General features: G+C 34.1%; 6 protein-coding genes across 9 annotated transcripts; 1 reads left to right on the top strand and 5 right to left on the bottom strand.

Annotated features, from left to right (window-relative positions):
* The first annotated feature begins 269 nt into the window (after positions 1 to 269).
* LOC122585738 lies at positions 270 to 5,539 on the top strand. Its single transcript, XM_043757862.1, has 3 exons — positions 270 to 682; positions 1,472 to 1,610; positions 5,149 to 5,539. The coding sequence occupies exons 1-3, from the start codon at positions 323 to 325 to the stop codon at positions 5,331 to 5,333; spliced, it is 684 nt and encodes a 227-aa protein (XP_043613797.1). The 5' UTR covers positions 270 to 322; the 3' UTR covers positions 5,334 to 5,539.
* Positions 5,540 to 5,820: 281 nt separating this feature from the next.
* LOC122585739 (fatty acid amide hydrolase-like) lies at positions 5,821 to 16,696 on the bottom strand. 2 transcript variants are annotated; one of them, XM_043757864.1, is made up of 20 exons: positions 16,533 to 16,696; positions 16,247 to 16,356; positions 11,844 to 11,904; positions 11,404 to 11,597; positions 10,877 to 11,006; positions 10,663 to 10,740; positions 10,089 to 10,236; positions 9,901 to 10,013; positions 9,438 to 9,513; positions 9,274 to 9,345; positions 8,284 to 8,329; positions 8,113 to 8,184; positions 7,945 to 8,025; positions 7,746 to 7,849; positions 7,560 to 7,652; positions 7,002 to 7,070; positions 6,760 to 6,824; positions 6,632 to 6,693; positions 6,103 to 6,198; positions 5,821 to 6,021 (listed from the first exon to the last, which is right to left on the bottom strand). In XM_043757864.1, the coding sequence occupies exons 1-20, from the start codon at positions 16,630 to 16,632 to the stop codon at positions 5,959 to 5,961; spliced, it is 1,833 nt and encodes a 610-aa protein (XP_043613799.1). In that variant the 5' UTR covers positions 16,633 to 16,696; the 3' UTR covers positions 5,821 to 5,958. The 2 variants fall into 2 exon arrangements, with proteins under 2 accessions (XP_043613799.1, XP_043613798.1); XM_043757863.1 differs by having other exon boundaries at positions 8,113 to 8,187.
* A 1,052-nt stretch (positions 16,697 to 17,748) lies between these two features.
* Positions 17,749 to 22,808, bottom strand: LOC122603197 (probable glucan 1,3-alpha-glucosidase). The gene is made up of 6 exons (XM_043775842.1): positions 21,148 to 22,808; positions 20,447 to 20,720; positions 20,226 to 20,361; positions 19,208 to 19,418; positions 18,930 to 19,136; positions 17,749 to 18,408 (listed from the first exon to the last, which is right to left on the bottom strand). Exons 1-6 carry the CDS (start codon positions 22,723 to 22,725, stop codon positions 18,040 to 18,042), a joined length of 2,775 nt encoding a protein of 924 aa, XP_043631777.1. The 5' UTR covers positions 22,726 to 22,808; the 3' UTR covers positions 17,749 to 18,039.
* A 1,902-nt stretch (positions 22,809 to 24,710) lies between these two features.
* Positions 24,711 to 29,852, bottom strand: LOC122604371. Its single transcript, XM_043777267.1, has 10 exons — positions 29,289 to 29,852; positions 28,694 to 28,791; positions 28,558 to 28,603; positions 27,453 to 27,535; positions 27,270 to 27,334; positions 26,028 to 26,089; positions 25,634 to 25,693; positions 25,332 to 25,364; positions 24,971 to 25,036; positions 24,711 to 24,890 (listed from the first exon to the last, which is right to left on the bottom strand). Exons 1-10 carry the CDS (start codon positions 29,724 to 29,726, stop codon positions 24,846 to 24,848), a joined length of 996 nt encoding a protein of 331 aa, XP_043633202.1. The 5' UTR covers positions 29,727 to 29,852; the 3' UTR covers positions 24,711 to 24,845.
* Positions 29,853 to 33,798: 3,946 nt separating this feature from the next.
* Positions 33,799 to 38,875, bottom strand: LOC122602542 (probable LRR receptor-like serine/threonine-protein kinase At5g63710). Of its 2 annotated transcripts, none has more exons than XM_043775151.1 (11): positions 38,784 to 38,875; positions 37,539 to 37,721; positions 37,272 to 37,410; positions 37,038 to 37,109; positions 36,807 to 36,947; positions 36,408 to 36,473; positions 36,128 to 36,198; positions 35,898 to 36,041; positions 35,150 to 35,491; positions 34,469 to 34,863; positions 33,799 to 34,377 (listed from the first exon to the last, which is right to left on the bottom strand). In XM_043775151.1, exons 1-11 carry the CDS (start codon positions 38,794 to 38,796, stop codon positions 34,066 to 34,068), a joined length of 1,878 nt encoding a protein of 625 aa, XP_043631086.1. In that variant the 5' UTR covers positions 38,797 to 38,875; the 3' UTR covers positions 33,799 to 34,065. The 2 variants fall into 2 exon arrangements, with proteins under 2 accessions (XP_043631086.1, XP_043631089.1); XM_043775154.1 differs by having other exon boundaries at positions 37,539 to 37,715; positions 38,784 to 38,829.
* Positions 38,876 to 49,655: 10,780 nt separating this feature from the next.
* Positions 49,656 to 63,997, bottom strand: LOC122586015 (DNA polymerase delta catalytic subunit). Of its 2 annotated transcripts, XM_043758132.1 has the most exons (31): positions 63,713 to 63,997; positions 63,247 to 63,360; positions 62,706 to 62,812; positions 62,466 to 62,622; positions 61,883 to 62,078; positions 61,637 to 61,772; positions 61,391 to 61,528; positions 60,681 to 60,758; positions 60,447 to 60,538; positions 59,661 to 59,727; positions 59,503 to 59,574; positions 57,795 to 57,881; positions 56,705 to 56,824; positions 56,532 to 56,630; positions 55,784 to 55,891; positions 55,570 to 55,665; positions 55,431 to 55,496; positions 54,421 to 54,477; positions 54,233 to 54,320; positions 54,021 to 54,100; positions 53,738 to 53,851; positions 52,947 to 53,061; positions 52,588 to 52,760; positions 52,438 to 52,509; positions 51,944 to 52,018; positions 51,771 to 51,860; positions 51,536 to 51,696; positions 51,113 to 51,186; positions 50,905 to 50,992; positions 50,134 to 50,245; positions 49,656 to 50,003 (listed from the first exon to the last, which is right to left on the bottom strand). In XM_043758132.1, exons 1-30 carry the CDS (start codon positions 63,957 to 63,959, stop codon positions 50,158 to 50,160), a joined length of 3,255 nt encoding a protein of 1,084 aa, XP_043614067.1. In that variant the 5' UTR covers positions 63,960 to 63,997; the 3' UTR covers positions 49,656 to 50,003; positions 50,134 to 50,157. The 2 variants fall into 2 exon arrangements, with proteins under 2 accessions (XP_043614067.1, XP_043614066.1); XM_043758131.1 differs by having other exon boundaries at positions 49,656 to 50,245.
* Positions 63,998 to 64,682: the final 685 nt, after the last annotated feature.

Here is a 64,682-nt window from a genome sequence, read left to right on the forward strand (position 1 = left end):
TCATTTTTCTGCTCCATTTTATTAATTTAAATTTTCCCTATCAATTTCATTTTTCTGCTCCATTTTATTAATTTAAATTTTCCCTATCAAATACGTTGGTGTTTGGAAAAATGGCCATCCAAAATTGTTCTTCTTGATTGTTTCTAAATTATTTTTGGGCATCCGAAATTGTACATAGTCTCTAACCCGAAACCCATTAACCATTGGAATTGGTTCAAACCCGTTAAGAAACATGTTTAGAAAAAAAAAATTTAAAAGATAAAAAACACAAAGAGACTGTAATCTCCCCAAAAAAAACAAAAACAAAAAAACCCAACAAACAATGGGTTCTTGTAGTTGCAGGCAACCAATAATATCACATCTTCTTCCTAACCCCTCCACCAAAACCCTAATCACTAACATCAAGAAAAACCCATTCATCGTTATAGTCTCTTCATCATTATCTAAACCCCAATTCACAGTTAAAAGAAGGCAATTACTGTTGCTTTCTATCCCATTTTCACTTCAGTTTAGTAGTTCAGGTGTTGCGGGTGCCTCTGTTTTCGACCCGCTTACGGATGCCGAGAAAGCGGCGAGTACGGAGGTCACCCGTAGAGTCGCTGAAGCTGTTGAACTTCTTGAAAAAGGAAGAGAATTTCAGGCTCAGGGTGATTATGTCCAAGCTCTTCAATACTTCACTCAGGTATACATATATATATATTGCATACTCATATATATTCTTTTATATATCTATATATATATTTTCATTACTGTTATACCCAACTGTTAGAACTTAGAAAGGTAACATTTTTTTGTGCTTTAGTCATCTTTAGATATGGATATATGTATTGATATGGGTCAGATATATTGTATGATATGTCAAGTACCCAAATCTTGAAATGTTGATAATGGGTCGAATAGGAAATGAAAATGTGGATTTAGTTTAATCGACAATAGGTCTAATCGTGCTTGACATTGATTTTTATAAACTTTAAGGCATTTGACAAAATCGGATGCCCAAGGATTAAAAAGTTTTTAACTTGTTAGAAAAACATATATCAGAATCAACAATCATAACTTTCAAGATATGAATTGTTGTATCTGTTTGGATATATTATATTGTGTTTTTATATTATGACATAAAGGCATAACCTCAGCTCACACTCCCATCTGTACAAGAAAGTTGAGTGCACAACTTACTTGATGACATATGAAAAGAATGTCTATTTTAATAAAGTAATCTATTTTACACCTTCTTTTAGATGAAAGATAGATCGTCTTAGTTTTGAGAATCATGTCTTCGTTATGATTGTGACACTTCCTTTTTCCACATTAGAATTAACAATTTGCTCACTATCATATCATCACAACAAGTAGTTAAAGGGTGCACAAGATACCTTCATATGTATTTCTTGAAGTGTAGATTCTTAACAAGTAGTTGAACATTTTCCTAAAACATGTACTAAGACATTGTTAAATTTTATAATGTCAGGTTGTTAGAGAATACAAAGACTTTGCTCTTTCAGAGTATGCAAGAGTTGGTAGAGCGTTAGCTTTGTATGAGGTTGGGGACAAAAATGAAGCAATAGCAGAAATGGAGGATGTTTCAATTTCCTTAAAAGGCAGTCCAGGTAATCTATGAAACTTGTGTTTGCTGTTTTTCTTTTTAGTTTTGTTTCACTCATTCAGTTAATAACTTGCTCACAGAATCACCTATGAGCCCTTCTAAGCATTCGAATATGATAAGAGGGCACAAAATGGGCATGTTAAGCGTGCGTAGCACGTTAAAATGGGTAATCTTCAGTACGGGTCAAATTGGGAGGGGAGGGTTGCTTTGACCAGACACTTTTTTTTTTCTTTTCAGTACAGAAGGTAATTATGATGATAGTTATGTTTGTTTATCAACATGATTAATGAGGGTTTGTGCATTTGCCTACAGTTTGGGTACATTTAGACCATGTGACATGATTTGAATGTTAGGAACAGAAAAATAATCCACGACTGTAACTAGGGATTTTATTAGCTCAGTACAACTCCAAGAATTACAAGTACAATGACCAAAATATATATACATAACAGATTAGGGTTTAAAACTTGGTGAACAAGAAAACCTAAAAAAGGCTATTGAAACACTAAAAATGACCCTAAGGCCAAAACAGACCCAAAGCCCTTCAAACCCAACAATTTTCCACTTGAAGGCCTTGCGAAAAACAAGTCACTAGCAAGTATACAACAATTCTAATCTTCAGCAAACACTAATCCCAAAACACACGGAACATAAGTATAGGTGCAACTCAACGAACAAAACTTCCAACCATAGTACACTTAGTTGCAGTGGATCCCCACTCATTAAACAGAGGACCTCGCTGGGCCTTGGCGGTCTTTACAAACCTTAGTTTCACATCCTTATTCCAATCTGACTCCTACAAAATAGATTCAGTATTTCTCAGAGGAACTCGAGTCTTTCAAACCCAACGTAGAATTCTAGATTGTGTCGAGTAACTCCCATTGTCACAAAACTCCCGTACATGTTCAGACTTCCGAACTAACTCAAGCCGATTACCTAGAGTCCCATATTTCTTTGTTGTCGACTGAACTCGTTTAACTACCGAATAGGCGAGCCCAATTTTGGCGTTCGACTCAAAAGGGGTTATCACTTCCCCATACGGAACAAGAACAAGATACAATGATCTTCTCTTGAAACCCTTAGCAATAAATCGATGTTTTCTTAGCATAGTTAATTTTTCTTCACCAAATTTCGCATCAAAACCTTGATCATCCAATTGCCCAACAGAGAATAAAACTTGTTTGTTGTTTCAACTTTCAATTTACGGAACGACCTTCACGTTAAGTAAATTCCTGGTAATATCGAAATAAGTATCCAAGTCAACATTACCCATGTCAGTCTCACTAAGAACCTTACTATTTCCAAGCCTAACCTTACCAAAATTGCCTATTCTAACATTCCGCATGCAATCAACACTGTGGGTGGCATGAACTGACACTAGAATCCATGACCCAAGATTCCACACTCCTAAGTACCAATGCATCACCATCATCTTCAGAATCAGAAACACTTTTAGAAGTAGAATTCAAACCTTGATTAGAGTTCTTCTTATGGGGACACAAACTCCTATAATGCCTTGTATCGTTGCAATTCCAACAACGCACGCTCGGCCGAGCTCTAGACGAACTCCTACCACGACCCTTGCCACCATTCATGCTATTCCCCTATTTACCAACATGCAACATCTCAGAAGAAGATCCCGATTGAGTACCTCTCCGGCGGACGTCTTCACCCAACACCAAATCCCGAAGCTTTTCAAATGTTATCCCGTCTGTTCTTACCAAGTTAGCAACAGCTCTCACTGTCCTGGACCAACTATCAGTCAATAAAGATAGCAATAGTACAACCTTAGTCTCATCATCAAACTCCATCTTAACAGAAGACAATCTGGACAAGATAGAGTTCAATTTGTTAATGTGCTCGGTCACTGAGCTCCCTTCCTTCGTTCTCATGGTAAACAACTCTCTCATCAGGAATACCTTGTTAGCCGCAAAAAGTTTCTCATACATATTTGACTTAGCAGGATACGGTTTCTCATACATATCTAACAACGCTGACATCATACCACTTGCAGTGGTTTCATACATGATGTTGTAAGCCACATTTCTCGTCAAACTCAATTTAATAACCCCTCTGGCTTTCTTATCCTTTGTATCCCATAGAGCATCCTGTTGTTTATCCATCTTCTCCGGTTTTTTACCAAGAACCATGTCCAGATCCCTTTGACCAAGTAATGCTTCAATCTACGTCTTCCACCAACTAAAATCCAAACCGTCAAACTTTTTAATCACAAATTTCTTGTCTTCAGCCATAATGACAAACGAAGAAATAAACAACCAAAGTTACCAGGCTTCAACTTAGTTGATTAACACCCGTCAACGAGAATCAGACAAGATTAAAACCAATAACAACAACCAAACACTCTTCCAATCAATTAATCAACACCAAAAACCCCAAAAAATTCAGAAACCCTAATAAAAAAGTAATCAATACACCGGAACAGAGCAACTCAATCGGGTTTATTTGAACAGATTTCAGATCCAAGCAGGTTCCACTTGGTGGCAGCGGTTGGCAGCGGCAGCGGCTAAAGCAGCTTCAACAGGCGGCTGGTGGTGGTGAGACAGTGGCGGTTGAAGGCTGCAACAAGGCTGATTGAATCAGGAATTCAGCAGCGAACAGCAGGTGTAGGCGACGGCTGTTCAGTAACAATTCAGCAGCGAACAAGGGCCGTGAAACCCTAAATGCGATGGCTGTAGGCGGCAGCAGGTGTCGGCTGATGACTGAGAGAAAATCAGCGAACAAAGTGGCAAGACTGCCCCTTAAGCGCGAATCAAACAGCATGTACCACAGCTTGAACAGATCTGAACAGCAGCCCTGGCTGTTTGACAGCTGTAAGAAATAAATTAGAGCCACGAACAGAGCTAGAACCGAATTAAACTAACCTAGCCTGGCTCTGATTGCCTCTTATTAGGAACAATCGGGTTGCACAGATGAAGCAAAAACAGAAAAATAAAATATTGAACTAATCCAATGCAGCTCAGTACAAGTCCAAAAAATTACAATTACAATGACCAGAATATATAGATAACAGATTAGGGTTTAAAAACCGACCCTAAGGCCAAAACAGGCCCAAAGGCCTTCAAACCCAACATTGATTATAGTTACAATCTAAAAGTTTAGCTATCTGAAGCATTAGCGATAAAATCCAACCTTAATTGATCCAGATATCTGTGAATGGGTCCATATTGCCACCTATGATGAACAATAGTTTTGGCATCGATTGAGGAACTCAAATGTAGACCTTTAAATTCATCACTTAATTTAGGAGGCTTCTTCTGAGATAAAATTAAGAAAAGGAGGTAGAGCAAATATTGACAGCATTGGAAACAATGAAGTAAGATTTACTTTGTATAAGAGAACTACAGGCCTATAGGGTTCACATAGTTGGCTTTGGTTTATCCATTTTTGGCCATATGTAGGTTGCAGTATTTCGTTGCTTCACGTACATGTACATGTATATATGCATTTTGCATAAATAGATCCATGTGTATTCTGTGGGTATTAATGTTACGCTTATGCATGTGTGTTCTTTTTTTATGCAGAAGTGCATGCAGCTCTAGCGGCAGCGTTATATTCCGATAAGCATGCATCGGTGCTTGCTGAAAACCAGTTCGCTATAGCAACTCTTCTCGATCCAAAATACACGGATCTTGGATATGTAAAAGATACAAAGCATTGGCCTCCAAGTTTGGTTCGGTCTTTGCAAGATTTTTTCACTCTTTCTTAAGGTGATCCGCACGGTACAAAAATCCAACAGTTATCTTCTTAGTGTTGTACATTTACTTACTCTTTTCTTGAAGCAAATGAGGTTACTCGTAAGCAGATATATATTTATTTGATACAAGAACATGAAGCCTAGAATAATATACATGTATACTTTATACTACCTATTTTTCTGCAATATATTAAAGTCCTTGAATCCCATTCTTTAAATTAATTATTAACAATGACCTGTTTTGTTTTGTTACCCAACCCAGCCGACCTTCCCATTTTACCAATACTGTATCACTGCTAAAAGCCTAAAACTGTTACCTACATTTTATCTTGGATAACCCCTTGAAAGAGTTAAATCGGCTCTATGACTACGAGGCTAGAGTAATAAATGTCCTAGTAAGGCATACGATGAGTTTCTTTGGTAGGAAAAACTCCGGGGGACAATAATACCATAATTGCCTTGAAATTAGCAAAGTTGCCAGTTAAGCTGCATTGTGGAGTACTTAAAAACTATCTAGGATATCATATTGAAAAAAGGTGCGACTTAACCTTTACATTATTCTAATAATGTATCGAAAGAAAAAGTTATTCTGCAGTTTTGCATAGAAATTGCTGTAAGTAGTTGATCTGTAATGCAATCAGCTCTTAGTTAGTAGATCATAGTAAACTTTAGGCTTCTTGTATTCTGCCTTGCACAAGGCCTGCAAAAACCATTTCAGTTTGGTGTTAACGTTTTAATGCATAATCATCATATTTCCAAAATGAAGAGTATGTCGACTAACCTCCATTGCGTAAGCAATCTGGATCAACAATGCTTCAGACCAAGGCTTCCCAATAAATTGAATGCCAATGGGCAATCCAAGTTTGTCATATCCGATCTACCAAGAACATTTAGAAGTCATCTTAGACTAAGAAAGTATGTTTCCAAGACCCTCAAAACAACTGAATAACTAGAGATGGCATTTTTGATACATTATTTTAGGAAGGTACAAGTCAAATGAGCGGAACATATCAAACGGATAAAGTCGCCCATAGTGTATTTTTAATGCATTAAATCTCCATATTCGTTTTTTCCCTCCATAGATGAATTGTTATTGAAATAATATTATTCTTATAATCTTATTTGAACACTAATTGGTTATATTTTTCCAATATTTTTTGGGACAAAGGTTGCTTAATAAAACCTGACTCTCTGACTCATGCCAAACAGTTTCGTTCTGACCCAAACCTGTATGGACCCCGTTGCGGTGTTACCCAACATGCGGAATCCACCCCCTCTACGAATAACTGTTTAGACTTAGTAAAGCATACCGGAACAGTCACAGCCGGCAACCCCAAAAAGTTTCCACTTATAGAATATCGTACAAGTGCAGCTGAAAGAAAGAACAGTTGAAGTCAAAAACCAAGATATACGATGATAATGAAATATAACTTCATACCTCCATTTATGTAGTCCAATTCACCGGTTTCTTGAGCATCATCTTTTATTTCGTATGCTGTCACACTGGCAAGAAGAAAGAAGTCAATTTGTGATGTTAAGCATGCAATACTAATGCTTCTTAAAGTCAGCTTGATGAATTTCATCATCTTTATAAGATGTGGTTTATCGCTTCTGGTGCATAGAGTTTGGACCTTTGTATATGGACCAGAAGTAGATAGAATCTAGATAGAATGATTATACCCGACTGTAGGTGTGACGATGACATCTGCCATTGTGAATATCCTTTCATGAATCTTCATTTGACGGTTCCTGCAAGGCAAAGGTACCAGGGTTTATTTTGCGAGGTTTAATATTACATGTGATTTCAACCCATTTAGTTATGATTATAAATGAGTTGATTTGGGCTGTGTTTTATCTCAAACGGGTCAAACTGAAAGTTCAGCTAAAGAGGGAACGAGTCAAATGGATTGAACAGATTGAAAATTTCCCAAAGTCATTAAATTCAGCTCAAACCCTTATTGACCTACCGGCCAGCCTGCCGAACTTGCCACTTCTAGTTTTTAGAGTTAGATGGTAGGAAAATAGTTTTCTTTGGTTTTCTCACTGAATATGATTAAAAAGTAATTGCTTTAGTGATAATATATGGGATGAAATGCAAGTGACAGACTCTGTACAGAGCCTTTCATCACCAAGATGCCAACCTTTCCAAAACCGAGGAACTTTGTTGTACCTAGATCACCCTTTGTCTATTATGTGAAACTGTGAAAATAGAACGCTTGATCAATTCATGGGCTATACCTTATCCGTTGCGCATTCAAGTAATCCCTACTGTTGAAAGCTCCATATACAGATAGTGCTACTCTTACATCTGACCCTGATTCTGACTTGTTACTGTTTAAATTTTCCTTCAAAAGTTCAGCAACAGGTATTTTATATTCTATAATTGTATATATAAGCAGTTCTTGACGTGCTTGAGGTACGTACATATTTTCCAAATAATGACCAAGAGAAGTTGAACATTCTGCTCCAATAGTTACATAATGTGCCAGCCGCATCACCTCTATATCTGGTATAGTCACTTCCACAGTCTTGTAGAAATAGGACAAAAGAAGAGATTCTCAATTTAGTATGACCTTTTTTGTATGTCAAAGGATGATGTTTTGTGAAGAGTCAATCTATGTACCTGCCATCCGTAGCATGTATGAAGATTATCCAGAGCACTTAAACAGGAGATTCTTATGTCATCACTGCAGTCGTTAAACCACTGGTATATAAAGAGCAGAAGTTCTTATGTTAGCATTAGAATATAGTTTAAGCAAAAGAATATAGTTAACAGAGTGGTGGTGAGAACCTCTTTGGATTTAGCAAGCGTGATACTAGACATCTGACTATAAGGCTTTAGAATTGGCAGATACAGTTTAGGCTGCTGAATTTAACAAGGAAAAATAACTCCAAATTTAGGTTGTCAAGGAATAGAATTTTTTCTGGAGAGAGTATGGAGAGAGTAGTGTAGAATAGATACCATAGTAGGTTGATGTGTTTCAGCATTTCCACTCATTGCAGCATAACTAACAGAAAAATGATAGAACTTTGAGTAAATCACACAGATCGAACAAACAATTAGTTAGGGTTTGAAATTTTCAATATTGGTTCAAAATGTAAATCCTAGACTCAGTTCAAAATTTGAGCCTCTAATTGCAAACCAATCAATATGAAAGAATGGATATAAATGATTTAGTTATAGATATAATTATAGATGATTTAGTTAACGATATAATTGCAGATTTAAATTTGAAAAAAAAAAGATCAGATGATAAATAAGAAAACAGGAAAAAGATGATTTAGGTTGAAATGGCCTCAGACTTGATTTGAATTTAATTTTGGCGTTGGGTTTGATTTCAACTTAGCTTAAAATTTTAAATTAGTATTAATGATTTTATTGTATTAAATATTTATTTATTGAAAGTAAAGTACACAGATGGTTGCTATGAAAATTAAAAAGACCATAATACCCTCACGTGCAATGCATGTGAGAGACTTAATGGACCCTAGATAACCTCCTTGTGTTTTACTACAGAGGTGATTTACTACAATGAAGCCATTTGCAAATAGTAGAACCAACAAGGTGATATATTACAGAACTTTCAATGGAATGACTTTAAATTTTTGGCTTAACGGGAGAGTAGATAGTAGAGGTTACATTTTTGACCCATTTGAATATGTATAGGTTGATCTGGTTAAGTATTAAGAGTCAAATGGGTAAAAAACAAGCGCTAAAGAGTAATGTGTTACTATTTTAAAGTGTAGCTTATTATTTTATTACTATGATTTGCTTATGATTTTGTTACTATGATTTTCTTATGATTTCATCACTATGATTACGCGAACAAACTAATTATATACCATAATTTTGGGCAAACACTGTCAAACCAATCCAACCTGACCCATTTTGACCGATTACCCACCATGTCCATTTTGCCACCTACAATAAGTTATGAATAGTGATGCTTACGTGATCATAGAATCCTCAACTGTGCCGGCTAGTACCCCAACCATTCCAACTGTCCAGTTCAAAGGAATAACCCTGGAAAAGAAAGGATTAACACCTAAGATCATCAGTTAGATATACTATATATTGTATGGTACAGGGAGGTTTGTTCAAATTATAGTACTGACCCAGAGTGTGGTATGCGGCCAAAGGATGGCTTTAATCCAACAATACCACAAAGAGCAGCAGGCATTCTCACAGATCCTAAACAATCAGATCCCTGTTACTTTGGTATCTATCTGGTCCACATATTCTCGTGTGGTAAATACTGATAGGTGGTAGAGATGGCAAAATGGGAGGTTTAGTATTCGAAACAGTCGTGGGTTAGGCTGTAAAAACCACAAACACTTCTAGTGGCCACTTTTTTACTTTTTCTTATTAACAATCAAGGTGTAAGTTATGAACTTATGGTTACGAATCAATTCTGTTACAATTTTAATACCCAAGTACAAAAATTAAGTGATATACCAGACCATATTCATATGAATTATCTTTGGCTACTTTCAACCTATCTGAGATAGAACATATCCACATCTAGGTCGCAACAATATTGGCTGTTAATAAATGTGTAAGTTCTAAACATCTACATACCTCCCCCGTCAACACCAAGGGCTACTGGGCATAGCCCTGCACATACAGAAGCAGCAGATCCGCTAGATGAACCACCAGAGATTCGTTTGGGGTCATATGGATTTCGCGATGTCCTGCAATGGTGAAGATAAAAAAATAGTTGTTTTTATGAATACCCAAGGTGTACAAAGGGAAGCAAGATCTTTTACCCATAATGTGGGTTTATTCCACTGGTTCCTGCACCAAGTTCATGCATATTTGTTTTCCCTATAAGTATGGCGCCACATGACCTTAGGCGCTTTACACAACAAGCATCTTCGTTACAAGCTCTTACCTTATGCAACCACCTAGTGCCTCCTGCAACAAACGATTGTGTTGTGTAGAACCTTAAATATCACAAAAGTAATAATAGAGGTAGCAAAACATTGGGCGGGACAGGTAATTGGATGATAGATGTCGGGTTGGAAGTTTGCTGAATTTTGTGCAGGATGCCAGATATTCTTTAATGATTAGTTTGTGCGATATATAATTATAATAAGAGTACTAGCGCAATAATAATCACTTTTTGTTTTGAAAGTACAACTGTAATCATAGAAAGGATTTTTGTGGGCGGGCATTCAAACCGTTTGGCTCATTGACATCATGACATGTTTCCTCTTTAATAACTTTTTTTTTTTAATTTAACGCATTAGCCCTAAACCATAAATCCTTGATCCATTCATAACTTTATGGTTCGGAATTGTCACCTATTCCTAGAAAGCTGATAGTTGTAACTTGTATTACCCGTGGTTGGATATGGCATACAGTCTATTTCGTCCTTGATAGCAATTGGAACTCCGTCTAGAACTGAAATTGGTTCTCCTGTATATATGAAAGTGATAATGATTTGGCAGGTAACTTTTCATTTACTTCTCTCTTTTGAGTGTTTTCTGATAAAGAATAAGCTAGAATCTCCAAGTATTAAAAGCAGGAATGTTTGTATGATGCCATTGTTTACCTCTCTCGTACCGAAGAGTTGACTCAGTAGCTTGCTTTAGAATATGATTAGATTCATAGTTAATGAAGAATGACATACCCATCCCTGGAGCTGAAGATTGCAAGATCGCAGATACTAAACGCTCTGAAACCTTTTATTATGAAGAATTAACAAGTTGAGAAAACCAAAATCGCTCAGGTGTACAACTAGAGATGGTAAAATGGGCGGGTTGGGTAATAGGTCTTTTGTACTGGTTGGATTGGGTTGATTTAAAACACTTTTTGTTCTGGATGTGATTACAAAGTTATATTGTTTCTTTATAAATATAGTTTTTCCATAATAATTTAGGGGGCTTATGCATTTCAATTCTCAAATACACTTTGGTCGACTTTCGCCCCCTACGACCTGTTTTTCAGCTAAATATTTAACATCATTTTACCATATTGACCCGTTTGAGATAAAGCATAACTCGAATTGACTCATTCATGAGTAAATGGGTCGAAATTGCCACCAAGTAAAACTTTTAATCTCAAGAAACGTCAACATACCATGAGAGGAGTTATCTCTCGTGATGTATATGCTTTTGAATAATCCATTATCGTGTAGCGACGGAAACTGTTATCTGATATTGAATCTTTGAGTGTCGTTTTTGAAGATTCTAAACAGTCTTTGGCCTCTTGAACTTGTTCTGCTGGTGATAAATTAGAGTCCAGGCATTTTGAATTTTCATCTTGTTTAACATCTGCAATAATGAATATATTTCATTTTTATGTTAATTATTTAGTTACTTCATCTGTGCCTTTAGTGTAGGATTAACTTTAAAGGTAAAAAAAGTTTCTTTACTTAAAGTTGTTTTGCTTGTAAGTAAAATACTGTACGGTTTGTAGCTATAGGTGAATGGTGATAATGTAATGGAACAATCCCAAACTCAAAGGTTGAAAAGATTAATCAAGATCTTTTATCTGATGACACGAACCACGAATCTGACCTTCATAAGGATGTAAAGGAACATATAGAGGTAAATCTTCCAAAACTGCAAATGAAACAAGCTGCAAAAAACCGTAATCCAAAATTTAGATGGATAGTGACTATCAAGTAATGTTATTATATTCTTTCTATCTTCTGATGAAAAAGTATGTATAACTGACAAAAGGCTCAAGGATTGACGTACAATCACCTGAATATTTGTTAATAGGTAGTTGTACCAATTCATATTTTCATGTGTATGCTCAGTTTTGTTGAATCAAGTGACTTAATTAATAAAGTGACCGATGGATAAATAATGTTTGTATAGATTAAGTTAATGTAGTTATTTTTTGTTTATTAAATAAAAAAAAAAACAAACACATTTGGTAATTAAATATTTTTGATTAAATCGTGACATCTTTTTATAAAGACGGTAAAGAAACACCACTAAGTCATTATGTCATTATGTCGTCTTCTTTCGCCTGTAATTATATTGTTTATCTTGTGATATAAATTTGTCTGTATTTATCTCCGTACTAAAAAAATGAAAATAACCGTTTCGGCAAAGGCTTATTGGTAACCATATATTGTTTTGATTATTCGAGAAGAGTAATGTGGTATTTAAAATAGGGATTATAACTATGATCAAATGTTTATATAAAGTAAATATAAAGTAAAAATCTTGTATAATGTCTATGTCATGTAATGAACTTTTAAATCCCGATTATTAAATATATCTGACCAATCAAAAACTTACACGTGACAACTTATATGGTTGCTACATATATCCAGTATATTTAATAACCAAAATTTGAAAGTTCATTATCTTTACGTAATATAGACATTTTGTTATAGTTAGTTTAATATACAAGTAATAGTTCCTTTAAAATATGTCCATTTTTTAGGTAAAAGGTAGGTATATAAAATATGCCAAATGTTTTTTTTTTCAAAACAACACATTTGGTCTCAGCGGCATGCCTTAGTTTCTGAGGAAACCTATGATAGGAAAACCCATGTCTCCATTTCTGTGAGTATTTTGCTCACATCGGGATTTGAACCTAAGACTTCCCAGTCTCAAATTCCATCATATAACAATTCATCGATGATTGGTAAAAATATGTCAAATGTTGCTCATATGGGTGAGCAAAAACCGAACCGGAAAACCAAAAACCGAAAAAATCCGACAAAACTGAACCGAAAAAACCGAAAACCGAACGAAATCCATTAGTTTGGTTTTGGTTTTCTAAAAACCGAACGGATCGGTTCGAGTTTCGGTTTCATATGCCAAAAAACCGATCAAAAACCGAACTGAACCGAATCAATTATATATTAATTATTTAATATTTATATCATATTACATTTATATTTATTACTTATAATTTGTAAATATGTTAATATATTTAAACTTTTTGTCTTTTTAGTATACAAATCTATATAAATTGTATGTTTTAGATGAAAACGTACAAAAAAATCAATTCGTTTTATAAAAGTTATATCAATTTTAACACCTAAAAAATATAATTAGTCGATAAAAAACATCTTTATATTTTAATTTCTATATCATAATTTTTTTTGTTAACAACTGAAAATTAAATTTATAACATAATAAACAAAAAAGTTAAAAAAAAAATTATAATAAAAACCGAACAAAAACCGAAACCGATCCAAACCGAACTAAAAAACCGACAAACTGAACCGAACAAAAACCGAATCCAATGGATTGGGTTTTCTAAAAACCGAATGGATCAACCGAACCAAACCAATCCATATTCACCCCTACTATTTGCTCATATGAAATTTAGATATACAATACTTTCTATAATAATGTTAGATGTGTTTTGTATTGTTACAAGTGAACTCTTTTAGATATTCAAAAAAATAATACTCGAATATTATATATTATCCATATTTCAAATCATTAAGAGCATCAACTATCGTTGCTGGATGCTAGATGTTATATTAGCGTGAAATATTTTTTCTCAAATTAGTGTTAACCATTTTATCTTCACCAGAAGACAACAACATCCGTATTTAACAAAATGTGTATGTGATGATAAGAGAAGCAAGACTTGACACCGGACTATACAAAATGTGTATGTGATGACAACAACATCCGTATTTAACAACAGTTATGCCGGACCTTATTCATCTATCATTTTTTTTTTCTTTTTTCTTTTTAAGTTTACAATACAATACTTTTTGGAAATAATGTTTAAAGTTGTTATATATACAGAATCATAACTGTTGTAAATATGATAAGAGGTTTGTTACTCTTGATACAAAACTCACAAGTATGGGAAATGATATATTGACCTAAAAATTTGTATATATTTTTGATGATGACAATGCATGACAAGATTTAAAATGTGAACCTCATAATAATTAAACATAAATAATGATAGAAACAAGGGGTTGATGATGTTACGTGCAACAAAAATATGGATCCAAAATGTACATTTTATTCTTGTCGATGTCATATGCTGTTTTGTTGGTCTTTACGAAATGATATTGAAATCTTGTTTTCTTTCATTTGTTAATTAGTTCGTTTTATCTAATGTTAACTTCTTATAAAAATAATTTAGTTTAACTAGCTATAGGATATCTGAATAAGGATTTGTGTAAATCCTCCTAGTGTTTTTTGTTTCATACGAGCTATATTGTTTGAACTCTACTTTCTATGATCTTAACATTTATCTATGTAAATAAAATAGTTGATCTTGAAGCTGTCATATACGAGAGGATATGGTAATGCCAAACATAGAATAGTCATGTTTCTTTTTTTAGTCATTAAGTGCTGAATGTATTAAGTTGCTGAATATATTAAGAATGTCTGTATGTATTAAGTAAAATATAACTAATTGACGGTTATTTTTGTTTATTAAGTCAAAAAAAAAAAAATTTGACTGAATGATTAAGTTCTTAACTATTTTGACAATTGGTATATTTTTGTTGATGTGTCGGCAAAAGTTATGCATACAACACTGTTCTACAAATTGTAAGAGTCTAAGTACATCAAATAGTGACGAAGACAGTTTAAAAGTTGAATAAACATTATAAAAATATTTTGTTGCCCGGAACGGAAAAAAAAATATCATATTATAATTTAAAGTACATATAAAATATTATTAGCTAATTATAACTTAAATTTTATATAAAATATGGATTTATTAAAAACTACTTCATACAAGACATAGGAGCCTAGTCATTTAAAGATATTACAGGGACAAATAAGTGATAGATATCTTTCTAGTATTTTTACATTAACCTTGACAGCCCCCTGAAAAAACTCATATCTTATACAAACTTATAAAAACATGCAAATTATTATGGTAGTAGTTTTGAATGTAAATTACATTTTCCAAATATAGAAAGAATACGATATAATTGGGAAAATGGGCCAAGAAATACGTGTTTGAGACCGGCTCATATGATGTCATGAGACTTGTTTTGTGAAAGCAGTGGGCTTTGATTGAACGCACTAATGAGTCATGACTCAATAAGATGCGTCAACATCTGTTTGGTACAAAAATACGATATATACATCCATTCAATTTATTGTATTTTTGTTTAACAATAGAGATGTATCTAAACCTTTGGGAATTTGGCTTTGTGGATGCCAACCACGTTGTTTTGGCATCAAAAATTGACATAACAAAAAAAATTGGCATAACAAGAATGGCATTATTGTATACAAGATATAGAAAAATGACATTTCTTCTTAAGCTACCTTCTTAATTTACATTACATTAGCTGAAATGTTTAGTGTCCGATTAAGTGATAACCGAATGTTATAAGCAATTTATTCAATTCTCCATTAGAATCAACTTAATTAGAAGAAGTTAATTTTATCAATAATCATATATATAAAATTTTAAAAAATTGCATCATTAGGGAAACTAATGAAACTGTTTTTACTTTTCGTTTACATCCAAGTATCCAACAACCAGAAACGTAATTAAGTAGGTTAAGCTATATATTAATTACTCGATTAATTAGCCAGCCCACTACTTTGAAGAAAGGGAAATGCTAGGCTGTATTTAACATGCATAAAAAACACTTGTACCTTTCATATTAAAAGTCCACCCCTGATTTTCATGGTAAATGTACAAATAATTTATGCATCTTGTATTTAGCAAACCCCCTTGAAGAAAATACGCATTTTCTTCATAAATGTTACGAGTACATTTTAATTAATCACAAAATGTAGAGATTAAAAGAATAAAACGAAATAGTCAATAATGAGCTCCAGTCTAGTAAGATGAAAGGTGGGAGATTTTAGTTCTCTATAGGTCCGGAGTTAATATCTAGACATTAACGTTTAATTACTAACTTGAATAAGTAACAGTTCTTTTTTTGAATAAAAAAATAATTAACAGTTGCCAATAAAAAAAAAGAAAGAAAAAGAGTCAAAACTTGAATTCATACCTTTTGAATTCGATTGTTCTTTTTGAGGAAATACAACAAGGCATCACCAATGATCTTCAACTCCAAAAACCAAACAAATATTTTTGCAAGAGTTCCAGCCATACGAGGAGCTATGTATATATAATACAATTACATACATACATACATATAACCTCATTAACTAAATCGTTATGTACGTACATTATTATATTATATACTTTAAGTTATATAAAAGAATTTCGTGAGTATATAACATAGAAATTGAAAGAAAAGAAAATTAAGATATGGTGTATTATCGATAACTAACCTTTGACGTCGGCATGGAGGTAGACTTCTTTGCTGTGAGGGCCAAGATCGATATCGTCCACGGGCTTGTAAACAACACCTTTGTCCTTTAGAAGCCCCATATATTAATTTTTGTACGTTAATTTTAAGAGGGAGCTAGCGGGGAGATTTTGTTGAAATAATATATACCCGTGACGAAAAAGAAGAAAGAAGAAGAAGAACTGAAGAATATCGACTTTGTAAGTTTGATGTTTGAAGTAGCCGGTGTATTTATAGTCGGAGTATAGGACATGGGTATATATTTGTACGTACGTGTGCATTTTAGGTATAATATTATTTCTCTTTTATATAATACGAGACAAAGTATCCGCGCATTGCGGCGATGAGATGGTGGGGGTGATAATAGATAATAGGAGGTGATAGGTTATAGAGTGTGATAGCCAAATGCCTTAGCCGTCTGGGCTCCGCCCTCGAATTTAAAAATTCGTCGAAAGTATATCGAATGACATCTCTAATGAAAGAACATGAAATTTTAAGAACACCCATATAAATTTTTATAATTTATTGATGTATAGTTATTAAAATAAAAGATTTTAAATGAATTATAAGAATACATACGAGTGTATGTATTAATATAAGTTTGTATGCTTTTATGTATAATAAAAATATAATACAACTTGATCGGGTCTTACCCATTAAAAAGTACGAGTATTAGATTATGGTTCATATATAATAAAATAAAAATATGAAATAAACAACTCTTATATAAAGGTCGTGCTCGGTTAGGAAGATATATGTATCAGCATTCATCGATTTATTTTTGCCGAAAAAGAACCCAACACAAAGTGGACGATAAAGCTTGCCTGTAAAATCATCCAAACTGTATATAAATTATTACATTTTGCACAGACACTATTCCAGTTGTAACATTATGAATGAAATCGGTTTTCGACCCATTTAAAAAAACCATTTTTGCTGATCGAACTCCATTTACAAGAGTAATCTACTTAGAGATATATTCAAGAAAAAAAGAAGCCGATTTTACAATTAACCAAAAGAAAGCATGGGCTGTTAACTACTTGTATGCACAGCTAAAGTCAGTCATGCAAGTGCCCGCTATGCAGAGATGGTCTTTGACGTTTCAATTCTACTTGTCGTCTTCTCTACAAAAGTCTCGTTGATTTTATACGCATTTACAACCAGTAAAATGCAAACACGCGGAAGAAAGAAAAAAAAAAGGAAGAAACGTAAATGCCCCAAACAAAGGCATTCCACACTATATAGTTGATATAAAAAGTATCTATTCAAAGGTGGCCAAAAGGAACCACAAGAACAATAAAACTTTTCTAAGCTATTACATGATCTTCATTTTGACAATCCTAGCTCATGTGGGCCATTTCTCAATTGCTACAAAAGTCCATACTCAGTTTTTTGGTGACTAAGCCACCTCTACATTCACTCAGGTAGCCAACCGTTTCCACATTACCACCCGGTTCTCTTGACAATCACCAATATTCCACCATGACAACCTACAAAATTTGTATGGTCCAATCTTCTGAAACACGGACATTAGGCTTGCGGATGGTCAAAACCGATGACCTAACCCCGGAACGAATCTGGAGGGGACCTAGTTCAATATCAGTAACGTGGTTTGATGGCTCAATACGGGCACTCTTAGGTTTGGATGAGTGGCCTAACAGTATGATTCTCTCGATGGTGCAATCAGACAAGAATTTAGAGCCTAGAGATGTTGAAGGGGCTAGGTTGATAGATGTAAGTTTGCCATCTGAGAATACAAAACGGCGATGGATGTAAGCACCATGCTTGAACTCGTAGCTCTTGCCATCATCTATGTATAGTTCACCTTCAGCTGCTCCTGAACTATCCACAGCAATAACCTAAAACACACAATCCAAAAAGATTACATAAGATGCAACGGATTTATGCACATATTTCAGAGCATCAATGTCAAATGCATGAAATGAAAAACGACTCCAACCCATGAAAATGAATCCTTCGTCTCATTACAACCTAGAGGCGTATTTGAATGCCCACATTGAAATACCATACTGATGATAGTCACAACCAAATAAACCAGCTTCAGCTGTAAAATGTAATAATATGTGTAGACGATATAGTGTGTTTAATGTAATTTGCTGTTTAAGGTTAGTTAAATGAACAGAATCTACATATTGTCTGAATGTCTGGACTATTCAAAGTTAATAATGACAGCTTTTTTCCTTTTTTGCAGCTATAAAACATTGCTTTAGAAGAATACGAAATAGCATAAAGAGTCATTAGATGTATCTAACAATGATCTGAGAATCTATTGTATGCATCTCCCTCAAACCCTGGATAAAAGTGATCCAGGTATATACCGAGTTGCAAAAAAATAGAGCACAACACATAATATACATACCAGTGTGTAAGGATCGTTCTCCATTTGTACTGTACTTCTACGAAACCGATCTTTCCTTGGAATAATAGTTCCCGACCTTTGAAAAACGGGTATATCTGCGTCTGTTACCGCCATCTTTTGTGTCTTCCCTCCTTTATATGCTGTACCGGTTCTAAGGTCATACCAAGTATGATCCCTTGGAAGGTAAACCGTTACATCTTTTGCACGCTGCACGAGAATTTCAGTTAGTTTGATCACCAGCAGGAGGGGGTAAGCTACATGAAAAGACAATAAAGAACCTCGGTATAAACTCCTTGCACTAGAAGACCATTTCCAACCATGAAAGCCTCATCGTTGTTAAAAGTCGCTTCATCATTGGGAAACTCCATCCATAGGGGCCGGGCAACTGGGACTCCAGTAACATTTGCCTCTCGAAATAATGTGTAGAAATACGGAAGCAATGTGTACCGCACGCGTATGGCATCCCTCATCACCTCAGTATTACGTTCCCTATCATCAACATAAATATTTATAACCACTTTGACCATCAAAAGCCAAGAGTTGACTATGAGAAGCCGCAAGCCACAGGATACGATTGATTAACTGATGTTTCAAAATTTAATATTGGCTCATTAGAACCATACATCCAAGATTTCTGAACATGTACCAGATTTAGGGGTACATTATACAAATTTTCTTTTTTTAATATGTGGAGACCCAAAAAAATAACCATTTTAAGTTTTCTTTTTAATATTAGTATAAGATTATGAAGTTTACTTTTGAGTTTTGATATAAATTAAATTTGTTAACATTTCATTCTACCAACTTACATAGAAATTTTCCATTTTATGTAACAAATTTTTATCAAGAGAAAAGTTTTCGAAATCCGTTACATTTAAAGATAAATTCATGGTCCATACATCCAATAGCAACTCATGTATAGTTGAATACTTGAATACCATTTCATATAGTCTGCTCATATAACATGATTAGAAGATATTTGTACAGAAAATATTTGGAAACAGAGAGAGAGCCTCTTGACTTATGTTAGGAGAAGGGTAAATAGATTTTTAACTCTACCCTTATATGAACAGCTTTATTGCAGCATGTATTAAACTCGCATTTAAAAGTGATTTTCTGACACGTAAACAATCAGAAGTTACTTATCCAAACAATAAAACCTAATTATGACAACTTGAAGGTGCAATACATGGACAATCAGCTCAATTAAGCAAATCAGTGCATCCCCTAAATATCATTTCTCTATTTTCTAACAGAAATAAAGAAGAAAAAACAATAGAGTCAAATAGTTCTTACCCAAATAGCCATGGTTCCCGTCTCTTGGTATCATGATGGGCATGGCCCCTGAAGAATGGCAAGTAAGCAGCGACTTGGTACCAGCGAACAAGTAACTCGGTGTCAGGATTCCCAAAGAACCCACCAACATCAGCACCTACATAGAACACCAACCAAGAAATTTTTCAATAAATAATACATTCATTTATGACCCAAAAAGAATAGGAATAAAATTTACAAACCAGCGAATGTTATCCCAGTAATGCCAAGTGTCAAAATCATTGGAACGGAAACACGAAGCTGCTCCCATTCTGCTGTATTATCTCCCGTCCAAACTGTCCCATACCTTTGGGTACCTGGGAAAAATGCTCGGGACAGAACAAAAGGCCTATCTGTTCCTCCTTCTCGTTTCAGAAGGCCATCAGATGTAGCCATGTGGAAGTAGTAGCCATACGCATTATGCAACTCTCGGTGCTCAACATTACCATAATGTAAAGCATCTCGAGGCATGGTCACCTGCTCAGATGTAAAGTCAAAGTTACAACAAAGCATAAGTGTTTCGCATTCATCTTCTTTTGTAGCACAAAAATTGAAAAATGATTGTTTTCAACGAGCAAAATTCACTTCATTTTCATGAGATTGTGTCTAGATACTAGTTATTTCATTTAGGGCGAGGTCTCTGGGTCAGTCTTCTGCTCTACCAACTGAGCTATCCCAAGTTCCCAACTATTCCTGATGTCTCGTCCTCAAATATTTGTTGAGACTCAAATGCTGGATATGCAAGCATGATAACGTATGGATGAAAATTAAGGAAGACATATTGGATCACTCCACCTAAGTTGGATTTCAGTATCTTAAACTATGCATCTCCACAACTAGTAAATATATATGTACAAAGAGCATAACGGGTTACATAAAACATAAACCAACATATCATGCATACCTCAGGCCCGTTGAATACGGAAGGCTCGTTCATGTCATTCCATATGTATAAAGATGGGGTTGACCCAACATACTCTGTATATGCAAATTTATCAGCCCACCATGATCTTATCTCCGGGTTTACCATATCTATATACGAAGAGGATCCAGGCCAACACCAACCATCATAATCCCTTCCACTTGCATCCTTCACATAGTAACCGTTCGCTGAAGCCTCCTTATGTATATGATAATTGTCATCTCTCTTTATATGCGGATCCACGATAGTAACCATTTTCCTACCCCTCGAAGCCAGATCCTTTTGCATTTCTTCAGGGTTTGGGAAAAGAACCTTATCCCATGTAAAATACCTTTTCCCATCGGTATGCTCAATATCCAGCCATAAAACATCATATGGAATATCATGTTCATCGAATTTCGAATCTACATTCTTGACATCCTCTTCATCCCTATAATTCCATCTACATTGATGATAACCCGTAGAAAACAACTGAGGCATTGCCGACGTTCCAGTAACACTAGCATACTGCTTAACAACATCTTTTGGTTTAGGCCCGATAAAAAAGAACGCATCAACAATCCCAGCTTCACTCATCCACAACGTATCAATCCTCTTCTGATCCGAAGGCAACTTGATCGCAGACTCAGCATCCCAACCTGACCCAAGAACATCAATCTGCATTTCTGCAGCATTCAACCAAAAAAACCCTGACGTCCCACGTTCACTACCGTGTGATAACATAAACGGTATTGACCCATAAAGCCCAAACGGTGACTCGTGTAAATACTCAAACACATCTAAGTTAAACAACCTATATGGTTCAGACTCTTCGACACCAGGTCCATTAGTAGGTTTCAAAGCAAGACTAGTAGCATGTTCAGGGATCCCATAAACAAAATCAGCACCATAAAAGGACACATCAAAACTAATCGACTGAGGACCGTACGGTCTACTATCCGTATGACTCCTAAACCTTTCTTCCCAATCATCCCCTTCTTTCTTAACCCTTAATGTTTCAAAATCAAACAACCCATGAGAGTTAAAAGACATAACCTTTTTACCACTATTTTGTTCCCTAACAAAAACCTCAAAAGGGTCACTTCTAACAACAAATTCATACCCATCAAACAAATCAACAACATAAGATTGCAACAAATCATCATTAAGTACCTCTGAAGTAAATCTTTTTAACCAAAGTTTTTTACTTTCAAACTCAGAAACAATAACATCAGCCACTTGATACCTTTTCTTTGGTGGGTTTTGATTTTCATCCAAATCTTCATCAATTTTAAGCCTCAAAATCCCATCTTGATAGACAGATAATGATAAAGTTAACTGCTTTGACTCAAAATCTTGATCTGGGTGTTCTTGGTTTTGAATGGGGTTTGTTAATTTGGCAATTAGATCACCATTAATGATGCTTACGTCATTGATTATGAGTTTACAATGTTGTGGTTTTCTTGATCTAGCTCTTTTGCAAAAAGGGGTTTGATTGCAATTTCTAAATTCTTCTTTTTTCCATGAAGTAACTGAGTTTAAAAAAAGGATCAAAAAGATGAGAGCAAGAATTGATTTCATGATGAAGTTTTGATCATAATAATATGGATCTTTTTTATTTGTTTTTTGTAAGAAATGAATAGGTTTTAAAGAGGCAGATAGAGAGTGTAGAAGGAGTAGACTTGTTTCAGAGACGGAGATTGCATTAGCGTTTGCTTCTGGTAATATATTTCTGCCACCACGCTTTAATTTTTTCTTTTTGGATTTAACAATCAACACATATAACTATTTATTTTTTAAACATAATTATTATTTTTTTAAAAGGTGTGAATTAAACGCAAATATTGGGAGACCTAGCTTACATTGTTTTAGCCAGGTTTTCGCTAAAGAGCCCTTCGCCGAATAGATCCTCAATTTAAACCCCTCGATGAGAAACCCCTATCATCCAGAAATCTGGAGGGTAAAACTGCCCACCATAAGTGGAAATAAAATGCATGTGGCCACCCCAAATATGTCTAGGGCAGGACTCGAACCCATGACCTCTTGTGAGGAAAGGAAACTCTGATATCATTAAACAAAACCATTCATGATCACGTCATTTGACGAACCACAAAATATTATGTGTCTACAATGTCCAAACCTATTAAGATACCAAAAGACCTGTTAAGACATGTAATACACATATGTATTAAATAAAACTTGTTAAGGTACCTTTTAAGGCATGACTAAACCTGCTAACAAGTCCCTTACCAAGTTTTTTATCTTGTCTTAATATGTTTCGTGTTTTTAAGAGGTTCCTTAGCAGGTTCCATAATAGGTTTCATGGTTTAAATTTAGGATTTTTGTTAAGAGGTCAGGTTTTTTTTTCTTCTGTGTAACCTATTTAATTTCATGTCGTGTACGTGTTTGAAAAAATTGACACGATTATTTCTTGTGTTTGACCGTTTGTGTCTAATCGTGTGCGTGTCGTGTCGTGTTGGACACGATATGCCAACCCTACCTCATACCAATCAAGCCGGAGCTCCTTGATGTCAAGGGGTGCTCCAAGATGTCATAGGGGCAGTGACCCTAACATATGTTGTCATTTCTTTTTGAAGGCAACAGTTTAGTTTTGATGGTTTAAATGTAAGTGTTAGAAATAGTGAAAATCCAAAAAATGACAGTTCACAAAAGGCAATATGGAAATGTAGTTCTTCCGTACATACTTGGTGGAGTTTTACTTCTCTAATACTTGTTGAAAATTTATCATTTTCATAAGCAAAAGGCTATATCACAAATCCGAAATGACGTCGATACAAAAAGGCTTAAACAAGTGCATTTCCAAAGACTATGAGTCCTTGAACAAAGCCCTCCCTGACTCGTAATATTACATTTTAGCACTGAAAAGTGATTGACGGAAGATTATGGAAGAGTAGCTCAATTGATTAGGTCCCGACTCACAATTAATGATTCGGGAGGAGTCTAGTTAGATGGTGTTTATTGTTTCGCTTTCTAGACTAGATTGTATTTGTAATTGTATCTTTTGGCAAATAGCACCTTCCTAGTTGCCGTCATAATAATAATATACATATTTTGGTGTTAAAAAAATTTTATTGTATGTTGTGTAGTATGAAGCTGCCAGGAACACAAAAGACCAACGTTTGCCTCCACTTGTCATTTATGGAATAGCAATTTACTCATATGTATTTAGTAAGAACTTGTACAAATATCAATGTATAAACATCTGTTGATAAAAGAAATCAATGCAGCATGATACACTATCCAACCCAGCCGACCTGTCCACCCCACACCACTAGTGACAAGATCACCTAATCAAGTTACCCATGAACACTAGAGTGCCTTAACTTCCAAGTCTAGCGACGAACTATATACATGACATTGACTTCATTCGCATGCATGAACATGTCTGCAGATAATTGAAACAGAACACTCCCCTCTCGTAATGAGTATTCAAGCCTTCAAGGGCACTCTAGTGACCATATTGAAATTTAGAATGCTAAATAACAGACAAGTACACGGACGAATAAGTAGAAGTTGATACCAGATACTATTTTAGGTAAGCACTAGACTGTAAAAAAAAACATATATACAGACTTAGTTTTTTTAAGAATATAATGAAAGGGTTGTTTTCGTTAACATCTACAACCAAAAATTGTTTACTACACTGGTTTTCATCTGTTCACAGTATTTCATGAAATCTGCTACCTTTTCCCTAGTAGTGAATCCAACAGAGCAGCCTCTTCTTCCTGAAAAACATGTGGCAAATAAACTGTTGATATAACTAATTCAGCTATACAAGCCATATAATTGCAAGAAAATGACATACCACCAAAGCGTTGAACTCGGTTTCCTCATCTATTGCACTAACTGTCAAAGGGTCCTCGAGTACCTCCTGTGTTGAGCAAAGAACAATACAAGTTTAGCATGGATTTCAAATCTTCATATGTAGTTGATTAGTGATATAGGCATGCATATATCCACACACACACACACACACACACACACACATATGCTACCAATCAAATACGAACCTACATCCACACTTCCTACCAATTAGAGTGACTGATATATTGGCCATTTAACTAATGTGCTTCATATCCTCAATATATTATATAACTACTAGCTTACAAAGTGAATTGACTATCATGATTGTTATGAAATGTAGTATAATAAAGGGGGTCACTTACATCATCAGCAATCCGCAGTTGACCATTGCCATCCTATGAAATTAAGGATATTGTATGAGATGATGGAGAAGATAAACAACTAAACAAGCTCTAACAGCAATAATAACAGATGTAAAAATTCATTAAAAAAAATCTACATGTTTTCCTTCTCAAGTAAGAAAAATGTTTTTTTTTTCTGAAACATGCCTTTTCATATATCATATTCATATATAATAAAAAGTCTTGTGAACATAGAAAACGAGGCAGGGTTTTAGAAGAACATATATAAATTTCGATTAAGCGCATAAGAATCATTGGTTTACCTTCACAGCTACAAACAAAAGTGGATCAGATGGGGTGTAGATCATGTAATGAGAACCATCCTGCTCGGAAAAGATAAACAACAAAAGATATAAGAATCATATATAAAGGTTGCAAAACATACTTCACTCAATAGAGGATTTCATTATTTTGTTTCTATACAGTGGCGAAAGGGAGAAAAATTAGCATAATTTATCAAACTAAAACGAAGTTATAAACAATTACTACAAGTAAATAATGTGGGTGATAAATTTATCATTTATGATAATATAAATATTGATATATTCCTTAAAATTACAAGGGTATAATCAAATAGGGGAAGAAAAACAATTCATCACAATAATAGTTTTTCACTTTATTCATAACTACTAAAAGATTCAGTGATCATGGAAGTACCAGCTGAAAGCATGTTATTTCAACGCCTTCAGTAGGCAAGCCATCCAAAGCTTGACCATCATCTGCAGAATTATCATATGTGATTCATTCAAGAAATGTAATTAAAAAGACAAGTAATATAAAGCCAATAGCAGTTATAGCACTACTGTAAATTCATACATCTCTTATCCAGTTGACAATGAATTTATAAAACAAAGATAATGTATGTATTTCCATGAATATATAATTAAAGCTTCAAGTTTCATGCAGTTCTCAAGAACTAATTATATAGTTATAGACTTATAGTTTAAGCTTCAATATGGCATGACATCTTTATTATGGCAACTTTACCCTGAAGGTACACTTTTTAGATACTTATAAATTAATATATTCGCAGTGCATACTCAACATAATTATATTACATAGCAAATAATTAGCAACATAGCACTACTTGTTCTCGGACTGTCCAATTACACGATTGAAGTTATCATTTTGCAGGTCCAAGATTCACATATTCAGATGAAAAATAGCTCTTATTTGTGGACTTTACAAAAGAAAAATGAATATGAGCTGATATGAAGAATGGAAGAATTTTGTACAAACACATAGAATAAAGTTTTTCGAATATGCCTACTAATATGATGAGATAAATGAATATTAGAAAATTAGCAAGCTTCAAATTCAAGGCATGCAAGCAAGAGTTTCTCTAGGATAAGCCTTTAAATTCTTTTACACATAATTTCAATTAACACAGAACCTAGATATTTATCAGCATTCCGTTTGTTAATTATGACTGTTTAGACAACTTATCTTCCACTAAAAGAGTACATGTCTAGATGCTTTATACTTTTCTAATTAGACTAATTCTCAAAATTATTACAAGTGTGTATAGTAAAATAAATATAAAAACCACCATAGATGTTGAAAACGTGTCCAGTTGTTTGCATTTTCAAGTTTGGATCTGAAATAAATAGTTGAAACTATAGAAGTAGTTTCAACGTGTAGTTATAAACTGGAAAACTAAGTTTTCTGTTATCAACCGGAAATTTGCCTCCGCTAAATCTAACAGAAGGACAATAGTACATCAAGTAAAATTATCTTGACAAATCTTATCTTAACAGGTTTCCGTTTTTAAGGTTTCCATGAATTTTTTTTCTGAAATCACCCTCAGTTTTCTGCAACCAATCAGGCCCTAAAAATGGTGAATATGAAACCATAACTTGACAAATGTAAAATACTTGAGGACGAGGTGTTACCACTTACCTGTGCCACATTCAAATATGTCATCCTCAGTGTAGCAAAATCCTCCACGAGCTGTATAGCAAAACCTGGTTGACAAGAAGAACAAGCTTAAATGATAATAACATACAAATGCAAAAAAAAAATGCACAATCAAAGAATGGGAAAAACAATAACAGTATTAGCTACCATAGCCGCATAACATACCCACTATATACAAGATGCATGTGAATCTTGGCGAGAGCGTAGGAGGCAGTAGGGAGGATTGACTCAACTTCATCATCGCTAAGCTAAATTGTAAATGCATACATATGTTTGAGTATGTCAATGATGTTAATGATAGAGAATTGGCTGTAGTTATGTACAATTGTATAACGAGGAATCCCCTAACTTACATAAAGTGGGAGAATACAAGAAACTAAAACCATATCAAACACATATCATCATCCAAAGTCATGCAGTCATACCTAAAATCATGGGCCTAATCACAGCTAGATAAAATCCATACATGGCTAAATCATATTGAAATATATCTAACAATCCTCTTAATATTGAAGCATAGGTGTCAATAACTTCCAGGCCAGTTCCATCGTATTTTGTCCATAACCCATTCTATTCTCTTTGAGATGTGTTCAAATAAATACTCATGCAGCATTACATATTTACATTATTAGTTATCATACATAAAGCAATTAGATTGTTTTGAAACTCATCTTATTTGTATAATCATAAATAGAAGTGATAGCATAGCTAAACCCAGTAAACAAAACTAACTGGCCAGCTAGCTGCATTGCTGCAATACGAAAGTTCATCATCGCTAATGAAACTTAACTCTCTTAGAAGTAAGGGGGATACTGACAAAATTCACATTAGAGCTCAGAGATGAAATTAACTTCGATCTCAGTTTTTTTTAAAGCTGGCAGAAAAGGATGTCTCAACAGAGAGTGAAGAACTTCGACCCTTGATTCATGCCATCAGTTTTTACCAATATGGCACTACCCGACTAATACAACCCTTAAGATCAGAAATCTATGCCATAGTCAAACAACAAATTTCAACCCAAAAATCAACTAATACACACTCACATAGTCACATCCCATAACTAAGATACCCACAGGACTGAGTGGGCACTAGAGCTACTTCCGTTTTCAAGGGTTTTTCAGAAGAAAAAGTAACAGGGTCAGTTTTGGTTGAGATAATACTTATAATGCAGCCACATACAGAGATCGGTCACATCAGAACTACAAAAATTTATCAATACAATGTTCTTCTGCTAAGATTGGAAAGGTACTAAAAGCATTAGAATACATACAGCTGACCATCCTTCGAAATTTGTGCTCTTTAGTATCTGGACTGGCCTGCAAAGCAACATATACAAATAGATAACTTAAAACATATTACACCAATAACTGTAACTCAACTGGATGCCAAAGTGCAAATTTACTTACGTATCAATGGGGCATAGTAGCATACATTCATCCCCTTGTGAACTTCTAAAAACTCTTCTAATAACACACTCTAATGGAAAATTATTTGCAGGATCAACCTATATTTTAAACAAACATATATTCACATAATCAAAACCACAATTTCCAACTCTGGTATCATCTCCAAAAAACCACAATTAGTAATTTCTTCAACTTTACATATACGATTCTCAGCTAAACTTTTTGACCCATTATCAATAAAACAAGGAAAAATCAAGCCATACCAACCCAAGCCCATCACGTGTGCAAGCAACGGCCAGCTCAAACCACAACAGATTCCCATGTGGCTCCGTTGGGCTTGAACCGCGGATGAATCCTGGCCCCGTCTCCCTTTAACCATAAAGATACTAAATTTACTTCTCTCATGTTGGCCTTAGCACCCGGGGGGTGAAAGACCTATAATGGATAGGTTATCCAACTTCTAACTAAGGCCATATCATAGTCAACTACTCATTCATTTTTATCAAATATCATACACATTAACACAAACACTAAATTCATACAACAAAAACACAAAAGCTTTAAACTTTAATAACTAAACAACAAGAAAACATACAATAGTAGCAATTCGTCTATCCGAAACCGCAACAACTCTCCCTTGATCATCCACAAGAAACCCAGCAGGCGGTTTCGGCAACGGTAACGGTTGATACCTCACTTTCCCAGCACCACCACCACCACCAGAAGAAGAAGAAGTAGTCTCCTCAAAGACACCATCATCCTCATTTTCAAGCTCAGTTACAAAACCCTTACTACTAAAGCCACCATTTTTACCCTTATTTTTGACTGGTTTCTTGTTATTAGTTGAAGATTGTCTCTTTTTGACTGGCCCATTTTGTTGTTTTGCAGCAAAGCATAACAAGTGTCTTTTTTTAAGATAATATTTAGGGTTTGGATGGTGGGAGATAAGAAAAGATAATTGGGGGTTGAATTTAGGGTGGTGGTGGTTTAGTAAAGGGGGTGTGTTGTAAGTTGATGAGATAAAAGATGCCATTCTTCTTCTTCTTGTTTGGTTTTTTATGGAGCTTTTATTTTAATTTGTTCTTCACTTCTTCAAGAAAGCATGAAACAGATACTGAGAAAAGACAGGGTTTGTTTGAGTTTTGTCACTTGGAGGCTGTGGTATTTCTTCAAATAGATTTTTCAAGTCTAATTTTTTTTTTACGTAAATCTTGGGCTTACTTATTTTTCCAAATTCCACGTGCTAGCAATAATATATTTTTTTTCGATTTATACTTTTTGGGCCAGAGACATTATAACTGGTTTAACGCGGCTCATAGCCTCATACAGAATTTAAACATTTTTTAACTTTATTTTTACAGGTTTAAGGTGGGCATTGCCTTCTTAATTAGAATTAAATAACTTCATTCATTTGATAAGCAACTTGAATTAAACCTCATGCGAGATGTAAAATAAGGCTTTATCATCTAAAGGTAGGGGTGAGCTTTTTCACTCCTCTTACAGCTGGAGCTCCGTGGACCGCTTGTTGGGCCTGATAGGTGGTGGTTTCTCTTCTGTGAGCGCACCTATGACCGGGGACGGGAAGAGAGAGATTTTTTTTTCTACGGTGAGCTTTCTTTCGTAAAGTTAAATACACCCCAAGATAAGTTCCAACTGTTGGGAAGGGGACATGATCAATAGAACCTGGCTGGATCCAGAGATGGGATTGCACATGTTTATGGGTTGAACGAGATTCAAGCTAAGGAAATGGTTGAATTTGCCAGCGGTGTGAAAGGAATAACCTTGAATCTTTGAAAAACAGACTGTATAAAATCAGTAGTGATTTGTACACCACCAACTTTTAACCATACACCACCAAACATGCATTAAGTGTTGTACAATATAACAATGTGAAACATGTTTGGTGGTCTAAAGATCATCAACTTTACATGCTGGAGGTTTCAAGTTCGACACAAGATAAAGACATCTCAAAGAATTTTACATTTCATATCTCGATTTCTTTAAGATTATTCTTGATACCCATAGGATTCAAGAGTTATATCTTAACTCATGTTCATTTCAATCTATCCATATCTTATCCTTCAAAGAAGTTTAAGATTATAATAACAAAAAGCGTTACCCAACATCTGATCTTCTTTTTATAAACCAGAATTATTACGGAATCTTGACAGTTTTTATGATGACTTATTTGTTTATTTGTTAAACTCAGTCTTGAAATGGCGGCAAACTATCTTAACTAATTGATACTCATGGATCATGAGCCTAGAAAGGGTAGCTCTCCACCCAAGTTCATTCGATTGAGATTCAGGCTGAAAAATGTATACGTACTTGATTGATTGATTTAATTGACGGTTTAACCCTAGAGAATAAGATGTTCACGGGGCGTTACAATTATTCGGAGGAAAAACCCCAAGACTTGTTTCATTTTTATGTTTTGACTATTGATTTTAAATCAATGGTTGAGATTATCTAACTTTACCCCTCAAGTTAAGGATAACTTAAAGAGATTTCAACCCTACTAACTTGCCATATATAATTATCAAGATTTTTTCCAATTAGTAAAGTTATTGACATCTTGATACCAAATTGTTTGATATCATGACATGTATTATTTTATAAAATAAAAAAGTAAATATGATTACTTTAATTGCTTTGAATATATGCTTAAAATTCAAATGGTCCGGTATAATACAAGATCTACTCAAATGGAAAAACAAAGAAATTGGAACTCTATATTTTAGAACTCCAAGCCCATGAAATTTACATGATACCGATTACCTGTTGCATTTATTTCTCACAACTAGTTATAGCTAATTGAAAAAATTCATTTTGTATCTTCTGTTGGACTGTTGGAGTAGTCAAAGCATTTGCATCTTTTTCTTGTTAGTTGTTGATACATATTAAATGTTTTTGCATTTTCAATTTTAGACCATCTATTTCATACAGATCTCCAATAGAGTGAATTGATTCTTCTTCGAATCAATAAATTTAAGACACTAGATTATTAGCAAATGTTCGCTCTCCTTCACACATAGGATTTGCAGAAGAAGGGGTCAGCCCTCTAGGAGAAATCGATCTGGACGTAACAATAGGCGTTGAGGTCTTCATCTGGTGAGGCCAGCGACGCTAGCAGCTCATGCGCAATGCAACGACGGTGGTCAGTGGTGGCAGTGGTGACGACAGGTGGCGTCGCGGTGGCAGCGTTGGGCCATTTGTCATCCTCTGCAAGGTGAGCAATACCACCTTTGTGTTGCTTAGCTAACATGAGCTTGTACTTGTAATAATCGGAGTTCTTTTGACGAGGAGGCTGCGTAGACCCGGTTAAGACAACATAGTCTAGACTCTCAGTTGTGATATTCGATCCACATCTTTAAAAAAAATGCATCTTAATTCTTAAACATGTGCTTGTATAATGATGAAGCATTGCACGTACCCTAGACAACGAGATATTGATTATAAGCCGTTACAAGTATTCAGAGGGAAAAACCTTAGGGTTTTTCATCCTTAGGATCGAACTCAAGACCTTAAGTAAAACCGGAAGTGCCTTTGCCAGCTCGGCTAGACATAATTGGTTTTGTTAATGACGGGTTGTCATTTGTAACTTTCTTTTTTATGAGATTCTTTAATAAAGGAAAATTTTCAAAAACTGGGTAATTAATATACATTTATTTTTAATATAAAATTGGATCAGTGTTAAAAATCCTTGTCTTATTTTAATGAGATTTGCTAAATTAGTGCCCCTAGAGCACTAGTTAAAAAACATTTAATGAAGTACAACTTTACTAAGAGCACTAGTTAAATCCCTATTTTAATACCTAAAAAAACCTGAAAAATATATTAAAACGTGTCAACATAAAGTTGGTGAGTTCGTAGGTTTTTGTAGGTAAAATCAAGTGTCAGGATATCAACCGTTAACGATACACAAAATATAGAAGACGAGTACTTTAGTTTTTGTTATAAACGTATAAAAGCCCCTAGGTCTGCAACATTAATAACTATCGAGTGTCGAACGGCCACCTAAGCTGTAAAACTGAGCTAAAAAACAAGATCCACCCCTCGGCTCGTACCGGTTTTAAAAACATTATAGTATGTCCTTGACACAAGTGCTTCTTGATATTTGTTGAATCACTATAAAAGTAAAGTAGGTTTAAGAGGTGTGATTTAAAAGATAAAGGATATATCTGACTTAAGGTTTTTAGAGGCCTCAAACAAGATCAATTTTGAAGGTCTAGTTCATTATCATAATAAATAAAAAAAAATAGATGGACTTTTGTTATTGAACTACTAGTAATAAAAAAGATGCAGATATTGATACAAAAACCAAAAATGTGTTACTGTAATATAATGGTACTTAGTCAAAAATCCAGACATTAAGCCTAATATACAAAATATATATTGAGACCTTAAAATTTTGTAGACCTAAAGCGATCACTTAGTTCCATAATACAATTAATCATTAGAAAGTATGGGTTGACGAAGCATTCCTCGCTAATTTGTTTGGGGTTATAAGAATCATTACTATGTAACGGTCAAACTTTTCGTATTTTTCCATTTTTTTCTATCATTAAATTATCTTCATCATTGCTCCATAAGCATAGAGTCGTGTCTTTGTTGCAACATGTATTATATACTCTTTAGTGAGTATATTACTGTATTAATTTTCTATTTTCCTTGTCAAGTGATGTTTTCAAAAGTATTAGTGTACTAGATTCTAAGGGGTTGACATTGCTTACGTTATGAAGTTATGGTTTGTCCTAAGCCACTCGACTACACCCTCGGCTCACAAGCAATTTTTGATGCTGCATGGCCGGGTTTTGTGTATTTATTGTATATGTGTGTGTAGTGAAGGTTCAGTAATGTAATGTTGCTTGTAATACCAACAAAATGAGGAATGAGTAGTATTGAAAAGTATCATATATATATATATAAAAGGATGGGTTGTAAGTAAATTAAGGTTGCGTTAAGTAATTAGGCTTTGCCTAACACCTTTAGTGAGCACTTGCCTATTAGATGTCTAAGTAAGAACAACAAATTAGAAATGATACCTTGCTATGTGCAAACTTTAATAATTTTCCAAAACATTTAAAATCTGGGATAGATCAAACTTAGAAAATAAAATTTACAACTTTCATCAATGTATACCACACCTGTTTATAATGATTGTCAAGCTGAGATTACAAGATTGTTTATGCTAAAGATATACAACAGCAGCAAAAAACACATACACAACATGTCTCAGTAGCATAAGTAGTATATGAATCACGTGTAAGTTTCAACATGTCCACACACCTGAAAATCTTATTTCATGTTTTTAACTATATCTTTTTTAAGTATATATGTAGTTTTATCTCCGAGTTCCAAGTTGAGTCGTTTTATCGGGCTTGTGATAACTGTATAGCTTCTTGATCCTGTGTCGAGTCTTCTCCCCAAGCAAACTGGTGTGACATTCGCGAGAATTCTTGATTTCTGACTTCTTCGACTTGTTCCCATTCTGCCCATCGTTCGGCTAAGTCTTGTCCTCTAAGCATATGAATGACTTGTCCCATTTTTGGACGCTCTTCGGGTGAACCTTGGGTGCATAACAATGCAACTTGAAGCATTGTTTCAACTTCTTTTGCATTATAAACCGTAAGGTTTGGGTCCACGATGTCAGTGATCCTCGTTTCTCTAAGCAGTTTCTTTATCTGAGATGGTAAAAAAGATGAATTAACCAAAAGGGTATAAACATGATCAAATCTTGTGAAAGTTATTGTGGTATAAATAATTGGTACTTACATGATCAAGAAGGAGAACGTCTTCTTCTTCTTCAAGCCGGGAAAGATCTACTGCACGTTGTCCAGTTACAAGTTCTAACAATGTTATACCATATCCAAAAACGTCGGTCTTTTCAGATGATTTTCCAGTAGATAAGTACTCGGGAGCAATGTGTCCCATAGTCCCACGTACTTGAGTCGTAACATGAGTCAGATTGGTGTCAACTAGTTTTGCCAGCCCAAAATCACCAAGAACTGGTTCAAAATTATCATCTAAAAGGATATTTGCTGCTTTGAGATCACGATGAATGATCTTAGGATTACAGTGCTCATGCAAGTATTCTAAACCACGAGCTGCACCAAAAGCTATACGTTTTCGTGTTGCCCAATCTAATCCTTTCTCTCCTGGTTTCAAATCTGTCACCAATAAAAGGAAAATCAGTTATGTATCTTCTGATTCAGGTCCACTGTGTCCCCTGCGGTTCTCATACTATATATGAACATCTATAGACTAACAAAACCAGTAACATATCAGCTAATCTATGTAGACACCACCTACGATGTACATGGCAAAATGGATGGGCGGGTTGGGTAACAGGTCAAAAGAGTTACTACTCGTTAACACTAATCAGAATGGAATCAAACGTTTAGTCCAACTTTATTTATGATTTACAACTTTGAATTCAAGGAAGAAGCAAAGTACCTCGTAGATGATATGCAACACTAAGATTTTGCATGAACGGATATACGAGTACTCTTTCATATGATGTGGTAGAAAACCCGATCAACCTAAGAAGGTTACGATGAACTGCCACACTAATCAGTTGAACTTCCCTCAAGAATGCAGCCTCTCCTCCCGGACTCTGATAATCTGCTAGTCTTTTTATGGCAACTTTTGTGTTGTCTGCAAGGACTCCTTTATAAACTTTTCCGAACCCTCCTCGTCCTATAATATTGCTTTCATTAAAGTTATCGGTTGCAAGCTGAACTTCACGCCATGAAAATCTTCGAAGTTGTCCAAAGGAAACTAGACTGTCGTCTTCACCTACAATGAAACAATCGTGAAAATGATTATTAGTAGAGGTGGCAAAGTGACGACAGGTCAATTTTAGTTTTTAGTACTGGTTAATTAAGGTTGTGTTGGGACTAGCTGCATGCTCTTCTTTGTGTTTTTTCAGTTTGACATCTAATCTAACATACTTAATGTAATAATGTCTCAAGTTCGAATCTCAAAAACAAAAAACTATACCCTAGGTAATGTACTTAATATAATTACAAAACTTATATAATTAAAATACAAATCTAACATTCTATTGTAAATTACTTTATGTAGTATTATCCATTTTGTATACACTATGGGTCTATGGGTGAGTTTCGACCCATTTGAAATGTGAATCATTTAAGCTTGTGGAAAAGAAAACCACAATTAGGACGTGAATGGAATAACTAACCTTCCACGTCAACATAGAAATCACGGTTGAGTTTACGCTTAAGGTTGAAGCGGTATAAAAAGATTGCCCCAAACAGCAAAAGCACAAGGGCACCACAGCTTGCACCAATCGTAACAAACTTAAGTTTTGACTTTTTAGGAGAACCTATGAAAAAAATGTCCAAACTGAATCAAGTCAAAAATAGATAAATAAAACATTCAAAAACTTAACTGATGAATTAACTTAGGAACCTGAAGCTGAGGAACTTGAAATGCAAGGCCGGTGCAGTGTGGTGCCACATTCAAGAGATGTCCCTGAAAAACTGAAAAAACAATGGCCAATAAGTAACTTAAGCTTAAAACTTTTGTCAAGTAGAAAAAAGTTGCATACTTGAATACACTAGCCGAAAACAAAGTTGTGCTTTTGTAAAAACAAAGTCGCATACTTGAATACGATATAATGAGAAGGAAAATATTAGTATGGACTGAATATAGAATTAGGATTTCTTAATGTAAAAACAAAGTCGCATACTTGAATACACTAGCCGAAAACAGCTTTTCAGGAATTTTTCCACTTAGATTGTTGGAAGAAAGATCCCTGCAGAGCCCAAACATAATTCTTTGTGAGCACCAACAACAATGAATACATCTTATCGAACTCTCAAGAAACAAAGACTAACATCTTTCATGTATAAAAGTCCGAAAACTTGTTACATAGACATCACATATGCACACTTCTTATTTTTGTAGTTACAATCCTGTATCGGGTTTAACTTTTAACAGTAAGCCGATTGACAAGACTATTGAATATGGAACAAGACAATATATATTAACTCGAATATAAACTTTTGACGTACTTGTGTGGTTTGTAAGAACGCTCATACAGACAATTATATGGAAGTCAAAACGAAGGGGAGAATTAAAATCTTACAAATATTTGAGGTTGGAGAGTTGACCCCAAGAAGTTGGAATAGAGCCACTGAACTTATTTCGTGTAAGATTCAGCCTTTGCAAGTTTACCAAGCTACTAAGATCAGGCAACTCACCTGATAAGTTATTATCATGTAAATCCCTGTAATTAGAAAAAACCGGAATCATGTACTTTATCAAAAATATATCTTGAATACATCAAAAGTTATATATCAGTAAGTACCAAACTTACAAGTTGGTCAAAAACTTCAGTTTGGTTATAGAACTTGTAAGTCTCCCCGAAAAACCAATTGAACCCAAGCTCCTGCAAATTAGTGAATTCAAGGATATATACGATAAGTAACTTTAAGACTAAACTTGTAAGCCATTTTTGTATTAAAAAGACGACTCTGAGGCACCATTCGCACCTGGCTTCCCAACGTCACAATTCTTTCATAATAGAGTGATTTTCAAGGGATAAACTTACAAAGATACGACGTTTCCATCTTTATGATCACAAATGACATGCGACCAACTATAGCACGGGTTAACTAAATAGTAATTCCAATCCGTGATTCTCCCATTGGTATCATTTAGATCCTTTAGAATCTCAATCAAAGCTTCAACTGAAAAAATAATAAAAAATCGTATGGTCTAGTTAGGGGTCCACAAAAAAACCATTAGTTATGTTCTTGAAAAAGAACTACATACAGGATGGATTTTAAGGAGACTAATTAAGAATGTACGTACGTACCTTCAACATCACGCTTGATTTCAGAATGACAGTGGCTCAACAACAAAAGCAGAATAATGCAGCGAACCAACAGTTTGATATGAAGATGCCTATAGAAACATGGTCCATATAAATGAGTCGATTTAACGTCTGAATGACTTTCCCCAAAATACCCGTCGCATTTCTCCCTTGGTAAATCTGTAACTAAGCACAAACAAAAATGAACCGATTATCAATGCAATAAGAACAACTCTTTACATTCACATATATAAACAAGATCATCATATATAATCCAAATTAGTAGCGGATCAAATTAAAAGCTGCAAAACTTAAAAGCAGATATATAAGAGCCAATTATATAATACTCGGCCTTAAAAAAATCTCTAAAGTGAATTATGTAAATTGCTAAATTAAAAGTAAATCATCATGATCCAAAAAAAAGGTTATGACTTTAACAAAGATTAAAGTTGCTACTACCAATAACCTCTTTAATTAATTAACATCTCCTCCCAAATCATGATTTTTGTTCTTCAATGCATACTACTATTATATAAACAAAAAAAGGCTACTATACTTATCATCCTCAAATTTTGCTTTTTTGATTAAAATAAGTATACATCAAAGACTTTCATCCATGAAAATCATGCTCAACTTGAATAGATTATCTGCGTGTTTGCATAACGAAATGATCATCACTTAAAGTGTTTCCTTAAGATAAAACACGATTTTGAAAAAAGCAAGTCGTGACATGATCTTTGAAAACGCATAATCTATTTTGAAACCATGTTAAATCTGTAGAAAGCTTAACAAACCTTGGAAGTACATGAAAACCCCACATGACAATATATATAAAATAATATAAAAACATGAACTTTTAAGAAAGGGAAGTGATATTAGTACCACAAAAGCCGATTAATTTACCACAACTATGTATTAACTGTTTGTACAGTGTGTTGTAATACTTGTACAGTGTGGTAAATTAATCAAATTTTGTGGTACGATTGTCACTTCCCTTTTAAGAAATGAGTAGCTAGATAACTTAAACATAAACTTAATTAGCATGTAGAAACTAAAACTTGAGCTTTTATGAACTGCATGCCAACATATATAAAACCAAACATGAAAACCCCACGTGACAATAAGTACGTACAAATAACAAACTCATTAACAGAATTATGTATTATATGTATATATAAAAAGGTAGACACATGCAAAGGGTGGTGTGTGTGTGTGTGAAATAATTTAAAGAAAGAAAAAAATCTTTACTTGGTGTAGCCATGGATATGTTGGAGAAGAGGGTGAATCAAAAAACAGATGAAATCATTTCATTATTATCAATAAAAATAAGTATGATACATATCATCATGATTGATTGATAGATATATGTTTTATTTGATTTGATTGATGATGTTTCTAAGTGTTGAGGACCCACATAGCATTAGGCAACTAAAGAATAGGAATTTAATTGGAATGGTATATATATATATAGGAGGAACTTAATACGATACATTATGGAAGATAAATTCTAGTTTCCATTTGCAATTTGTAAATGCAAATAATAATAGCAGAGGCGATACTAGGAAAAAATTTTAAAGGGAGCAAACTTAGAAAACTTATGAAAAATAAATCTAAAATGGGGCAAAATATTAAAAACCTATAGAAATTTTTTAAAATTTTATAAAAAAATTAAAAATACATGACAAAATTTAAATTTGGAGGGGGCATTGGACCCCCTTGTCCATTTAGTACCGCCCCTGAATAGTAGTATGTGATTTTGATTTGATAAGGCTAGTTGTTCTTGAATGTTGAAAAAAAAGAATAAGAGTGAGAATCCCAGTCAGCATAAAAACAAAAGCTATCTTTTTGCTAGAAAAGGATGGATGCTTTTTAAATTGTTTTTATATTTGTAACACCCCGCTAAAGCGGAATATATGGGATGCACAGACAAATACAAATGCACACAGTCCAAGTTCAACACAGCCATTAAGATTAATCAAAGATCAAGAGAACAAAGTCATTACAGATCATAATTAAGTCTAGAACAGAAGTACAAATGTTATTACAGAATATAACTGAATCAGAATAGTCAAATTCATAGGACAAAACAATTGTCTCATAGAACAGAACTTGAACTGGAATAGCAACAAGGTCTTCGTAGCTCCTGAACTTGTACGCACGAACCGTCACCAAAAGAATGAGCTTAGAACGGAAGACCCTTATGCTAAAGATCTAGAACCTAGCCTGAAAAGCATGTAAGTTCAAAGGTCAACTACGAAAATAGTTGGTGAGATTCACATAAAGTACTTTATAAATATACATAGTACTGCTATGTATAGAAGTCAAGTCATATAGTCTGTACGTCTGTCAAAAGTACTTTACATAGTTCAGATATGTATAAAAAGTCTAGTCATAAAGTCTGTACGGCTGTCAAAATGTACCTTGTTGTAATAACAATAGTTTAGAATCTGTAATGTACTTAATATGTATGTCTATTATTACTGCTAATCCGCTTGGCCATAACGAGCTATGATAAATCAGGGAACTCATGTACTCAGATAGTCTATAAGTATGAACTAGATCAGAACCGGTGACTAGAACATGTGATCAGAACAGGTGATCAATAAGTCTAGGTAATATGCATTCTCCTGAACTGTGGAGAATGAGGATGGGCCTACCCTAACAGCGTTGTCCATAATACCTACGGTCCATTCCCAGAACAGGTGGGAGATGAATTGATAGCAGTAAATCATAGGTCTCGTACATAGACAATAAGTACATACAAGAATGTATTCAAGATCCTGCCCATTCAAGATCTAGGGCACATTTAGAAAATAAGTATCATAACATAAATAGTCTGTCTGTAAATAGTCTGTCTGTACATAGTCTGTCTGAAAATAGTCTGTACATAAATAGTCTGTCTGTCTCAAAATAGTACGTAGAACAGTCAAGATCATATATATATAAGTCTGTATATATATATATATAAGTACAAAATAGTTTTTTTTTTCATGCTTTTCAGTCCCCGATAAAGAACTTTTAAAAATGTACGAAAGGGGAAATAAGTGAACTCACAGTGATCTGGTACAATATAGAGAACTAGCACAACGTACAAATACAAAGATAGACAAGTATATCTATCGAGATCCAATTACGCCTTGATGAATTCCTATGCACATAACAATCATATTGAAGTACATATATTAGCACATGAGATCATTTAATCACAAACTGTTCTTGATGAACTGATGATTTGGTCCTTTGAACGTTTTGACTCAAAAGAGTTTTAATTGAACTTTAAGTACGTGAACTGAACTTGAACGGAACGTCTTTGAACTCATATTTAATCACTTATAATGTTAAAAGGGTTGAACAAGTCTTATTTGTACTAAATTAAGGTTTGCACTTTGTACACTGACCTAGATTGAACTATGAACTAGCTTTAGTGTTATTGAATGGCCCTTGGCATGTTTAGTCAATTACTAGAATCGTTACGAACTATTTACATGATTAAAGGTCAAGTCTTGCGAAGATGAAGTCTGAATTGTACGAAGTCCATCTTCGTTTGGGGAAACGAAATTTAACTTCGTTTTTGAAGGAAACGAACTTTAAGTTCGTTTGGAAGAAAAACGAACATTAATTTCGTTGTGAAGGAAATGGGTATTTGCTTCTTTTGATGAAAACAGTCTTAACTTTGTATTGAAAGAACACGTGTTAGCTTCTTGGTGTAACACGAATTTTAAATTCGTTTAATAGAGAAAGAATCTCAACTTTGTTTTGGAGGGACACCTCAAAACCGATTTCAGAAACACGTTTTGATGATTACAAGGAAGCTAACGATACCAACGATTCTACCCAAACTAACCACAATCAGGAGATGAATTATGTGTATTTTTAGGTGTGGGGAGTGTGTGTAGGGAGGTGGGAGATGATGAGTAGTGAAGTTTTAGGGTTTTACATTTTCTTTTTATACCTTCCCATAATAAATGAAATTTCATAAGTACAAGGACTATTTTGCAATTATTGTGGACTAGAACTCTTATGAACTTTAACTATTTATGAACCGAACTTACTATATTATTGCACATAATCATGAACTCGATATATAATAGCATTATTTAGATCAAAGAGAAGTTCACATAAGCACATAATGAACGTCTAAAGTACGTCTAGAACTTAAACAAATTGAACTGTCTGGCCGATCAAGTGGCAAATGTACGTCTTTAAGAACTTAAATGGGGCATTTCTGGGACGGTTGTTACAATATTCGTTTTAGAATTTCAACAATTTGTTCCACTTTAATTTCTTAGTTTATAGTCAAAACGACAACATATAGTTTATGATACTTCTAATGGTTTTGAGCATCTCGGGCTCTTCCGACGACTCTAGTGATATAGCTAGAGCTGGCATATCGTGTCTGACACGACACGATAAGACACGAACACGACACGATAGCTAATCGTGTCAGTTTTTTCAAACACGAACACGACACGATTTTTAACAGGTTACATGATAAGGGACCTGTTAAGAGACTTGTTAAAAGTTACACGATAACGGACCTGTTAAGGGACCTGATAACGTATCTTATCATGTCTTAACGTGTCTTATCGTGTCTTATCGTGTCTTAACGTGTCCTTAACGTGTCTTTAACATGTCTTTAACGTGTCTTTAACAGGTCTTTAACGTGTCTTTAACATGTCCATATATACTACTTGTCTTATCGTGTCTTATCGTGTCATATCGTGTCTTAACAGGTCCGGACCTGTTAAGACACGAAACACGTTAAGGCCAAACACGAAAAAACCAGGTCGTGTCGTGTCGTGCTAACAGGTCCGTGTCGGAAATTGCCAGCTCTAGATATAGCGTTTTGTAATTTCTGGGTACAATTTGTTAAAACCATTTATGAATAGTTTTTTTAAAAAAGAACGTAAGTTTTCATCTGAATTCTAAGATATTAATTAAAGAATGATACAGACGATATTAAATATCATCTTTTGTTAACTAGACTCGGAATATCAACTATAAAAAGCATGATAGGTTTGATACTATAAGTAGTAGTAGTAGCAATAATAGTGGTAGAATAATGCCTCACGATATGTAAAATTATTCTTAATAAATAAGATGCTTAGGGAAGTTTCAAACTCACATGTGGACGAATAATTTCCTATAAAATATGGATTGATAAGATATATTTGTAACGTTCTTTGTTGAAATTCGTTTAGATAGATTGATAAAGTGATAATCAAGTGGTTGGCTCTAATCAAGCTTGTAGCCGTGTATCCTCTCGCATAATAACTTAATACATATCCAATTGTCACGTCCGCAAACATGGTTTGCAAAGGCAGAGGTTTTTTCTATCTTTAGATAGAATCGAAAAGTAACTGCGCTCTACAGTTTACGCATTATAACATATTAGTCATTTCCGCACACTTAATTTTACACAATTTTGAAAAGTGTGAAAAATTTGTTGAATTGTTCGCACTTAAAAATGTATATAAATAGTCTACATAAAAAAGTGTGAAAAATTTAGAAGTTTCACATTTAAAAGTGTGAAGAAAAAAATTGCACACACTAAAAAGTGTGTACAAATTTTATACTTTATACACTTACAAGTGTCAAGATCATTTCTTCGCAAGTCATTTCTACGCACTTGCATACAACTCACCCTCGAAGAAATGATTTTTCAGTGCGAAAAAATCATTCGCGAAGAATATGATCTTTTACATTTAAAAGCGCGTACAAATCTAATATTATACACACTTATTAGTGTGTAAAAATTTTTCTTCACACTTTTAAATGTGAAACTTGTAACTCTTTTTTGCACTTTCTAATGTAGACTATTTGTACACATATTTAAGTGCGAACAACTTAACAAATTTTACGCATTTTTAAAGAGTGCTTAAAAGAAGTGCGTACAAACAACAAATTTGTTGTAGTGACATCGTTGTGATAAGAGTAGGATTGTTTGCAACTTAAGTCTTAACCTCCCTCATATACCGTTGAGGTTGAGACCAAAACTCATAAAAAAGGGCATTAGAGTGCTTACTTTTTACATCGTGCAGACACAATTCTAGTTATTCATGAAATGGTTTGTTAGAACAATAGAACATGCATGACGCCATGTGACGATGTTGATTGGAAAGATGGCGAAAATATGAAAAATTCAACACAAAATTGAACAGCACGCCACACATCAAGCTCGAGGTTTTGAATTTATTGCTAAGTCAAATTTGAGCTTTAGACAGATTTGGCTCATTTACGATCCTAACCTGCAGTAGTATATAGAAGGTTAGCTCAAACTTTCCTATGGGAAACCTATGCAAGTTTTTTAAAAAAATGAACTTTCTTCTGTGACTTAAAAATCTACTAATAAATTCATATTCGATGATTATACTATTTTTATTCTTACTAACACACGCGAGCAATGACACTTGCAATAATGTCCAAGAGATATAAAGGAAAAAGAAGGTAAGGAAAAATATAGCTTTTTCTTTCTAAAAGACGTAATAATTATTAGAGAAAGGAGGAGGGACCTTTTTGCGTCTGCATTTTTGTAAACGACGATTGTAACATATATTTCACCTATCTATATCTATACTACGAGTATATTATAAAACAAATTTTCTCTGTCTAGATTTTAAGTTTCCATCTAATGATTCTATATTTACCTAAAATAACTATAATACCTTTTCACTTTCATCAAATATCAACCAATCATTTTTTTTTCTCTCTCTTCCATAAATCATTTATTCCTTCAATTTATTCAAAATCTTTTATCTCAAAAACCGATAAATTATAAATATTATATGGATGTTTTAAAATTTCATGCTCTTTCGTTAGACATGTCATTCAATATACTTTCGACGAATTTTTAAATCCGAGGTCGGAACTCGTAAGGTTAAGGCATTTGGCTATCACACTGTATGACCTATCTCCCCCATCATCTCACCGCCGCAACGCGCGGGTACTTACTCTCGTATTTACAAAAAAGAAAAAAAAAACCTTGGGTATTAACTTAAACGTATACAACATGGTACCCGCGCAATGCGCAACGGTGGTGGGAAGGCGATCTAGTGGTATCAGTGATGGTACTATTGGTGGTGTTGGCGGTATCAAGTGGTGTAAGTTGATGTAATTGTGATAGTAGAAATTTTTAGAAGATAAAGTCTTAAAGTGTTCATTATTAAAATATAAGTTTAGAGTGTAAATTTTTATAAAAACTCTTTTCATAGTGGGTGCTTATTAAGAAGCTACCCAATGGTAAGGACTCATCCCTCAAGGACTAGTCTCTATCAGCGCCAAGGACTATACACCCAATACACTCATCCCCCAAGGACTAGTCTTAGACCCACTAATTTGTTTTGTCTTCTTCTTTGTATATAGGATTAAATTTATAAAAAAAACACACATACAAGACTCGTCCCTGCAGGGACTAGTGAGGCGGACTAGTGAAGCGGACGAGTGGAGGACTAGTCCCACCCAATGGTGTGGACTCGTCCGTCCACCTCAAACGAACCCAAGGACTAACCCATTGGGTAGCCTCTAAGGATAATTTAGTATATATCCTTATGTAATTATTGTGTAACTATTTATAAAAATGGGTTTGTGATAATTTTTATAAAAGAGTATAAATATCTTTCTATTACTCGAGATATCTATTAAATTTTTAAATTTTATATTTTTTGATTAATTAAACCATTATCAAACTTTCATATACTGCTTAAATCACCTATGAACTTTTTAATATTGTTCAAGTATGGTTATCAGCTTTCGAATATTATTCAATATGCTAATGTTGAATCTAAACAATTTAGATGGTAGATGACTACTAGATTTTAGACCCGTGTCTGACACTGGACACGAGATTTATGATATTATCGATATTAGATCTTGATACATTTAATTCATAAAAGCTTATAATTTTGAAAATATACTATTCTAAATGTTATACTTTGCAAGTAGTAGTACAATAACCACAGGTTCGTCACTGTCATTATTTAGCTGAGACATATTGATAGAATTGTTTGTTGTAGTCATTATAAAAGGCACATGCAACAATAATTTCATTATTATACAATTGTTTGAAACCAGTTGTACTCATAATGTGATATTATTATGAAAGATAATTAATAATTAAAATATAAACATACTTGTGATCTTACACTTGACGTTCAAGTATATGTGTTTGATCATGATAACATGAATATGTATATTTTTAATCACTTTCCTATGATAATTAGATAACCATTAGGATTGTTTTCATATTCTTTGATAACAATTAGGATTCTTGATTTGAGTGACAATTGTAACTTTAAAAAATTAAATATAAATACTTTTTGTAACTTTTTTAAAAAAAATTTAAAAAATCTTCTCAAGTTGATGACTAAAAATAAATACTATAAATTAAGTATTGAGGGCTAAAAAGTATAAATTGTTGATGGAAAACAAAAAAATGTAAATTAATGAGACTTTTTCTACAAATAAATATAAATACTAATATAATAATATATTTGGATAATGATTATTATAATTTTTAATTTATAGTTAATTTAAATGATGACATAAACGAGAGTCAATTTGATGAAACTATGCGATTTGATTGGTTAATAAATCATTAGTTCCATTGTCTTATAGTATATATTAAGATTAAGATTCTTTTAGCAATACTTAATAGTTCAATTATAATTTAAACAAGATACAAAGTATATAGATTTGAACAAATCTTGAAAAATTTTATGTGTGGAAAAAAAAAAGAAAAGGGAAACGATATTTTTTTTAAAAAAATATCAAATTGATAATTCTCTCAACATTTTGATCATGACATTTGTTAAATCAAAAGTTGAAATTGAAAGAGAAAATAAGTGGGTGTCGTCATTTGAATATAACATTGTTAGAGGTTTTTATCAAACTACGAATTATATATCATTTTTATAAAAGAATACATACTACAACTTTATCCATTTTTAGAAATATATTTTTATTTTATGACTTAAACTCTATAAAATTATTGTTTTGAACACGTGGGTTGCAAGTTGTCACTACACTCCATAGTCTGCATACACATGATTGCATCTAGACATTTAGTAATTTTGTAAATAAAGTTTGATAGCATATTCAGAACTAAAATTCCACTTTTTGGGTTTTTTTGTGTTGTTTTTTCTCCCTCAACTAACTATCTTATAGTTCTAGTCCTTCAATTTTATCATCATTTACTCCCAATAAATAAAATTAAGTATGTGATTGTCGCGTGCTATTTAGGGGTGTTTGGGATTGATTTTTGAACCTGATTTTTTGATTATTGTGACTTGAAATCACAAAAAAAACTATTTTAAGTGTTTGGTAAAGTTCTAGTGAAAATTGTTTTTTTGCGTTTTGGAAAGATGAAAACGCAGTAATCTATAAGTAGGTCCTCTCCTACTGCTGGAAAACGTGAATTATATTATTACTTCTCCTGGCCTTTTATTTACTCTAATACCCCTAGAAACCCACCGTCCCCACACTTTTTCACCACCTAATTTGTGTAGAGCTTTTCTTTCTTGTTCAGTTTTCTAATAAATCAAGAAGATCTTTATGAAAAAATTAACAAAAGGTGATCTTAATATATTTTTTTAATTTTATCTTTAATAACTTATTTATTTTTAAATAAACAAGATCTTTAAAATTTGAAGATTGTTGTATTACTCCGCCATATATATGAATCTAATGATAGAGTGATACAAAATCCCAAATCATGTTGATATTATTGTATATATTTTATGTGTGTTAGTAAATCAATAAAGAAAAAGTTCAAACTTTGTTCAATCTCACCTGTAAGAACACTGCCTCTCTACACTTGACTTGAGAAAACCATACTTTGGCCCCATTAATTATATATTTTTATAATCATATACGATATGATAAGGATGCGATATACACACATGAGTGTGTTTGAGACGCAACTTTGAACTTGGAATACACATACGTCTTTTTGTATTGAGTAGTTATTTGATCAATGTCCTTTTTTGTCATTTTATTTATTTACCTTTTATTTAAAATATATTTGCCAAACACTTAAAGAGTTGATTATTTGATTATTGTGATGTCAAACACTATAATCAAATCCAAACATTATTTTTAAACAGCACGTTCATTACAGCTAATTATATGATTCTAATTATTCAAAATACATTAATCTATTTTCAAAAGTAATCCCAAATACCCTCTAAGTATTAAGTACTCGTATCAAATAATATCTTTAGTGCATACTGTAATAAAAGGTCTCTAAAATTGTTTCCACAACTCACTACTCAGATTCTGCAAAGTTTTAAGAATAAGAAAAATTAATTGTCAAAGTATGACTTCTAATTGTATAGTAAAACAAAATAATTGTATTAAAAACTATTCGTTTGAAAAGTTGGATGTGATACTTGGATAGTGCGGGATGATGGCCATTAGGCCTTATACAATCTGCGACAAATACCTGTCAGAAGAGTATGTATGAGCATATTAGTATTTCTTGTATAAGATATCGGCTAAATATTATTAAAGACAAGCATCAAGCAAAATGCTTGATAACCAAAAAAAAATTTACAATTACAATATTTAAAATAAAAAAAAAGACAAAACAACTGCGGATTCCTAAATACATCTTAGGATTTGAATTGAGAGGATAGCAAAAAGGGTTAAAAACTCACGCCAATTACGAAGCGAGACATGAGAAAAATCCTCAATTACAGAGGCCGAACCACCGGTTTTTACTATGTAGTATTTTGATACTATCCCAAATAAGCCCCAAGGAAAATGAGACAAACATTACAAAAATAAAAAAGGTTTTGGAATCACTTTATCCCTCTAACCGTAAAACTTCCTACATTTGCTTGAGATCTACACATGCGACTGAACCACGATATAATCAAAGAAAAGATCCGAGTGTTTTTTACCAAGAGAGAAAACCTCTTTATTGCAATGTTTCCAAATAGCTCAAACCGCACAATACAAGATTGCCTCAATACACATCTTTTTCATAGATTTGAGATGCAACCCATCAACCAACTGAAGCATATTACCTAAATTAGGAATTGAAAAAGGAGTAATTTCAAGTTATTTGAAAATTAAATTCTAAATTTTATCAGCTATAGTGTTACAAACCAAAAATATGTACCTTGATATGCATACATATCTAGCGTGTTCATCTTGCAATATCTTTACAAATCCAATAAAATATTTCTCATTTATTGATTGGATATAAATTTTGTACTCGTATTTGTTTTATTTATTATTTTTATATAAAATATCATTATTGTCTCTTAAAATAGTTAAAATAATGACTAGTTATGTAAAAAGTTACTTTTGGGATTGTATGGAAAAAAAAAAGAGGTTTTGAAAAAGAAAAAATCAAAGCTGATAATGATTCGACTCATCAAGGCGTCAACACCAAGTTATTGGCGCCCACTCACTCGCTCAGCTTCCCCACTGTCTAATCTCTATAATTTTAACCCAGTGTTCTCTCCAAATAAGTGTTTGTATATTTTTATGTACTTGGTAATGAAGTAAATTTAGATGATGTTAGTCATAAAAAAAAATTATGAAAAAGATACAAATCGTATCAATTTGCATCATATCATATGGAAAGCAACGGCTTATGAGATGCTATCTACCGTCAACGGACTTGAATAACCAAATCACAAATGTTTTCAGATTAGGGACCTTAAACATAGTAGAGTAAACTTGAAGTCGATAAGATGGCATAATAAATCTCAGTAGAAGAAATTCATCATCAATCCAAGGACACACCAGAACATATGTGTCAATTCAGGGTGTTCAGTAATGCAAGCTCCGGAATAATTTGAGTATACATCTTACAATCTCAATATCAACTTATTATATTACAAAATACAAGTATCAACCTCAGCTCCATTTACAAATTCATACTTGATAGGTTTAAATCACACTAGCTCGAAGCCTCGAACTCAAATCACTTGATAATGACAGCACCCCTAATCTGGTTTGGGCATGACCAAATCCAACACATCTATTCAATGTTGATTTTGTCTTATTGCTAATATGATCAAATCAGATATTCACATCTTGATCATAAATTTAGACATTTATATTCATTGGCTCATTGCACCATGCATAATCAGAAGAATAAGAACAAACTACTGATTCAAATGAGTAATTTAGTAGACTTGAATTACACTTGTTACAACAATAATACATTTTTTTGTCAGATAATCCAAAATACCATAACAAGAACTCAAGAGCCTATACACTGACAAACTATCATCTGGAATTTTGTAAACAAAACCAGCCTTACGAGCGTACCATAACCTGATGTTTAGTACGCTTACATGGTTACAAGTGATGACAGTTGGCTCAAACATTGGGTAAGATGACAACTTTTAGACTTGATACTTATCCTATATTTCTATCCGCTTCCCACGCACCTTCACGGCTTCAGTAGCAAAACAATGAAAGAATCTCTAGCTTCTTTGCATCAATATTCAGAAGCTGTCAGAGTGCAAAATTTCATTTTTTCCTTCCTAGTTCAGAACACTCTGGAGATACTCGTGTGGTTCTTGAGTTTCTTTAAGGAGATATAGAGATTAAAATTCATCTGAGCTGAATGAATACAATGTACCTGTTCTGCAACCTTTGAAAAATACTAAAAGTTCCATCGATCTAACTGGACTTTGGCTTCAGCCATGTCCTTCTGTGCTTTCTTCCTCCGATAGAATATTGGGCAATCCCGACTACAAAAACAAATATATAACCATCAGTCCATCACACAAACAAAAAAACAACTTAGAATTTTTAACACATTAAAATGGTGACTGAGAGTACACATGGCAAATTTCAAAATTCGACTAAAGTACGTACATAAAAGTCATTTTGTGTTATATTATTTTTCCAACAGTTAAAATGGGTGTAGCTTAGAAACTAGTTATATGTTTTAGGCATGTCTTGGGTTGACTTTCATTAGAAATTAAATCAGATATCATCCTTTAACAAAACAAGCTGAAACAATATGCGTAAGGGGAACTAAAACTCAAGGTTGGTTATCTAATCGCAATATGTGCAAGGGGAAATAAAACCTTCGGTATCCGGTTCAGCTAAAAAGTGTGGTGGAAGGATACTGGTAGCCCACTATCTTAGCCTTAGAAGGGAATCAAATGTCTTCTCTCATACCGATGTGGGATGGGTTCTTACAATAATAAAATATACGCATATGACCAATTTTGACCCAATATCCAACCCACCCAATTTACTGCATCTAATCGCAGGTAGCCTAGAGAAGGGCATACAATGTCACAATCACAACTGATAATATGACATTTTGACAATAACCCGGGGAAGGTACTGTCATTTGCAAAAACAGATTCATGAGATTGTAAGCAAAAAAGATAGTCACCTTGTGCATAAGACATCTTGATGAAGAGATCCTTGGCACTCTTGGCACTGTGTCCATAACCTACCGAAAAGCTTCTCTAACTCGGATACTATAATTGAGGCAGAAACAAAGGGTTATCAGAAGTTATAGCTTCTTGAGTTAGCTTTATTAGAGAGAGAAAAGCCTTTTGACAACTAAAAGATATTGGAAGAAAAAAGTTCTTGCATACCATTAGCTATGGATTTACAATAAAGTTCAGCTTCTCTTCCCTTGCAATGTGAGCAAAGTGTCTGATCTTTATTACTGAAATAAAAGCAATAGAATAATCATTGGAACAAACTCATGAGTATATGAAAGGGCTTCTGATAGCAAAGATCCATTGCAGACAAACTACACAGATGACTATAAAACTTAATTTGTGACTTTACTCCTAAAAGGTGAAGGCTGATTACAGATGAAACCAATAAGACTATAAAACTAAATTTTTATGTGGCAGGTTTGACTAGTGTGTTAAACAAGTAAGAATCGTTACTTACTATCAGACAAGAGAAAATAGTGATTAACATCGTATATGAAGTACGCCAAACTATCATGTTGAAAGAGACATCATTAAAAAAGAAGAATGAAAAAAGAAGTATCAATTCATAGGTACCTGATTAAAGCTTTGCAGCCAACACAGCTTAGTTGCTTCTTTGCAAACTTCATTATCCCGCCAGTTGATGGGGTAGAGATGGAAATAGCTCTAGTGTGACTTCCATGGAGAAGTTCTCTACTAGCATTCTTCATGATGGGTTCAAATATCCTCAACAGTGGCTACAACATCAACTCTTTAGCAGCTGGTAGAATCAAGTTCAAGTTCAACTAAGAAAAGCTATGTTTGAACATACCTTGCTTATCTGGTTTTCAAGGTAGTATTGAGGATCTATGGGTATATTGTTTTCCAAAACATATATTGGGTCCTCAGACTTCTCATACGCCTGGTCATCATCAATTTAATTGAAATCATCAATGATACACAACAGCATATAAAAATCAAGATATAAGACTGTTATGTTTTTACCTTAGCACCTTTGGCAGCTTTGATAATGACATATGGTACTCTATCACCAACATGTGGAGCCGTAGCTGCATCTCGCTTTAAATAATAAAAATTTGCATAACATGACAATAGTTGTTACAAGTGCCGGATAAGGTGCCATCAAAAATTTGTAAAAAACATTAATGTTAGAAATTATACAAGATATAAAGAATATGTACATGTGTTTCCACCCAACAGTGAACATACCTTTTAGAAGGTCAGCAAGAATATTCCTATAACTAACTTGCAAATATATGTAATTAAGTGAAATAAAAACCTTATCTAATATATATGATATTCAAAGAAACAGATTTCACACTTGCAGGTGAGCTCTTTATATTATTGCCATTTATGATATCATGGGTGGTCATGGATCAACAACTATACTGATCTACCATTTGCAGACAAGGGTATTTAACATATTTTTAAGACAAAACGAGCATGACCAAAAATAAAACACACAGGGTAGTGCCCACCTTTTTCATTCTCTCTGCGAGTTCAACATGTGCTGTCTTGACTTCATAATCCCCTCCTGTTTTTGTCAGTCCCTATTAGATAGATGGAGTTAGTGCAGGAACAAGAATTCGTTAACAAAGTGAAACACTAAGGCCTAGATAATTTGGTACCTTCGTAATAACCAGAAGAGATAAATCCATGCGATTCATAAGCAGATCCGAAATGGTATTCTTGACATACTGAACGGCTCCTGGTATGTCTCTGTCTATTAGTATTTTATGAAGACACTCGTTCACCAGATTTTTTACTAATAGACAGTTGTCCCTTCGAACTGTTTCAATACCTGACAATGGAACTCAGCGGATAAGAGGATGATATTGATTTATGACAGATATCTGAAACATGGCAAGCAACCATGGTGCACCAAGTCTTTATAATTGACTATTCCCTTATATTTGGCAATGAGAGTGGTCATGTGACATATTTAATTATAAAAGAGATGAATAAAAAAATAAATACTCTTGCTTACCCTTTGTATCCATCTTGTCATATTTCTCTGGATTTGTCCAATAGAGACCAGCATACCTTTTTTTGCTGATCAGTAGATACGGGAAATAAACCTTTTCAAATTCTAGTTTGATAGGCTTTACAGAAAAAACGATTGGCAAGAAGTCAGTAAAATAAAATACATTAGCATCAAACTAAGCCAAACCATAACGAGCGGACTGCTTGTGACATAAAATCAAGAACTATATGTATGAGATGCTCATGGTTTATCATGATAAAGCAAAAGACCTGCTGATAAACTTCTGAGAATAGAAAGTATTATCCATGAGTTAACAGCACTAAGTTACCCATGATTGATGACCAGATAATAGCTTAGGATCTCTTCAACTTATCATTTAACCTAAGCAAAATATTAGAGCTAGCCACACACCGATGGCTTTAACTAGAATGTGGTTACGTAACAGGAGGACTCATGAGTGCAAAAGAAAATGCCTTCCAACAAAAGACTTGAATGTTCACTTATCATAAAACGACATAGCATGGGCATTATATTGAATAAAAATGGATTTCTTGACAATCATATAAGATCCAATTTTATAAATACTATTACAGAGAAGTTTACTTGTGAACCTATTTACCAAGAAATATGGTTTTAAGCGTAGAATTTAGTTAATAACTATAATATATAAGGTAAAGCAAATACCATATATCAGTTTCAATGTCACGACCATCTAGGTTTAGCATTCAAAGTATCTCAACGAAAAGGAGATTGTGATACCCTTAAGTTACGGTCAATGTCAGAACAGAAGTTACCTTGATGAAAGTCCCACTAATGTAATCAGCAGCTTCCCTACCTAGTTTCATGGCTTCATCCACAGTGGGCACACCAAATTGAACCATAACTGAATCTGTATCCCCATATATCACCTGCCATTTCAAGTAGTCAGTTTATATGTGAAATGGTATACTTCAAGAACCAAACATTTATACATGAACTCAGCTGAGACCACAGATAACAAGCATGGGCACCATCTTTCTGACAGGCTTTAATCATCTACCATGTCAGAGGCTATATAAAATAATAGAAGTACTATACCTCAGCATTATGTTCATATCCCCCAAGCGTCGTGAATTTATCTTCGACAAGTCTTTTTGTGTGTTCAATCATCTGTCGGCCTGCATAATCAATAAGCCTATAGCATCAGGTAACCTTACGACCAAGAAAATGTACACACCGTAATTAAAAATCATTCAAACTACATCCACGTACGTAATTAAACATAAACTTTATAGATTATGACATATTACCATAGCTCGTGACACTTGAGGATATCTCTAAACACGGTAATTGGCCAATGGTAGCTCCTGTAAACCCATAGACCGAATTTGCACTAATCTGGAGATCTCAAAATGAAGCAATGTTATTTATGTGAAAGGAAACAGCTTACGGAAAGGTAAACTGAGGTGGATATATAAATAACTGATGGTTGCCTTACCTTCAAAGCCAGCTGTCGACCATCCAAAACAGCCTTCACTAGTGGATCCTTGGCCTCCTGGAAACCAGCAAACTGGTTATTGTACAGCCAGGACAAACTATAGAAGAAGTGTCAACTACACAATTTTCAATTGCATACAAGTAATATAGCTACATGGCTAATGTTAATATCTGGTTCAAAGGCTCTACTAAATCTTTTCTCATCTAAAACTACATCAACAGAACAGATCACTTCTACAATCATTACTAGACACAATCAAACTTGGTAAAGGATCTACTACACATTAAATGCATATTATCTACTTCAGAGCATTCACAATAGAGGCATACATTTTCTGATATCAATATCACCAATTCTACTTTCAGGTTTCAACATCCAACATAAAATTGCATCCGACAACTTGAAGGAAAATAAAGTAGATAAATGCAAAACCTAAGGCACCTGATTTTGTAAATGACAGTTTCCCATTAGAATAGCTCCCTATTTATGATTTAATGGAATCAACAGAACCTTACAGGGGAACATCCTAAGCTCAGTTGTACTTTCAGGCCGAGAAGACCACAATAAAAGGGGGTCCGTATACCACCCAACTTATGCTTTATGGTGTTGTAAATTTGGTAGTTTGAAGTGTAAACTAGTGGTGTATGCCTAAAAAATGGTGTACACATCCTCACTCCAAGGAAAGGTTGTGCTCAAACATTTCAGGAAAGATTTTATTTGACTACATAACCAACAGCACTTGCATATACTATTTATTGGATAAATTAAAATATTTTAACCTTTCATAACTTAAAAACCAGAACTTACACTATGGAGTTTAAGGTTAGCCAACAATAAGAGGAACGGTGTGCCTCATTACATAGTGCTAACTATTAATGTAAGTCCAATACTTGTTAACTGGGAAATACCATTTAGCTTTAACATGAACAGATCTCCATCCGGAAATTATATGACCACTACTAACTAGAAGAAAAATACATACAAGACTTGAAAAAAGAAGAGTGTCATACTTTTAAATCTGCTTTAGCCCTCCTACGAGCAGCTAAGAGTTCTTCAAGAATTTCTGGAAGTATACCCTGAAATTACATTTGTAATCACTTGTTACAATGATTCCTCACAAAAACATCATGGCACCTAATCAGTGAATACCTTCTGCAAATTTGATTTGACAAATGTTTCACCCGAGGGAGTTTTGTTGACGCATTCAGGTGGAAGGTTAAGTTTCCGAACATCTTCATTAGTCACCTTAAAAGAATAGGCAAATCAGAATTGACACGACAAATCTTAATCAATGGTAAATTCATTTCTCCTAGATACATAACTTGCACACTACACATCAATAAACAATAAGAAAAAATCTCACTAGAGTGCAGTAGCATAAGTTATATGCCATCATGATTGACGGATATAAAGATGCAAAATCCAATGTAGCAATTGGCTTCTCATAAAATCCTGGTCTGGGTTCCAAAACCTATACAGAAGATAATTTCAATGTAAAAAATCTCATTAGAATGCACTAACATAAGCATTCCAGGAAGAAGATGAAAGTAAGGGATGCAATAAGATAAAAGGTTGTAAAATAACAAAAGCAATGGGCGCTAAAACCTAAACAGGTGACGTTAGATGTTTGGAGTTACAACCCACAAATACTTCAAAATTTGACTCGTCAGCTTAATGGTTATCCAATAAAAGCAATTCTCCAAACCAGATCTGTGTTTGATGTTTTGAGTTACAATATATATTGAAACCTCCTCAATTAAGTTGACCTAATCTCAAGGACACCATCACCAACTCAAAACACAGCTGATAAGCTGGACAACAGGTTTATAATATGAGAAATGCTCTAAAGTGGGTCTATCCATTCATGACCTTAGCTTTGCACTATGAGCTTCACACACTGGGAATATGTGCCTACTAATGCTAAGATTATTAGTCACGAGTTCCATGCGACCATACATTGACAAACTTTCATCTTTGTTGAAATGTTTAAGCATTGATTCGCCTGGATGCAAGTTTTACGTTGTTTTTTGTAGAGAGAAGAGTAGGAGGAACATAGACAATGTGGATATAGTCTATATTATTGATTTTGACGCTGAACAACATATACTCACAGTTGCACCTTCATATGTCCCTTGTTCAGATCCTGCTTGCTTCACATTGGGAAGCACTAGATTCTTCTCTTTTGCTTTCCTTAGAAGTTGAGAAAGTACCTGCAAAAAGTCACTTAAACTTTAATAGCTAAAACTCATAAAAACAATCAGCACATGAGTCAATAGAAGATGACCTTGATGCTCTGTCCTCTAGCAAGAAGATATGATATGGGAACACCAGTGACACGAGCCATCTCCACATAATTGTAGATGTACATTAACTTGTCCAACAACCGTTGAGGGAGATAAGCATCCTGTAAAAACATTGTAATTTCTTTCAGGTGTACAAAACATTACACATTAAACTAAAAGCATATTAAAATACAAAAAGAAATTCCTCTTTGAGCATATTTTAGCAGTTGCAGCTTGCAATAAGTCCATATCTGGGTAAATGCCATCTTTATTAAACTTTCAAAAGACAGAACCATGTTTTATCAACATCTCTGTTATAATTATATTTTCCAGCGAATACATCTATAGAGAAGTGACCTAAATTTGCAATTTTAGAAGGCTTTGCCAAGTGCAAACCACATTGATGGTAAAGTACTAGTGCGGGGATATTGTTTCATAGAGTATACACTGTATGGAGCCTATTTGATATAGATTGCATTAATATCTCAGTGTGCAAATATGAGTCGAAAACCGACCAATAAATGAGAACTACCTTAAGTCATGCATCTAGAGTAAAAAACAAAAAGCATGTGCAAGTGCAAGCCTTACTTTGCTTATCTTTTAGTTAGTATCCTCATATTGGTCCAAGATAACAATGAAACGAACTTATATAGTTATACGCCATCTAGCTGTCTTACACTCTCGCAACTATCTTACTTTAGCCTTTTACTCTAATTAAGTTAATAGTGAATTATAATCTCCCCCTTTTCTTAGATATAAACAGCCCAAGACTACCCCTCCCACATTGCTAATTTAAGATTTTGTTTAGTATATTGATTATATAGCCAAGCCATATGGGGAGCAAACCCCACTATACACCTGAATAATTAAACCCTGAAATAACAGTCAGCAAGAGGTGAAAGGACCCCTACTTCCTAATTAACCAGCTTAGACTTCAATAATGCTGATTCAAATCCAAATTTAGAACACGTGATATAAAGATATAGACTTAATAAACACAGCAAAATCAAAAGGCAAAGATTAAGTCAAAGCTATTAGTAGGCCCACCATATTAATGATCACTACTTATGTAAACTCGTGAAAGAATGACACCTTAAGACAATATACAGCCAATCTCCGTCTTGTCTCAGGATTGCCATTCTGAAGGTCAGATATAATTGAATGATGAACATCCTCTTTCTGCAATTAAACACCACATTGCCAAAACTTTAGAACATCTGTAATATAGAAAGATGGAAACAAGAGATGGATAACTCAATCTACATCAAAAGATAAAGCATAGAATACTGAAAGAGAATGATAATATGTATAGACAATGCAGACTGAAATTCTTTTTTCCCTCTTTCTCTGATCTCCTCTTTATTTTTTATCTATTAAATGATAATTTACATGTTCTCAAATCTACAAGCACCAAATTACTTCACAGCTCCAATTTCTCGACCAGGCACACAAAACTCATCAGCTTGTGAATGATATTGAAACCAGAAGAACTTTAAGTATCCATTAAGTAGTGGACTTCCAATAGGCAATTCATACATTTTGAAGACAATTATACAATAGAATTTAGCTGAACGATCATTACAAAACATTTCAGGCAAGGTTAGGTAAACCAAATCACAGCATTGGAAACCATTCAAGCAAAATCTCTGCTTCTTAGATCAGTTTTCAGTGTTCAAAGTAAGAATATCTCAATTCCCTCAGTCCTATAGTCCTTGTATAAATCTTGCTTTATTTTATATACTAAGTAGTTAAGGACCAAAATTTCGATGTTTCTGTCAAGGACCGGTATAGGAAATTTTGGTAATTTCGGTGGTATTTCGGTAAGTTTAATATTATGTAAAATATTATATATAATTATATATATACCAAAAATATCACAATTATACACAAATAGCAGTTATATTAATTAAATACTTAATCTAAATATCAAAAGTCAAGCTTAAAAGTGTCAATACTTGATAGATTGGTGTTAATACTTGCAAAAGTTAGTGTTTCTTAAGTTAGGAAAAAAATAAAAAAATATAAAAAATCTGAAAAACTGGTATACCGCCGAAATACCACCGAAATTTGACCAAAAATCCCGGTAACGAAATTTTGGACAGAAATCTTGACTGGTATACCAGTGGAGGACCAAAAACCGAAATACCACTGGTATACCACCGAAATTGACTGCATAGTTTATATATCAAGAAGAAAATTTGTTCATTTGAAAGTTATTTTTGTTCCTTTGATATGGTTAAACATATCAAAACACCCAGACTTTATCTTGGTTATGTCCCTAATGTTGACAAACAACCTTACTTGGCTATCAACTAAAGATAACGGCATGCAAAAGATACAACATGATGCCCCTCCACCAACAAATTGGTGTATTGCCACAATTGTTACCCTCAGTTCCAATCGATATGTACGCTCTATAATGTACGGTCGACATCCCACCTCCCCGACGATTGGGTTAGTTGCTCTATAATGACTTGCATAAATAGTGCAAGCAAAATCACCACCATTAATAGGATAAACTCAAGCATTACAGTAGACCCAAAGACTCATTAAGTATTAGGGAAATGTTCCCAACAATTAAATGCGAAATTTCACACAATGCACAAAAGATATATAATGGAATCGTTATTCACAATAGAAGTGTGTTAATCATTTGTAAGCAGCCTCTCTACCCTAAGGTAGGAGTAAGACTGTCAACATCTCACCTCACCCATACCCGCCCCTGGCAAGATTGGGAACCATTGATGTTAATGTTGATGTAATAGGAGTGTATAAAGCAGACATAGCAAAAACACGATACCTGCTCATTAAGAAAATGAGCTGAAACAGAATTTAGCGAGTATGAACTTAATTTATAATCCCTTTGCATAGCCTGCAATCATAAACAGGGAATTAAAAACCTTGTAGTTCTTCCTATACATCCATGTATTTAAAATAACATATTCTATATGAAATCACCTGAAGTAAATCAAACTGAACTCTCCCTTCCAGCAGAACTTCTTTACTATCCCTTGTACCATATTGTCTGCAACACCAAACCAGCATTGACAAAATTTAGCATCACGAATAAACATTTAGACCAAAGCTACCTTATGATCGTATCTTTATGAGGACCATAAACTTAAATAGGTATAATGCAAAATTATCCTCTAAGGATAGAGGTTATAAGAGTCACTTGTCTGGGCTTGTTTGCTGAGGAAGAAGAGAAAAAAACACAGCAAGTGAATGCTCACTCAAAACTAAGTGAAGGTTGGTGGCATGGCCACATAAATTATAAGGTGCAAGTCAAAGTTATGTCTTTTGTCAGTTAGGAGCTTGAATTCAAAACACAGAAGCTGGGATTGCAGCCCAATATCTTGTTTTTGGCGAAGCATCCTATCAAAAGCTACTTCCATGAATAAGTAGAGTCATGCAGCATATAATACATGTAACAGTTACAAATTCAATTGAGAAAATGGGGGCATAATAGTCACGAGCCTTTTTTAGCCTTGTACTTGGGCTGCTTGTATAAAACCTTGAATTTCAATAGGAAAGACTTGTCAACTCTCTAAATGAAAAAATTTCAATCACATCTACTATCTTGTTGCTTTTTGACCTTGGGAAATGGTGGCAATATACTTTAAAAATAATGCAGGAACCATAAACACACACAAAAAAAACAAGCTACAATATCGAAGATGAAAAAAAGATAGAGCTACAAATCTCCTTCATCGGTAGCAGGTAAAGCATAAAATCAATCATTACCTTGACGAAAAATTTGTATCCTTCACGCGAGCCCTGGTAGTTCTGATGCGACCCAGTATAGGAAATTCAGTTATCCCTAATGTTTCTGCCCTCTGCAAGCCAAGACATGTTTTGTTACTGAATATCAAGGTTTACGGAAGCTTGCCATATTAATACACGAGCTGGAGATGTAAAATATTTAAAGCTATAATCCAAATTAGTTGAAGGCTGAGAACAAAAGGGATGGCCACTGACCTCAATAAGATAGGGAAAGTCAAAGTTGCAAATGTTATAACCAATTAGGATATCTGGATCAATCTCGCGAACAAAATCCTGTAAGAGACAAAGTTGTGACAGTTGTGAAATTCAGATGATATCGGGTTGAAAACATAGCTATCAAAATGTATATTGTATACAGAGTATAAATATATAATATTAATCAAATTGGGCTAAAATGATTTAATGTTAAAAAAGAAACTATGAAGAGTTATATGTAGATACATTAATACATACATGCACATAGTAAAAATAAAAGGCCTGACATCAGCTCATTAGCAGCAGAAAGCCCATTCGCATATCACTAGTTAACCTTTTATTAAATTATTATAAAAAACAACTAATGTAATCTCTACTAAGCAGCATACAAATAAAAACATGTTCCCTAGAAAACCAGTGAAGTATTAACCATTCCCCAAGTGTTTTCATAAACTACACTACTTATACTAATAGACATGCAAGCTTCACAAGTTATATGAAGGAAGATTCATCCCAATTTCTGTATGAAGTATAACTAAATTGAGTGCAGGATGATTGCACATCTTCACATCTCAAAGAAGCAATGTCCATATGTACACTTGCGATGGTACTAAATAAGTCAAATGAATGGTAGAAGTTATAGAATACACTGGCTTCAAATAATTAATTTAGCTATAACTTTTCAAGCTTGATTAGAAACATAACATTACCCTCCAAGCCAGCAAAAATTCTCTTTCTGTGTCAAATGACATCACATCAACACCAACTATTGGAGAACATGACTTTAAGGTCATAACATTTCTCACAAACGGCTGTTCCTCTCCCTGCAGCGTGACCAGGTTTGCGATCTACAGAAAAGAAATGAAAAAACCAATTAGGATCTAAAACATAACTATTAAGTTTAACAATTGGCACCTTTGCTAAGTAAAATCAATAACAAATGTATATGAATAGACCTGAATAACAGGATCAACTTTAGCCGTAGGAAAAATGCCCTTCCGGCCAGCACACTCGATGTCAAAACTCAATATGCGAAATGGAGCCATTTTTGAAAATTCTCCTTCTGGAACATGGCTAATCAGATCTGAATAACTAAAATCTTTGTCAAGAAATTCATTACTCTAATTGGGTAAAATTAAAATTAACATAGTATAGGCTTGATCTAAAGAAGACTGTCACTATCAATGCTTTAGTGAGGATACAGACAATCAAACTCTAGCTGAGAGTATGAAAGACTCTTTGCTGTCTTCTTGTATTTGTGAGCTGGAATTTCAATCCAATTGCCACCACTGATTTTGCAATCAACCATAAAGCGGAGAACAAAAGTAACATTACTCTCATATGTCATGAAGCTTTTCATACCAAAACCGTCAAGTTGTACACCTTTGTCAAGAATTCCTACCAAGATTAAAATAGAGTGTTACTACAAGATAGAATAAAGAACACCAAAAGAGGCTAGACTGTGCAACCTCAGGCATTCGCCGTGGCTAATTTGCATTAAACTACAAGAGTACAATGGCCAGAATTATATGCTCTGCATACTTTAGCAGTTGTTTGCATTACAGCAGCTAGAATGACTAAGTTTCAAAAAAAAGTACCAGTGCAAGTGTTGGAAAACCCATACATTCAAAAGTAAGAGAAGACAACATGCCATAAGCTGAAATGCATAAAGCATGTATATACTTTTGGGCCTTGTGGCACTAAGAGAAATATATAATCTTCATAATTTTGCAAACAAAAAAAAAATGTTGGAAAAAGTAATATCTAGATGCTATCAAACATTACCACGGCAAGTAGCAACCATTGACGGCAATGCAACAACTATTTTAAGAAAAGGCTGAGAACTATGCTGCTGATAGTACATGATACTCTTTTTCTGAACTAGCTCCATACGAAGAATGAACTTGGGATACTTATTCCTGTTGGCTTCCCTCATTCTCCCCTGCGAGAAATTGGTTCAGCAATGCACATTAACGAAACCGTTGGTTAAATTCACGTAAGAACATAAGCAGGAAACGAAAATACCTCAAGAACTTGATGAAAGCGAGATATGTCATCAGGGCCCATCCCTGGAAGGCAGCTAATATAGAAATACGGTTCAAATCCATGAACATTACAGCATACACTATTCCCTAAATACAGACCAAGAATCATCAGATCACTGGAAAAATGTTATATCCAGAATATTGGTAATAATCATAGCTCTTTAGTAAGCTAACAGCTGAAAAACTTATCCATCCACCAACAAATTTAGTGAGTTTAATCTTTTGAAGCTTTGATCCCGATGCCTCAATACGACAACCAACCAATTACATTTGATATTAAATTTTAGCATCTTGATACTTGAAGATAACTACAATCTTTCCTCACCCCAGGCATCAAAACACATTACAAGAATCCTTACAATACTGACAATGTTGGTAACAAAACATGCTTACAATCACAATACAAATTGAAGGGATCTATACAATGCATAAGTTCATCTATGTAAAGAGAGTAATTTATGTCATAGTAGTAATTTAAATAGATAGCAAAGAAGTAAGAATGAAAATAATTGAGGAACTACCTTCAGTAGTAACACCGAAAATTCTGATAATAGTAGCAGGACCAGATGAATTAGGAATCATCCCTTTGTTGCCCTCCTCCTTGCTCACACAATCAATCTCCAATTGTTGAAAAACTGGTTACCAACCAAAAATATTATTATTCTCACAGTTTAGAAAACAATTGACATCATATGAGTAACAAAAATCAGACTTTTATTTAATACTGAACAGCTCATTGTGTCACAAAGATAAATTCTTGGAGCATATTACCTCTAAGAATGTAGTAACATATACAAGTATATAACTACAATAATATATAATATAATTACATATGAGATGTTGTTATCGCAAGTTCAATCTAAGCAAGAATAACAATTAATCTATAAAGAACTTATTAATAATTAAAAAACAATAATCAACAAATTGGGAAAAACTAATCAAATAAAACCCTAGAAATGTGAATTGAGCATATAATTATATGTATACCTATATTCTCGGACTGAGAGATATAACCGGGGCGTAAAGGCGGGCGCTTCCATTTATTGAGGCGATTGGCGAGCGCTTCACGATCTTGCATATCGCGAAGAATGAGTTCATCTTCATCAAGTAGGGCTTCGTCAATGAAAACATCTTCGTCGATGTAATCGTCTTCTACCGCAGCCGCGTGGTGCTTCGGCGGTGGCTGCGGTGTCACTGGTGGCTGTTGTGCCGGTCGCTTCTTGTTGCTGCTCATGGTTGCTGACTGAGAGAAAAAGTGTGTGTGTGTGTGTGTGTGTGTGTGTGAATTTGGGCGGGGGAGAGAAGTGAAATTAGCCCGCCAAGAATCTAGGGATGTTCTTTTATAGTGTGTGTGTGTGTAGGTCACGGACGTGTCACGTGATTAAGGTTTTTTTTGTTTTTATGTCAATTTATTCGTAAACCCTTAAAACAGCGAACCCAAAGCTATATTAAAACAACTAGGTTTTTGACCCGTGCGTTGCACGACATGATATAAAATTCTAACAAATAACTTAGTATATAAAGATAATTTTCATTAAAGAAAAAACACAACTTTTTGTGAAATCTTATAACCTAAACATTTAACCCATGACGATTCCAAAAAAGAGTTGTTACATCTATTAAAACCGTTAGTTAAAGAGACACTTACACAACATACGGTTACAACGATGTGCACATTTGCAATGAAAAATGTCTTCTTATACGTATGTAAGAAGATATATCATGTATATATAAATCTTTAATGTTAATGGTGTAGGAATTATAAATATAATTTATTTTATGTGACACCCTTTTGATATCATTTTTAAAAAGTGGTCCCAGGTTCGAGTCTTGCCTTATACATATTCGTGATTAATCACATGTATTTAATTTTCACATAAGATAAGTTTAAGTGAGCTTTTCTCTTTAGAGATCTCTATATGACAAAGGTTTCTCATCTAAAGGTTAAAATTGAGGA

This window comes from Erigeron canadensis, chromosome 1 (genome assembly GCF_010389155.1).
Source record: "Erigeron canadensis isolate Cc75 chromosome 1, C_canadensis_v1, whole genome shotgun sequence".
Taxonomy (NCBI): Eukaryota; Viridiplantae; Streptophyta; class Magnoliopsida; order Asterales; family Asteraceae; genus Erigeron; species Erigeron canadensis.

Excerpts from the sequence above, each read along its gene's own strand:
- LOC122585738 (XM_043757862.1), top strand. The coding sequence starts at position 323 with ATGGGTTCTTGTAGTTGCAGGCAACCAATAATATCACATCTTCTTCCT. Across the intron at positions 683-1,471 it reads CTCTTCAATACTTCACTCAG|GTTGTTAGAGAATACAAAGA; the intron begins GTATACATATAT and ends TTATAATGTCAG. Across the intron at positions 1,611-5,148 it reads TTCCTTAAAAGGCAGTCCAG|AAGTGCATGCAGCTCTAGCG; the intron begins GTAATCTATGAA and ends TTTTTTATGCAG.
- LOC122585739 (XM_043757863.1), bottom strand. The coding sequence starts at position 16,632 with ATGGGGCTTCTAAAGGACAAAGGTGTTGTTTACAAGCCCGTGGACGAT. Across the intron at positions 16,357-16,532 it reads CCTCCATGCCGACGTCAAAG|CTCCTCGTATGGCTGGAACT; the intron begins GTTAGTTATCGA and ends ATATATACATAG. Across the intron at positions 8,026-8,112 it reads CGCTTGCTAAATCCAAAGAG|TGGTTTAACGACTGCAGTGA; the intron begins GTTCTCACCACC and ends TTTATATACCAG.
- LOC122603197 (XM_043775842.1), bottom strand. The coding sequence starts at position 22,725 with ATGAAATCAATTCTTGCTCTCATCTTTTTGATCCTTTTTTTAAACTCA. Across the intron at positions 20,721-21,147 it reads CCGTATTCAACGGGCCTGAG|GTGACCATGCCTCGAGATGC; the intron begins GTATGCATGATA and ends ACATCTGAGCAG. Across the intron at positions 18,409-18,929 it reads AGAACGATCCTTACACACTG|GTTATTGCTGTGGATAGTTC; the intron begins GTATGTATATTA and ends TGTGTGTTTTAG.
- LOC122604371 (XM_043777267.1), bottom strand. The coding sequence starts at position 29,726 with ATGGCATCTTTTATCTCATCAACTTACAACACACCCCCTTTACTAAAC. Across the intron at positions 27,335-27,452 it reads ATGCATCTTGTATATAGTGG|GTTTTGCTATACAGCTCGTG; the intron begins GTATGTTATGCG and ends CTTGTCAACCAG. Across the intron at positions 25,694-26,027 it reads AAATAACATGCTTTCAGCTG|GATGGTTCTCATTACATGAT; the intron begins GTACTTCCATGA and ends TTTTCCGAGCAG.
- LOC122602542 (XM_043775151.1), bottom strand. Across the intron at positions 36,474-36,806 it reads CTCTCCAACCTCAAATATTT|GGATCTTTCTTCCAACAATC; the intron begins GTAAGATTTTAA and ends TGGGCTCTGCAG. Across the intron at positions 34,378-34,468 it reads ACGTTCTCCTTCTTGATCAT|ATAAAGAAACTGCTTAGAGA; the intron begins GTAAGTACCAAT and ends TTACCATCTCAG.
- LOC122586015 (XM_043758132.1), bottom strand. The coding sequence starts at position 63,959 with ATGAGCAGCAACAAGAAGCGACCGGCACAACAGCCACCAGTGACACCG. Across the intron at positions 59,575-59,660 it reads TTCAGTTTGATTTACTTCAG|GCTATGCAAAGGGATTATAA; the intron begins GTGATTTCATAT and ends TTATGATTGCAG. Across the intron at positions 51,697-51,770 it reads TTGAAAACCAGATAAGCAAG|CCACTGTTGAGGATATTTGA; the intron begins GTATGTTCAAAC and ends TTGATGTTGTAG.